This window comes from Zingiber officinale, chromosome 1B (genome assembly GCF_018446385.1).
Source record: "Zingiber officinale cultivar Zhangliang chromosome 1B, Zo_v1.1, whole genome shotgun sequence".
In the NCBI taxonomy this organism is placed as follows: domain Eukaryota; kingdom Viridiplantae; phylum Streptophyta; class Magnoliopsida; order Zingiberales; family Zingiberaceae; genus Zingiber; species Zingiber officinale.
Genome location: NC_055986.1, coordinates 90,299,132 through 90,370,715, shown reverse-complemented (window position 1 = coordinate 90,370,715; position 71,584 = coordinate 90,299,132). Strand labels below are relative to the sequence as shown.

At 43.4% G+C, this 71,584-nt stretch overlaps 3 protein-coding genes across 7 annotated transcripts; all 3 read left to right on the top strand.

Moving 5' to 3' along the window:
* Positions 1-38,709: 38,709 nt before the first annotated feature.
* Positions 38,710-42,055, top strand: LOC121969540 (receptor-like protein kinase 7). Its single transcript, XM_042519688.1, has 2 exons — positions 38,710-41,422; positions 41,512-42,055. Exons 1-2 carry the CDS (start codon positions 38,806-38,808, stop codon positions 41,820-41,822), a joined length of 2,928 nt encoding a protein of 975 aa, XP_042375622.1. The 5' UTR covers positions 38,710-38,805; the 3' UTR covers positions 41,823-42,055.
* Positions 42,056-42,505: 450 nt separating this feature from the next.
* LOC121969555 (uncharacterized CRM domain-containing protein At3g25440, chloroplastic-like) lies at positions 42,506-48,228 on the top strand. Of its 5 annotated transcripts, XM_042519718.1 has the most exons (6): positions 42,506-42,722; positions 42,786-42,884; positions 43,922-44,243; positions 46,761-47,168; positions 47,281-47,847; positions 48,064-48,228. In XM_042519718.1, exons 1-5 carry the CDS (start codon positions 42,628-42,630, stop codon positions 47,809-47,811), a joined length of 1,455 nt encoding a protein of 484 aa, XP_042375652.1. In that variant the 5' UTR covers positions 42,506-42,627; the 3' UTR covers positions 47,812-47,847; positions 48,064-48,228. The 5 variants fall into 5 exon arrangements, with proteins under 5 accessions (XP_042375652.1, XP_042375645.1, XP_042375663.1 ...); XM_042519711.1 differs by lacking the exon at positions 48,064-48,228 and having other exon boundaries at positions 42,507-42,722; positions 47,281-47,979; XM_042519729.1 differs by lacking the exons at positions 42,506-42,722; positions 48,064-48,228 and having other exon boundaries at positions 42,788-42,884; positions 43,922-43,963; positions 44,047-44,243; positions 47,281-47,979.
* A 151-nt stretch (positions 48,229-48,379) lies between these two features.
* On the top strand, positions 48,380-50,922 carry LOC121969548 (L-type lectin-domain containing receptor kinase SIT2-like). Its single transcript, XM_042519698.1, has one exon. The coding sequence runs from the start codon at positions 48,780-48,782 to the stop codon at positions 50,772-50,774; it is 1,995 nt and encodes a 664-aa protein (XP_042375632.1). The 5' UTR covers positions 48,380-48,779; the 3' UTR covers positions 50,775-50,922.
* Positions 50,923-71,584: the final 20,662 nt, after the last annotated feature.

The window sequence follows — 71,584 nt, the reverse complement described above, 5'->3', positions numbered from 1 at the left end:
AAGCCTGGTCCCAAGAAAGAGAAGAAGAAAGTTAAATATTAATTTCAAGTATAAAGCTATAAGTAAATGAAACAAATATCACCTATGTTTAGAACTAGCAAAGTTTAACTCTTATAATTCTAAGCATACAGTATTGGTTTTCATTTGCTTTCCTTATGAGTTTATTGAGCATGATTAGCTTTATTTTCAGCATGCAGATTTATTCTTGTATATCACGAGTATGCAGATTATTTTAGTGCTTTGCTATTAGATGAGCATGCATGTGTAGCTTTTCTTTTTAGCATTTCAGGTTTAGCATCCTTTGTATCTTATGTACTTTCGAGTTTTTGTGAGATAGTTTAGTACTTACTAAGCATTTCACTTATAGATTTATTTTCCTCCTACTGCAGATAAAGGAAAAGCTAAAGTATAAAGAGGAAGGCGACAAGGAGGATGCGTGATGGATGTGTGTGATGTTGAACTATGGAAGCCTCAGGACTTGGCTAAGAAGTTGTTTAGAGTCCTTCTTTAATGTTATTAGAAAAGTTGAGATTGTTAAAGAGTTGTTTCCTTTTTCTTATGTTGCTAATTGAGTCTATTCCGCATTGTTAGTTTGGTTGTTTCCCACTGTTGGAGCTTTATTCATTTGCTATTGCTAGAATAGTTTTTTTTAAGTTGTTGTGTCTTATTACTGCGTGGTTGTGAAATATATATACCAGCTGCATGTGGCTGATGGTTTATTTTGCATGTATTGATGATTATTGTCACCGGTACAAGGAAGACTCTGCCGAAATATTTCGGTAGGAACTTCTCTGGGGCCGTGATAAATTTAAGTGTTGCTAATAATAGCATAAGTAACACTAGTAAGTAGAGTAATAGATAAGTAACGGTCGCCCTTAGAGATTAGTAGTATAGATAAGAATGGTGGTCATTACATCTCTCTTGTCCGTTACTGGGCCAAGCGGGAGAGCCGCTCGGTCGCATACTCGGACGGGCATGCAGCCTTAGTTGTTCGGTAGCTCGGCCGAGCGGACATGTCGCTCGGCGCATCAGCTCTTTAATACGAGAACCCCTGAGCATCAGAAACCCGACCTGCGATCGAGCTGTCTTCGCGCTGGCCTGGGCACTATCGCGGCCGATCGGCGAGGTGACCTCCCCGCTTGGCAAGACCATCGGGCTGACCCTCTTGACTTTGACTTCCACTTGTTATTGACCCCTGTACGATCGGGCCCCCTCCTTCACCACCGGATCACGTGTCTTCCCCTCAAGTCTAGTCGAAGTAGGCTGAAAGTCCGACTGACTGGACTATTAGTTTGGTGGTGTAACGGCTGCTCGGCCACTGATGTGAGTGCTTCTCCGCTCGAGCACTGTGAGGGTTCCATGCAATCACTCGGCGGCCCACCTGCTGAGCCTTAGAAAGTTTTGCTTGCCGCTGATTGTCTTGCCGACCCGAGGGCGATTAATGCTGACGTCTGTAGGATCTTCTCAGAATTCGTACAAATCCTTGCCATTAAGGTCGAGCACGCGACCATGCCGGCACAATGGAGTTCATTAAATGCTGCCTTATAACCTGGCGCCACGTGGAGCCATCGACGTCATCGTGCAGCAGGGGCGTTGACGCCAATGGGACACGCAACGGTTTGAATTCAACGGTCGGATGCCGACTTCGATCTCCGTGACCTAGATCGGGCGGCTAGGGTTGACCGAGCCCGATCTTTATAAAGCACCGGCGCAGACTTCTGTTCCATCGTTGCTGCCTTCGCGTGCTTCATCGACTTCTTCGGCCTCCAGCGTTTCGGCGATCTTCTACCTTTCTCTCCTAGGTATCCTTTTGTAAGCTCTCTGATCCTCTCTTGTTTTCGCATTTGCTTCCCTTTTCTTTCCTTGGCGTCGTCTCTCTCGCTGCTCTTTCCGTCAATCTTTTCCACGAACCTTTTGTGTTTTCCTTTTCTGATCATGGCTAGTTCTTCCGACCCCTCTCCTGGCCTTTGGTACAAAGCCATGGAGAGTCAGTTTGACTCGGGAGATGCCTCTAATCTGATTAATGCTTATGATATCCCTGCCGACCACAAGATTACCCTGGCTGAGCCGTCCGATCAACCCCATGACCCGCCGGTCGGCACTGTCACTTTCTTCCGCGACCAATTCGTAGCTGACCTTATGTTTCCCATCCACCCATTCATCATAGAAGTATGTAACTACTTTCGTATTCCGCTCGGCCAGCTTGTGTCCAACTTCTTTAGGCTGCTGTGTGGCGTAGTTGTGCTCTTCTGAGTGGACAACATTCCCCTCAAGCCTCATATTTTTCATTATTTTTACTATCCCAAGCAGTCCGAGATAGACACCTTCTTGTTCCAATCTCGGATCAGGTTGGTTTTCTTTGATAAGATGCCTACCTCCAACAAGCACTGGAAAGATTATTTTTTCTTTTTGAGTCTTCCCGAGCTGCCACCTTTCCGAGCCCAATGGCAAACTGCTCTACCACCTCCCCCCGACCTGAAAAGGTATAGGACCGAGCCCGCTTTTCTACACGCGGCTAACCTGCTGACCGGGCTGAAGCTGGACATCCACAAGCTGTTGCCCGAAGGGATGCTGTATCTGTTTGGCTTAAGCCCGATCCGAACGCGGCTTCCGAACGACCCTGGTAAGGAATAACTTTCTCTCCTTTTCTTTGGGTCTAACTAATTTCCTTTCTCTTTCTTGTAGCTGCGACCATGATGAAATCGGTGGCGCTCGGCATGCTAAAACGCAAGGCTGCCGAGATAGAGGCGGCCGCAGCGCAGGAGGCAGAGAGACTCGTTATCGCCCCGGTCAACTCTCATGAAGGCGAGAGCGAAGAGGCGCAGATGGCGGGCAACGCGTCTGCCGCTCGAACCGTCACTACCGATGCAGCAGGAGAGACCGCTCCGTCAGGTACTAAACCGGCCACTCGGCCCGAGGAAGCCGGGTCTTTCGATGATAAACTTCCGCTGGTTGGACGCAAACGTCGCCGAACGGGCACACCTACCCGCTCGGCCACCTCAATCGTATACGTGTCCGAGCAGATGGGCGATCTCCTCCATTGGCTCCAGCGACTGTGGAAACGCTATATTCCGACCGGACCCCATCTCAAGGCGATTGGCCTTCCGACCCCATCGCTGCTCAGCCCCTCAGCTCACTTCCTCCTGCTCGACGGACAATCAGGCAATCCCTCATCTGTTCCAACCCGGTCAGCCAATCCTCTGCCCCTTCAGCGTCTGCTCAGTCTACCCCGGGTCGGCGCAGGACTATCAAGACCTTACTCCACCTACCGACCGAGGAATATCTGCAAGTGGTCGAACAGCCGGCGAGCCCCGAACACCAAATAACTATCCGGGGACCCCTCATGAAAGTTTGGGAGGACGCTCGAGCGCGCGTGGCTCTAATGCCCCCGGGGCTGCTCGGCAACAACCACATACAACAGGCCACCGAGGTAACTGTTGTTATAACATGCTCCTTTCCCTTTCAGTTTGACACTGACCCTTTCCCTTCCAATCTAGTTGCAGTATTGGGTGGAAAGCATTGCGGTAAGCAACCGCCTGATGCTCCTAGAAGAGGAGTTCAAAAAGCTCAAGGTCTCTGGTGGGGCTCCCCTTCAAGTCCCCCCTTACGTCATGCTAAAGGCGGAGCTCGACAAGACCAAGAGACTGCTGGAGGCCGAGCAGTACAAATCCTCCTGCCTGCAGACTATGGTGGATCAGCTCCAAACTGAGGTTAAGACCTATGACAGAAAGATCGAGCAGGCCAACACCAGAAAGAATAGGGTCGTCACTGACCTAGAGGCAAAGAATATCGAGGCCCGAGCGCTCAAGCAGAAGGTCAAGGAGTTAACTGATCTGCTCACCGACGAGAAAGCGGGCCACTCGACAGAGGTGATCGCTCTCCAGGGCGACCTGAAGACCCTTCAGGATGCACTTGAGGCCTCCCGAGCCACCCTCAAAGAATATCAGGAGGCCGAGCCTAGCTGATTCGTTGTCATGCAGCAGAACTACATCCGTTCAGAGAAATATGTAGAGAAAGCCTGCGCTCGGCTCGTCCACGCGTTTGAGCTGGCCATCACTGCCATGGATGAGTATCCGAAGACAAAGGGTCGGCTTCCTGAGGATTTCACCATCCCTGTCCATGACCATGCCGAGCTTCTTACCACGATTCCAGATGAGATCTTTGCTTATCTAGAGTGAAGTCGTGGATGTGTACTGGTCGTTCGGCCTATTTCACTGCATGTACTCGCCGTTCGGCCTATTTTGATTAATGAACTTTTTTCGCCTTTCATTGTTTTCTTGTTCTATCGTGGTTATATTCGTGAGAGCCCTGTCTTTTGATCTCCGAGACACTGCTCGACCATCGAGTACAGGACCACCTCTTTTTCCTAAGACTTGTCAGATCGAAGCGATGTCAAGGCGGAGTTTTATAGTAGCCGTTCGACTATGGCCTCTAATGTTACCACTTGACGGTCTTCGGGCTAGGGGTTTTATGGTTGCCAGTCCGACCCTAGAGTTTAACGTCGCCGCTCGACGATCTTCAGGCCGAGGGGTTTAAAGTTGCCAGTTCGACTCTAGAGTTTAACGTCGCCACTCAACGGTCTTCAGACCGGGGGGTTTAAAGTCGCTAGTTCGACTCTAGAGTTTAACGTCGCCGCTCGACGGCTTTCAGGGCGAGGGGTTTAAAGTCGCCAGTTCGACTCTAGATTTTAACATCACCGCTCGACGGTCTTCAGGACGGGGGATTTATAGTCGCCGGTTCGACTCTAGTGTTTAACGTCGCCGCTCGACGGTCTTCAGGCCGGGTGGTTTATAGTCGCCGGTTCGACTCTAGGGTTTAACATCGCCGCTTGACGGTCTTCAGACCGGGGGGTTTATAGTTGCCGGTTCGACTCTAGAGTTTAACGTCGCCGCTCGATCTTTAGGCCGGGGGATTTATAGTCGCCAGTTCGACTCTAGAGTTTAACATCGCCACTCGACGGTTCTCAGGTCGAGGGTTTATAGTCGCCGGTTCGACTCTAGAGTTTAACGTCGCCGCTCGACGATTTGATGGAGCGTAGCCATTCGGTGCGAACTTGTTATACCCTTGTGTTTCATGATTTCATTCTTGCAGTCAAAGGGTATCGAAGAACAGAAATACACATAACTGATTACATTGGCGCACCTTTCACCCAGCTCGGTACAGCTGGAGATGGATAGCGCTCCATGGGCATTCTAGTTATCGTCCGTCTTCATCTTCCAGGTAGTAGACGCCCGATCGGAGCTTCTCGATGACCTTGAAGGGCCCAGCCTAGGGAGCCTCCAGCTTGCTCACATCGCCAACCGGCTTCACCTTCTTCCATACAAAGTCGCCGACCTGGAATGCCCTGGGAATCACTTGCTTGTTGTAATTCTGCTTCATTCTCTGTATGTACGCCATTAGCCGGACGACTACTTTAGCTCACACCTTGTCTATCAAGTCCAACTCCAGCTGCCTCCGTTCGGCATTACTCGCGTTATACTATTACACCCGATCAGATTCTACTCCGACCTCCACGGGAACGACAACTTCCACTCCGTACACCAAGTGGAAGTGTGTGACCCCCGTTCCCTTCTTAGGGGTAGTGCGAATCGCCCACAATACGCCTGGGAGCTCATCTACCCAGCTTCCTCCGACATGGTCGAGCCAAACTCGAAGAATCCTAAGGATCTCCTGATTGGTGACTTCGGCCTGCCCGTTGCTTTGCGGATAGGCCACGGAGGTGAAGTGCTGCTGAATGTCGTACCCCTCGCACCATTCTTGGAGCTGCTGCCCAATGAACTATCGCCCATTGTTGGACACGAGCTGACGTGGAATGCCGAACCGACATATTATGTGCTGCCAGATGAACTTCCTGACCATCTGCTCCGTTATCTTAGCCAATGGCTCGACCTCGACCTATTTGGAGAAATAGTCCACCGCCACAAGTAAAGACTTCCGCTGCCCGGTCATCATAGGGAAAGGTCCCACAATATCCATGCCCCACTGGTCGAATGGACAGGACACTGCGGACGCCTTCATTTCCTCTGTTGGCCGATGGGAGAAGTTATGATATCTTTGACAAAACAGGCAGATAGTGACGGTTCGAGCAACATCTTCCTGGAGAGTCGGCCAAAAGTACCCGCCCAGCATAATCTTTCTCGCCAACGAGCGGCCGCCCGGGTGTCCTTCGCAAGATCCTTGATGCACTTCCTTTAGTATATACTCCGTGTCTTCCGAGTTGACGCACTTTAGTAACGGACGAGAAAAAACTTTTTTGTAGAGCTGATCCCCGATGAGGGTGAACCAACCCGCTTTCTTCCTTATCAACTGGGCCTCTTTCCGACCGGGCGACGTAGTCCCCGATCGTAAAAATTCCACTATAGCTATCCTCTAGTCACTCGAGAACGTGAGGCCCTCCATCTCGTCAATTCGAGCCACTAATGACACCTGCTCAATTGGTTGTTGTATGACGATCGGAGATATCGAACTTACAAGCTTAGCCAACTCATCCGCCAGTTGGTTTTCTATTCGGGGGATCTTTTGTATGACCACCTCACTGAAGTTGGCCTTGAGCTTTTCGAAGGCCTCCGCATAGAGCATGAGTCTTGCATTGTTTATCTCGAAAATTCCTGAGAGTTGTTGAGCAGTGATGACCATGATTTTGGATATATTATCTTGATTCATAATGCATGCATTTGATGGTTTATTCATAGCTTAATCTCACATATACATTATATTTCATAATTGCATGTGATCTTGGACTTAATTGCAATTTAGCCAATTATTATGGTATTTGATGCTAATCTTTGATTATTATTTTGTAGGCATCAAAAGGGTCATGGGCCCGATCAAATCAGACCGCATTTGGGCTCAAATCAAGGGCTTAATGAGGCGATCAAACCTTGGAGCATTATGAACCATCCATTGAAGATTGGAGAGATCTAAGCCATCCGTCAAGCATCTGGTCCATCCGACCTAATGAGGAGCAGATCTCGTCCATTGATGAATATCCAAAAGTTTTGATCCAGATCTGACCTCATCCAGCCGTTGATCAAGCCTCGGATTGTTCGGGACCGTCCGATCAGATGAGGAGGGGTTTAAATCTCACGAGAAGCTACAGTGAGAGCTGAGCTCGGCGATGTCGCGATTTCTTCCACAGTATTCTTCTTCTCCGCGAACGCCGCAATCTCCCTTCCACATCCTAGATCTGTGAGCTAGAGTTTTTCATCGCCGGCGATTCCTGAGCTCCGGGGATCATCATCCGAGGTGATAGAGAGCGGTCGAGGGTGCTTCCCAGTCCGCGCGTTGAATCTGATTTCCATCCGCGATCCAGGATGAGGGTGTTTCCCAAGTGCTGCGATCTTCATTAGCAACCAGAGGACGAGGGCGGTTCCCAGTAGCTCCGGATTACATTTCATCCCCATTCCATCTGTTGAACTCAAAGCTAATCTGATCAGTTGCTCGAGTGATGCAAATTCCAGATTCAGCCTCTATTTTCTTGTGCGTTGAGGACTCCAGTTGGTTATGAGCCCGAAGGATGTTTTTCGGAGGCTAAGAACATCCAACTGGACTAGTCGGAAGCTTGGGTTGTTGCCGGTGGTCACCCGAAGGGCGTTTCCCAGAGGTGCTCTGTTTCTTGGCAGATTGAAGAAGTTTTGCTACGGATTCGGTTTGTGGAATGTTTAGGGTTTAATTTCCTTTGCAATTTACTTTGAATTGTACTTGAATCTGCTCAGATCGGAAGATCTGATCCCTTTTCCTTGTTATTTCTTCTTCATTTCATGTTCTTTGCAAGTCTGTTATGAACACTTCATTACAATTCTGATTTCTTTGAATTACTGCAACCCGAATCATGTTTTACCACTGGATTAGTTTGCTAACCAGTTTGTGTTTTGAATTAGATGCTCTGATTAACATTAGTTCAATTAGTTTAGGTTATTTAGTTAGCTAACATTTTGCTATGCATTGAATCTTTTGTTGTGACTGATGAAGATTGAATATGAATGTGTACTTGAGCTTAATTGATGGTTACCTCTATTCATGAAAAACAGTGATTTAGTAGCCAATATGAATGCTTAAATGTTGAATGTTGAGTGTAGAATGATGAATTCTTATTTTGTTTGAGTTTTTGAGTTTAATTGTGATGATGGATTGTGGTTATCAATTAAAGGTTTAGTGATTGTTTTCCTTGCTTCACTGATGCATTTAAATTCTATTAGTTGTTGTTGAATTTAATTGTTGGTAAGTTGATGTTGAATTAACCTTGATGATTTAAGAGTATGATTGGAACCAATTCTAGAATTAACACACATTCACTAGTTTGCCCTTAGAAAAATATGACTTGGGACTCCTTACTACACGTGATTACTTTAATTACAATGAGTTCTAATCTTTATTAATTTGGAGTGTCTCGTGACATGCAAAAAAGGTGACACCAAATTTGGCGTCATTGCCGGGGAGCAACTAACTACTAGTGTGTGTTTATTTTAGATTAAGCATTGATTGGTTTATTTTGTTAGCATGTTGATTGATTTGATTGCTTATTCTTTTGAATTTTCATGTTGGTTTATTCTTGAATTTTTAAGTGCCTTTACTGTTCATGTTTTCATGAGATTGAAACTTTATGCTCTTGAATCTTCTAATTTTGTTTGCTAGTGTTGTAGTGAAGAACAGGAGATTTCTTTAGCATGGATCCATATTTTCAGAATTTTGGAGGTGGAATGGAGAGTAATTAGTATTTTCAGCCTGAGTATCAATATTACCCAAACATGGATCAACAAAATAGGTATGAGTCATTTTCAAATGGGTTTAATGCTACTTGGGTGGATAATTCATGTTTCAGGTATGAAAGTGCATAAGGACAATTTGTGGAGCCATATCCAGCTTACCAGAGTCCATATGGGTTCCAAGAAGTTTCAACAAATTTTATCCCACAATCTTTTCAACAAAATGAACCTCAAATGGATGAGTCAACATGGAGACTCAAGGAGATTATGCAACAAATGAGTGAGCATCAAGAGTAACAAATCTCAAGGATACAGAACCTACAGTTACAGTTAGATCAAATTGCATCATCCATCAATCAGCGACAAGCACAAAATTCCAGTGGAGAGATGGAAAGTAGCGATTCTGTCAGGCCTGACCCTACTCTCATTACTTCACATGATTTTTCTAGTATTTTTTGTGATAATGATGTAATTATGTAAATTTCTGATCCTAATGATTTTATTGTTGAAGATGTTGATAGTGATTCAGGTTCTGAACATATTTTTGAAGATGATTTAAGTGTAGAGGATTGCTTACTGGAAGCATTACCTCAAGAATCACTAAGAATTGAAGATGTAAGTGTAGGGACTTATGCTATGGAGCCAAGCACCCAAGAATCACTACATAAGGATGTACCATCATTTGAACAAGAGCTTGAGCATTTTCATGATAAAGAGGAGGTAACAATCACCACTCAAGGTACTTTTCAAAATGATAAGGTGAGTATTTTTTGTGATTTTTCAGAAAATTTTATAGAGGTACCGTTCATTGATTTTATTAGGTGTGATTCATTTCTTGATAAATTTTCTACCCACACTAATTTTCTCCTATTTTCTTTTTATTCCTTATGTGAGTGGAAGGGATTGTATTTTAATGATGTGGTAGGAGAATACAAGCTCCCAGAGTGGATACTTGAACTGAACCGCCTCCGTCCTCCAGAAAAGGTTTTCAAAGGAAAAATGAAGAATAAAAAGAATTTCAGTAGAACAACAATTACTCCATTTCCGGCGTGGATTCTTTTGCTAAATCTTCTTCGACTGCCGAAATTAAAGGGGAGTTGGTTCTAATTTAGCTTTCTTTTGCATTTTAATTCATGCTTTGTTAATAAATTTTTTTTATGCATTTCTTTAGTTACATACTTTGCACTTGCATTTTTGTTTTCATACTTTGCATTTTTGTTAGTACATAGCATTTTCATTTTGAATAAAAATCCTCCATGGAATTTTCTAAGTAATATTTTTAAGATGGTAAAAGCTTCTTAAATTTGATCATCAATTTTAGGTCATTTGACATGATTGGATGCTTTTCTTGCATGATATTAGTTAGTGTGTTAGTGGATTCTATTTGATCAATTGGGCTTGATTGCATATAAAAATACCTAGAGAGGACCACTTTAAGCCTAAACACTATTTTATCTTTGTGTGGCATGTACTCATAGCAATTGAAACTCTAGAACTTGCTTTACTTCTTTTTAAAATCATAATAGCATATGTATGCATGGAGATGAAGGATTGTTTTCATTCTTGATCCCTCATAAATTCCAATTCCTTTTCTTCACAATTTTCTTAAACATTTCCCTCTAGCATTTTAACCTTTGATTACCTTTGCTTGGTCCATTTCATTGAGGGTATTGGATGATTATCTTGATGAGTTAAAATTGTAAGATGGATTAAGGTTTAAGTGTAGGGGAGGGAAGTTGCAAATGTTTGGAGATCTTGATGATTGTGGATGATTGCATGTTCTTGTTGCTATTGCTTGATACATAGAATGTACAGTATCAAAACTGTAATTTGAAGCAATTGAAGATATTATCATGTGGAAATTCTAAAGTTGAAAATTCAAGTTGATGGATGCATTGCTTGAGATTAAAGGATGTTGGACAGTTTCAAAGGAAATAATTTTCCTGAAGTGTAAATCTGAGTTCTGGAAGTTCTCTGGAATTGAATTCTGAATTTACAAATTTCCATTCAGCATGAAGATGAAGAGTGTGAAGGTGAAGATTGGTTAAATTCAAAATCAGTTCAGTTTGGTAATGTGGACTGATTTTGAAGAAGGAAAGAATGCTACATAAAGGAGAAGTCCATACTGTAATCAAGATGCACTAACACATTTAGAATTCATTTTGGAGTAGTACAAGTCTAGTTAAATCAGAAACTTGCAAGAATGGAATTTGCAAGTGAAAATTTGTGGGCAATTCAAAACCTACAACCAAGAAAGTTTGATTTCTTATCAGTGAAGACACAGGAAATAATGTAACATAAGGATTCGAATTAAGCTAATAGAAGCTGGAAATGAATGTATCAACTCAAGTTTCTAATGTGCCATTTTGGTGAATATCAAATGTGTGCAGGAATTTGGCAACTGCATTATAGAGCTGAAATCAGTAGTTGAATTGTTACCAATCTATGAATTGTGAAGATTAATTGGATTTGGAAGTTTCATTACTGATGTTGGCAACACTATTGTGATTTCGGATAACTTTTAAGCTGTAGTAAAAAAAAAAACAAAACTTAACGAAGGATTGGAAGTTGCAGAATCTGATATGGATCTTTGTACTTGCTATATGCTGCTGGAACATAATCAAGTGTTTAACTTGCTCAAGGCAGTGCTCTCAAGTTGCTGAAATGAAAGAACAATGAGCTGTTAGAGCTGCTGATAATTTGTTTAAGAACAAAGATTCAAACTTAAATTGAGAGAGTATCATTTAATCCGCATTGGTACTCAAAGAAGTCCAAGTGTAGAACTGAAATTGGTACGAAACAGAAACATTAAGTAAAAGTTGTATCGGCATCGTGCTACATTGTTATATTGATCTTTATGAGAGGAAACCTATTGAATTCAAGGTGTTGTTGATTAAGTGATAAATGAAATGTTGTTTAAGAATACAATGTTACAGCTTGATGAAGAATCAGTAAATACACAGATTTCATAAATAGAAATTTGAGATTCTATCTGATTTTCAAATTTGGGATGGATCTTGGTGTTCAGTAATTCTTTAACTACAGACATTCTGCAATAAAGAGAAGCATGTAAGGGCTTATTCTCTAAATTTCGGCAAAATACCAAATGATTAGAATGAAGATTTATTTTTCCAAGCAAGAATCTGCAAGTAACTTGGAATTGAAGGAAGAATATATTGAGAACTGCAGTGCAGAAATCAGCCAAACTGAATTTTGGAATCGGGGCAAGATTTCCTTGAATTTTTTATCCTGAATTTGGTCTATAAATTCATGAGTTGCAGAGATTGAATTTATGCTAGAGGAAAGGAAAATTCAAAGGGTAGATGCCACTGCCGATTTTAGATGTTGCTGCTGGAAGAGATTTAAAAAGAACAGAATTTAATCTTTGATTTTGGTCCTGTGTCGTTGCTGTGATAGAATTGAAATCTATTAATGCTGAAATTTCAGAAGTGGTTTCTCAAGTTCTGTTCATATTTAATAGAAATCTGTTTCAATGTAAAAGTGGAAACACATTTAAAGAAGTTGAGGGGACAAGTGCTAGTTCAAGAGCAGGAATTGAAACTTAGATTTGTATGGATTCTGTGCTAAATGCAATTTTTCGTGAAGCTGAAATTAATTTGTGCAGCTCTGTACACTGCTGAGAGTTGCCAAGTGCACTTAGAATGTAATGCTTTAACAATCTAATTTGAAGGTTGAGGTCAGAAATGTAACCACAGAAGCTAGGAAAGGTATACGAGATTTGTTGCTAAAGTTGAGACTGGAAGTTGTCTTGCAGTTTTTGGAGCTGCTTTGCAGATTTCGAGAATGACATGTTATTTGCAAGTTATTAGAGGAAAACTAAAACTAAATGCTGAATTTTGGTACATACATCTTCTCAGAAATTGAAAATCAGTTATGTAATGGTACAAACGTATCAATCTATTTGTTGATCAAGATGTAAGATTCTGGATTCTAATTCAAAACCTTTTGAGTTCTTGATGAATTCAAATTCCATTTCTGAAACTAAAGACCAAAATGCTGAATTTAAAATGCAATATTGAAGTTGCAGAAATTGAAGAATTTTTTTTGAGTTTGTTGAGCCTACAGAATGTAGATTAAAGTGTGTTAAGAATTGAATCTGAGTTTCTTTGAAGCTGAATTTTTGGGCTATTTGTCTGAATTTCTGTGAACTTGATTTACTTGTCTAGAATGTCTGAAACTTTTGAAGATTTGTTGTTTGACTCGACCCATTGCTCTATTGGATTTTTTTTTTTTTTTTTTTGCTTGTTCTGTTATCTGATACGTTTCCTTCAAACAGATTATTTCTGCTGAAACAGTACAGACGAAGAAAAAAAAACAGAACTTACAGCAGACATGAGAGAATGTGGTTTCAAGAGTATCATGTAATTGGCATTTTTTTATTGAGTTTTATTGACCGAGACGGTCAAAGTTTTAAGTGTGGGGGAGGGAGTTCTTCTCCATTAGTTGATTTGAGATTATTTGAGTTTTCAAGTGCTGAAATTGAAGTGGAAAACAGTGAAAAAAAGTGGCAAATCAGAAAAAGAGTATCAAGATGTTGAGATAGAGTATCAAGATTCTATGTTAGCCATCAAATTGAAGGAGAGTTTAGCTTGATACTTTGAATTGGTAATAACAAATGGTATACAACTCTTTTCACATCAAATTGGTCAAACTCATCAAGTATATTCTGTTGGATTGAGAAGCGCTAGAGGGGGGGGTGAATAGCGCTCGTGGCTATTCGTTCGATTATCGGAAAACTATCGGAGTAATTAAAACGCAGCGGAATAAAATAAATAAACACAGAGACACAAAGGGATTTACTTCGTTCGGAGCCTAAGGCGACTCCTACTCGAAGACCCGCGATCCTTGATCGCTTCCGGTGGGCAACAACTATAAGCTCGATAAGAATTACAAATTACAATGAAAATATTAAAACAACTTTATACCAACAACTTAAAGAAGAAGAAAACAGAGCTCTGGGTCGTCGGAATGTATCAGCAGCACTTCGGAATGATTTTGTTAGCAGCACGTTGAAGAAAGAAAGCCTGGAACTTGATGTTCTGAAGTGCTGGTCGAAACCCCCTTATAAAGGGTATTCAAGGCGCCTTGAAGGCTATTCAAGGCGCCTCCATGCTGCCGAGTCCTCCACATGGATGAGCGTTGACCATTCTGCGCTTATCACCTTGAAGGCGCCTTCATAGGTCTTCAAGGCGCCTTCCAAGGCGCCTCCATAGCCAACCGAGGCGCCTTTAGCCCTGCTTCGCGGCCAGGTCAGCTTTTGCACCCGAGGCACCTCCAAGCCCCATGGAGGCGCCTCGGACACTGTTCATCCGAGGAAAAACATCATTATTTTGTACCTGCAAGACATGTTAGTCCCAAACAATATCCTGCAACACAAAGTTAGCATAAACAACAGTATGAATATGATAAGGAATATTATGACAGTCTCCGGACTATCTGGGTCTGACTTCGGATTTCCGTCCGGAAACCCTAGGTCGACCCGACGCCTACTGTTCCCTCTACGGGGAATGCGTCCTCACCTACTCCACTCAGGATATTTACCTGCTGCCAGTACGATCCTCTAAATCGACTGGACTTTTGCTCAGCACTCGACGCTTCCGGACTTTCTGCTGGACATCCGCTTCCCGGCTAGTCCAGTCTTTCACCTGGTTCGCGACACCAGGACTTTCCACCTAGGGTTACCACCCCCTAGGACTTTTGCCTGAAGCCATCGACCTGCCAAGACTTTCCGCATAGGGTTACTACCCCCTATGACCTAGGGTTACCATCCCCTAGGGTTTTCCCTTTGCCTAACCGCAGCTAGGACTTTTCTTCACCTAGGGTTACCGCCCCCTAGGACCTAGGGTTACCACCCCCTAGGGTTTTCACCTACCTAACCGCAGTTAGGACTTTCCTGAAACACTCATTTAACATGTTAGATAACAACAAAACTTAACTTTGAACCCTTTGCCATTATCAAAACTTGGGTTCGATCGTCGGATGCTTCCCGCACCAACAATCTCCCCCTTTTTTATTATGGCAACCCAAATTCAAAGTTAAGTAAAATAAATGTATTAGAATATTTTAAGTGAGCAAGCTTAAGTATATAAATTCAAATAAAAGCATAACTTAAGCTAACACTTCAACTTTTGTGAAGCTCCCCCTTAACACAGGGTTTCCTTTTTTAATTTAAATAAAGTTTTACTTTTGAATTAACTACTCTCCCCCTTAATAAAACACTTTTTACTTTTGATTTTGAATTTCCTACTCTCCCCCTTTGCCATATATCAAAAAATAAGCCAGTTGGAAAGCATGTTTTAAGTTTTTAGAAAAAAATAGTTTTAGTCTTTGGAAAAATGCTTGTGAAACACTTAGCTAGTAAAAAATTTGTTAATTATTTTTCTCCTAAGTTAAAAAAGGCTAATTTATGGATGACTTGAAGGATGGCTTTAGCCTCTTTGTAAACTTAGTTGGTTTTAGAGGAAAAGAGAGAAAAATATGTAACTAAGTTTAGAAAAACTTAGCTAGATTTTAAAGAATTTTGGAGGCAAATTATTTTGAAGGCTCTTTTTACTTGGCAAAAAAAATTTTTGAAAGCCATGAGTTAAATTTTGCAAGGAATATGCTTTTAATACTTTTAGCTAAGTATAGAATGAATCTAATAGGTAACTCAGCAAAAATTCATAAAGATAGCTAAGTTTGAAAGTTGCTATATGAGTCACTTAGCTAAGCCTTTTGTAAACATTAAATTTTGAAAATATAGCTTAAGTGAAAAAGGGACTTAGCTTAATTTTGAATAAAATAATACTTATTTTTGGGAAATAGCTTGTTAATTTTTAGGTTGAAGAGAGAGAGAAGCTAAAATTTTAATTTAGATTATTTCTTCAGTTGGTCCTTAAGTCCAAGCATAAGTCAAGTTAAATAGTAATCAAATTATCTAATTGGTGTTGATCTGGTATCAGAGCCCTAAAGTTTAAAGATTTTTCAAATAATTTTGAAATGAAATTTTAAAAGATTTTTAAAATGATTTTGAAAGATTTTTCAAATAATTTTGAAATGAAGTTTAAAAGGATTTTTAAAATGATTTTGAAAGATTTTTCAAATAATTTTGAAATGAAGTTTAAAAATATTTTAAAAATTATTTTGAGAGATTTTTCAAATAATTTTGAAATGAAGTTTTAAAATATTTTTAAAATGATTTTGAGAGATTTTTCAAATAATTTTGAAATGAAGTTTTAAAAGATTTTTAAAATGATTTTGAGAGATTTTTCAAAAAATTTTGAAATGAAGTTTAAAAAGATTTTTATAATGATTTTGAAAGATTTTTCAAATAATTTTTAAATGAAGTTTAAAAAGATTTTTAAAATGATTTTGAAAGATTTTTCAAATAATTTTGAAATGAAGTTTTAAAAGATTTTTAAAATGATTTTGAAAGATTTTTCAAATAATTTTGAAATGAAGTTTTAAAAGATTTTAAAAATGATTTTGAAAGGTTTTTCAAATAATTTTGAAATGAATTTTAAAAAGATTTTTAAAATGATTTTGAAAGATTTTTCAAATAATTTTGACATGAAGTTTAAAAAGATTTTTAAAATGATTTTGAAAGATTTTTCAAATAATTTTGAAATGAAGTTTACAAAGATTTTTAAAATGATTTTGAAAGATTTTTCAAATAATTTTGAAATGAAGTTTTAAAAGATTTTTAAAATGATTTTGAAAGATTTTTCAAATAAATTTGAAATGAAGTTTTAAAAGATTTTAAAAATGATTTTGAAAGATTTTCCAAATAATTTTGAAATGAAGTTTAAAAAGATTTTTAAAATGATTTTGAAAGATTTTTCAAATAATTTTGAAATGAAGTTTTAAAAGATTTTGAAAATGATTTTGAAAGATTTTTCAAATAATTTTGAAATGAAGTTTAAAGAATTTTTAAAAGATTTTTCAAAAGAATTTTTAAAGAATTTTTTAAAAGATTTTTCAAATGCTTTTGAAATGAAATTAAAAATATTTTTAAAATGATTTTGAAAGATTTTTCAAATAATTTTGAAATGAAGTTTTAAAAGATTTTTAAAATGATTTTGAAAGAATTTTCAAATAATTTTGAAATGAAGTTTTAAAAGATTTTTAAAATGATTTTGAAAGATTTTTCAAATAATTTTGAAATGAAGTTTAAAGATTTTTTAAAATATTTTTTAAAATATTTTTCAAAATAATTTTTAAATAATTTTTTAAAATATTTTTCAAAATAATTTTTAAAGAATTTTTTAAAAGATTTTTAAAATGATTTTGAAAGATTTTTTAAATAATTTTGAAATGAAGTTTAAAAAGATTTTTAAAATGATTTTGAAAGATTCTTCAAATAATTTTGAAATGAAGTTTAAAAAGATTTTTCAAAATAATTTTTAGAGAATTTTTTAAAAGATTTTTCAAATGCTTTTTAAAGAATTTTTAAAAGATTTTTGAAATGATTTTTAAAAAATTTTAAAAATAATTTTGAAAAGATTTTTCAAATAATGAAATTAAGTTTTATTTGAAAAAATAATATTAATTATGAATCTAATTTTGAATTAATTATAGTTACGAGTTTAATTTTGAATTTGAGTTTTAAATTCCTTAGTCATCTCCCCCGATCTAAATTTTCAATCAGGTAATCCTGCGATTGTTGTGAGATGAATTGAGGTTCAATTTAAGGGTTTAGTTTAACTTTGTGTTAGATTCAGGTTGAGCTTTGGGTTCAACAAGTAGGTATTCTTTGGATAAACTTTTAGGCTATGGTGAGTTACAAGGAAATCATTAAAGTAACCATGCCTTCGAAGTTTTCCAAATAGTCCTACCCACTGAACTTAGTACAAAACCTTGGTCTAACTAGTTAGGATCCATAAAGGGTAGCTTCGGTCAGTTCCACTTAGCCAAATGCACCAGGTCGAAGTCATATCTTCCTAGACATGCGATGACTAAGTTTCCCCAACGTACTATCATCCAATACTTCACCATTACTGTGGGTCAAGTTAAACCTAGCCCATTTTAATCTAACCCTATTTACCCTGTCGGGTATGTAAAGTTCGGTTACCCTGTCGGGTAGATTAATTTGGGGGCGTCAGCTATTCTGGATCCTCCTTCTATTTTTATTTAACTTAAGTTGAAATTTACTTTTAATTTTGAATTAATTTCGAATTTTTAATTGAATTTTGAATTTTGAATTTAATTTAATTTTAAATTTAATTTGAATATTAATTTGAATTATATTCTTAATATTATTTTTCTATTAGCTCCCCCTGGATCATAGCCTCGATATAGTCTATCAAGGTAATATACTTGATCCTTAGGGACCCAATAGTGACCAGTTCCAACTTGATTAACCAAGTTAGATTTTGGCACCCATGCTTGGACAATTTTTCTATTATTTCTATTAACTAGCGATAAATATGATTTGTATTTTATTTTAGTTTTAAATCCAAGTCCAGTTTTGTTGTAAACGGCTCGCTGTTTTCCAAGAATCAGATCCAGATTCTTGGAGCCCAAGGTGAACCGTTCCAACATGTTCTTGAGTTCTTTAATTTGAGCTTTCAAATTGGAATTTTCTTCCTCAAGTTGTTGGACTTGAGTTGAACTTCCAATTTGAACTGACTCAGTTAAAGAGCTCGAGTCAGTCGCTTCCTTAAGGGCTATTACATCCTTTTGGAGCGACTTAACCCGGACGTTGGATTTAGCCAACTTTTTTACTAAGTAAGGTAATAATTCATGCAAGTTATCTAATTGAAATTCTGCGAGTAGTGAACTTACAGTGGGTTTTGGTCTTTCGGAAACGAATGCGGATTCGTGGCTTCGATCAGACTCAGTCTCAGATTCGCTCTCGGTTTCTGACTCATACTCGGACTCAGTTTCCGCCACGGTTGCTAGTACTGGTAGAGCAAGGAAGCTCGTCGGTTCTTCTTCGTCGGACCCGGATTCATCTGAAGACTCGGACCATATCTTTTCCTCTGTCTTACTTGTACCTGCAACCATCGTAATACCTTCCTCGGCCGAAGTAGTATTATTCTGCTCATCTAATTCAAATAAATCATTTATTAAATTATGCTTACTTACTTGAGCGTCGGAAGTGCCCTCGTGTAGTTCCATCAACTTTTGCCACAACTCTTTTGCACTTGCGAAGGGGCCGATGCGGTTCAGTTCTTCATTGGTTAGGCCACATTGTAGCATGCAGGTTGCTTTGGCATCGGCATCAACTTTTTTCATTGTGCTAGAATCCCAGTTGATGCATGAGATAAGTTCTCCGGTGTCGTCACGTGGAAGTTTGAGTCCGGTCTGGATGATGATCCACATCTCGACTTGCGTCTTGAGGTTGTATTCCATCCAGTTCTTCCAGTATCCAAAGTCCTCGCCAGAAAAGAGCGGCGGTCGGATGGTGCAGAATCCTTCTTGGAATGCCATTTTAAAAGAACCTTGCACACAAAAAATAGCAAAAAAATGTACCAGGACTTGATCCTGGATTAGCAGTGCGGTATGGAAGGATAGAAATAGAAGTTCACGAATTTAAAAAAATAATAAAATATTTTTAAAAAAATATTATTTCAAATTTCTGAAATTGCGATATTTCGCTAATGCTGACTTATGGTGAAAAGATGAGAATGAGTTTTTCGAAAATAATTTTGGAGGGAAAAACGAAAATGTTTGAATGGTGGTTGCACCAGTTCAAAGCGACCCCGCTCTGATACCAATTGTTGGATCGAGAAGCGCTAGAGGGGGGGGTGAATAGCGCTCGTGGCTATTTCGTTCGATTATTGGAAAACTATCGGAGTAATTAAAACGCAGCAGAATAAAATAAATAAACACAGAGACACAAAGGGATTTACTTCGTTCGGAACCTAAAGCGACTCCTACTCGAAGGCCCGCGATCCTTAATCGCTTACGGTGGGTAACAACTATAAGCTCGATAAGAATTACAAATTACAATGAAAATATTAAAACAACTTTATACCGACAACTTAAAGAAGAAGAAAACAGAGCTCCGGGTCGTCGGAATGTTGTAGCAACACTTCGGAATGATTTTGTTAGCAGCACGTTGAAGAAAGAAAGCCTGGAACTTGATGTTCTGAAGTGCTGGTCGAAACCCCCTTATAAAGGGTGTTCAAGGCGCCTTGAAGGCTGTTCAAGGCGCCTCCATGCTGCCGAGTCCTCCGCATGGATGAGCGTTGACCATTATGCGCTTATCACCTTGAAGGCGCCTTCATAGGTCTTCAAGGCGCCTTCCAAGGCGCCTCCATGGCCAACCGAGGCGCCTTCAGCCCTGCTTCGTGGCCAGGTCAGCTTTTGCACCCGAGGCACCTCCAAGCCCCATGGAGGCGCCTCGGACACTGTTCATCCGAGGGAAAACATCATTATTTTGTACCTGTAAGACATGTTAGTCCCAAATAATATCCTGCAACACAAAGTTAGCATAAACAACAGTATGAATATGATAAGGAATATTATGACAGTCTCCGGACTGTCCGGGTCTGACTTCGGATTTCCATCCGGAAACCCTAGGTTGACCCGACGCCTACTGTTCCCTCTACGGGGAATGCGTCCTCACCTACTCCACTCAGGAGATTTACCTGCTGCCAATACGATCCTCTAGATCGACTGGACTTTTGCTCAGCACTCGACGCTTCCGGACTTTCTGCTGGACATCCGCTTCCCGGCTAGTCTAGTCTTTCACCTAGTTCGCGACACCAGGACTTTCCACCTAGGGTTACCACCCCCTAGGACTTTTGCCTGAAGTCATCGACTTGCCAAGACTTTCCGCATAGGGTTACCGCCCCCTATGACCTAGGGTTACCATCCCCTAGGGTTTTCCCTTTGACTAACCGTAGCTAGGACTTTTCTCCACCTAGGGTTACCGCCCCCTAGGACCTAGGGTTACCACCCCCTAGGGTTTTCACCTGCCTAACCGCAGTTAGGACTTTCCTGAAACACTCATTCAACATGTTAGATAACAACTAGACTTAACTTTGAACCCTTTGCCATTATCAAAACTTGGGTTCGATCGTCGGATGCTTCCCGCACCAACATATTCCTCCAATACTCTTATCTTCTCATATACTTCATTAAATACTTTCTTTTTCCAATTTTATTCATTTTCATTGTTTTTTTTTCTTCCATTTCAATTCTTCATGATAAAATCTTTTTGATTCATGTATGCTATGTTTATAGTGGTGGAGAATTAGAAAATAAGCAAGCTTATGTTAGTGAAATGTTGTGAGTTGCATTGAGTGAGCTCCACTAATATGCATTTTTGAGTGTGAGGACTAGAATAGGTAAATTCTTTGTGAGATTGCATCTTGCTTAATTTTTTCAATTGGATTGAAACTACCATACCTACTGATTATTGTTTGGATTGTATTCATGATTGTTTGTGATCTTTAGATGGTTTTAGTTAAATTCTTTTTACCATCTTTTAGGTATTGCTAGGAAATTGTTGTGGAGATGATTTTTTTTTTTATTTTCTTGACTTGAACGGGACGTCCAAGATTAAGTGTGGGGGATCTGATAACCATGATTTTGGCTATATTATCTTGATTCATAATGCATGCTTTTGATGGTTTATTCATAGCTTAATCTCACATATGTTAGGACCAAAAGTAGCTAGGGGGGGGTGAATAGCTCGTCGCGTTCGCTCGGTGGTCGGCGTTGCTTGTTCCTTCAAAGATGTGCAGCGGAAATACAAAGAAACAATCACACAACGCTAACACGGTTGGTTTACTTGGTATCCACCTCACAAGAGGTGACTAATCCAAGGATCCACACCAACACACACACCCTCCACTATGAATAACACTCCTTTATGGTAACTACCAAAGGCGGAGAAGTCCTACAAGACTCAACACAAGAAGAGAGGGAAAGGATACAAGAAATACAAGCTTACAATGAGTATAAACTCTAACCCTAGCTTCTCTTCTTGGCTTTGATCCGCCTCTTGACTTGGAGAACTTCCAAGATCCTTCAAGAACTGGCGATCTGAGCTTTGTGAGTGCTGTGGAGGTCGAAATTTGGGTGAATCGGTGAAGAGAAGACAACGTTAGCTGGCTATAAACCCGACGCAGCGGTGGATCCGATCGATTCGAATGTTCCCAATCGATCGGGAGGCTTTGGATCGATCCACGGATGCTTCGCGCGATAAACGCTGGATCGATCCATGGATCGATCCAGCGCTTATCGCGCGAAGCAGCATCGTCCCGATCGATCGGAGCATTGGATCGATCCACGGATCGATCCGAGGCTCTCGCTTAGGAAGGCGGATCGATCCCGATCGATCCATCTCTGATCGATCCGGATCGATCCAAAATTTTGCCCAAACCAAGTCCCGCCTCTCAAACCAACATCCGGTCAACCTTGACTGTTGGTACATCATGCCTAGCATCCGGTCACTCCTTTGACCTGACTTCCCACCAAGTGTCCGGTCAATTCCTTTGACCCACTTGGACTTTCTATTCATGCCAAGTATCCGGCTCCCTTGACCTACTTGGACTTCCATCGATTCGGTCAATCCTTTGACCTATCCAGATTTCCTCGTGCCAAGTATCCAATCAATCCTTTGACCTACTTGGACTTCCAACACCAGATGTTCGATCATCCTTGATCCATCTGGATTTTCCCCGGCTTCACTCACGGGACTTTCACTAGCTTCACTCACTAGGGTTTTCAACCGCCTAGCTTCACTCACTAGGACTTTTCTTCCTGGCTTCACTCACGGGACTTCCATTCTACCTAACATCCTAGACTTCCCGATCAAGTATCCGGTCAACCTTGACCTACTTGACTCTTCTTCAATCAATTTCTTATTGTCAAACATCTAAACTCAAACCAAGACTCAGCTTGGTCAACCAGGTCAACCTTGACCTGAGGGATGTTGCACCAACAATCTCCCCCTTTTTGATGTTTGACAATACCACAATAACACTTACAATACCACATGTAAGTTAGGCTAATCCTATAGCCTCAATCTTCATGCCACTAGGTAATGAACACATAAATTAAGCTCTTCATTCTCCCCCTAAGAGGGCACACTCCCTCTAGGTAATGAAAGCCTAACTTACACTAATTCACAGGTCCTTTCATTCTCCCCCTATTGGCACACATCAACCCATCTTTGGGCACACATCAACCCATGCCCCAATTTTGGGTATACATCAACAAATCCATTTGTTGACGATTCTCCCCTGAAGAGTTGCTCCTCGTTGTTCACAACATCACTCGTTGTGATCAACACGATAATGAAGGTCTCATACCCTTCACTAATCCTTAACTGCTCCCTCAATGTAGAAAAATACCCAACCTTGAGCATTTTCTAACCACTTGAGTTCCCACTTGAAATAATGAGGATGTCCACTCCCCATTACAAGTTCAAAACCCCATACATGAGCATTTTCTTTAAAGAAGGTTAACCACCTTCCAAGGTTCATGAAAAATAATTTTTCATGTCTTTAAAGAGTCCCTCCCCCTAAAGACATGGTGGTAACTTCTGTCATTGCACCAACAATGACTTGGAATCCCTAATCCTTTAGGAAACCCAAATTTAGAAGTTTTGAGGTTCAAATACTCAAAATTTGAAACAAACCTCAACCTAAACTTCAATGAAGCCTTCCTTAACCACTCCATCCTTGTTTTCACATGAAAACACCCTTTGTATATATACAAATGTATTTTAGGGGTTTGGAATGGTTACCTAGACTCAAAGAGGTTCAAAGATGCTGAAATCAGGCCTTCCCAGCCAAAATCAGCAACTTGGATCGATTGGAGTTGGGTTCCAATCGATTGAACCTTTCTGAATCGATCCACTGATCGATTCAGACTACCTGGATCGATCGGCTGATCGATCAAGCGAGCTTCTGCTCGCGGGAGACTTGCCTTCTGAATCGATCCACGGATCGATTCAGGCACTCCAATCGATCCATGGATCGATCGGAGCTCTGATATTTGTTGAAATTCCATTTCAGTCAACTTCAGAAACCCTTAGAAAATTCTACAAAAATCCAAAAATCATGAAATTTCGTGTAGACATTATTTAGGGCATACTTAATCATGGAAAAATAGTTTTCTATGAAAATACATCATATTTTCAAAGATTGACACAAGTTTGAAAACTTGCTAAAACTTTAGCGTTTTCTTCAAGTTTGTGTCTAACTATTCAATGGTGATTACTATCAAAAGATAGCCCTCACCAAGGTTTTCCAAAAACATTTTAAAAACATTTTCAAAACCAATATCCCATCATGTTCCTTGGGCATAATGCACATGACTTGTACATTAGCTTTCCCAATGATGGGAAAACATATAACTATGTGTTTTGATGAACCTAAAAACTCAAAAGAATGCACTAAATCAACATCTTGAGCTTTGTTCATCATCCTAACATCTCACTTGTATCTAATGTGCACTAAAGCACATACAAGTCACCTTATAGTCTTTGTGAGATGTAGATTTTGGTTTTGCCCTAATCTAGGGATCATGCATATCTATCTAGGCATTTTAAAGATATTAGACATCCACCTAGGATGTCACTTGTTAATAAGTGTTGTTAAATGCCATTTGTCCTTAATTACAAGGAATTAAACTAATGCATGATAATGTTATGGCATACATCAAAATAAAATAACTTTCAAAAGAAAGATTCCTATAACTACATGATGTATGAATGTCATGACATGGTATTTTTGGATTTTGCATAATAAAACATGAATGCAAAAATAGACATGATGTCATGGCATATGATGGGCAAACAATCATGGCAAGATTTAGCATAAATAAAATATACCTAGATTAACTATCTAAGTATCCTTAAAATCTTAGCTAAACTTACAACTTAAACCTAGATTGCCCTAAAGTGCTTCATGAAAATGCCAAAGCCTAAATTGGCATTTTTAATTCCCTTGATTAATGCATGCCAATTGAAAATAAGCATATCCTCAAATGTTGGCATATTTCATTTTCCCACAAGAGTAGCACCTTTAAATTAAGGTCCAGATCGCCTTAAATTTCCTAAGAACATACCAAAATCCCAACTTGGTAGTTCTTATGAATTTCCCAATATGTGCCATTTAAGATTAAAATCAATTCTTCCACCATTAGGCACATTTTACTCTTTCAAGGAGTAAATAATAATTCCATTTCATTTTCAAAGGTTAACAACCTTGAAAATGCTCATTGAGTGTCAATTTCCTCAAAGTTGGGTTAACTACCCTTCTAATCGGAGTTGACACTCTCTAACCCATTTATGGGGTAGAGAAAATGCTCCTAGGAACCCAACACCTATTGGTGCTCTTTGGATGCTCTAGGTACTCACTAGGGATAACTTCCCTAGATACCTTCCTAGTGACCTTGTTGGGCTTCTTAGAAGCCTTGGTCACATTTTCTAGGTCAACTCTAGGGATAGCCTCCCTTGTGACTTTGTTAGTGACTTTCTTAGACTTCTTAGAAGTCTTAGTCACTTTGGTTGCAAAGATACTTCTAGGGATATCTTCCCTTGTATCTTTGACTTGACCTCTAGACTTAGGGTTTGTTCCATAGCTATATGGAACCCTATGATAACTAGGCACAACCTTTTTAGCTTTGGGTTTGTATCCCAAACCTCTATGGCCATTGGATGACCTTTGTGCTCCTAAACTTAGGCTCTGCTCATTTTGCCCTTTTAGGATATTTTCCATCCTTTTTAGAGTCTTCTCCATCTTATCAAGTCTTGACCTCAAGACTTGATTTTCTATCATTAAATCCTTAGGTTTTGGTCCATGAGCATTTTTGTTCTTGGGCATGTATCTATTATCCTTAGTGTTCCCGCCCAAGTGTCTATCTACCTTCCTAGCCTTAGGTTGGGTAGTCTTGGCATGTAGGGCCACATGCTTTTCCTTAAAGCCCTCATGCTTTCTATTCTTATGGTAAATTGCATTAAAATGATAAAAATTAGAACTAGCATGCTTTTTACCATGATGTAAAGGGGTAGGCTCAATAAAAGTTACCTTCCTTTTTACCTTAGAAGCTCCCCCTTGACTTGAGCTCCCTCCTTGAGCCTTGACCATCTTCTTCCCCTTAGGGCATTGACTCCGGTAATGCCCCTTTTGATTGCAAGAGAAGCACACAATGTGCTCCTTGCTCTTCTTTGTTCCGGGAATGGTCTCCTTTGGCTTCTCCTTGCCCTTTGGTGCCACTTGACCCTTCTTCTTGGCCAAGTTTGGACACTTGCTCTTGTAGTGCCCATGTTCCCTACATTCAAAACATATAATATGTTTTTTATTATTTATTGAACTATTTTTACCTTCTTGTGTAGGGATGTCACTTGCTCCTCCATTTGATATTTCTTGAATGTTGGAGGTGGCACCATCTTCTTCTTCTTCACTTGACCCGGATGTAGAAGCTTCTCCTTCTTCTTGATCCGGTGTCACCAAGGATTGCTCCCCCTCAATCCTAGAGGTGGAGGCTTCATCATCTTGAATATGAAACAAGGAGTATACTCCCTCCTTATTCCCTTCGGTGCATTCCCTTGAGGATGAAGCTTCTTGGATTTCCTCTTCTTCGGAGGTTGAGCATCTCTCAATCTCGGAGTCCTCCTCTTGGTCTTGCTCCAAAGAGTCACCCTCTCTGGATTCTTCATGATCTTATGCAGTGGAGGGGATCTCTTCATGAAGCTTGGCCAATTTGCTCCATAATTCCTTTGCATCTTCAAATTCTCCAATTTTGCAAAGGATGGTGCTTGGCAATAAATTGACCAAAAGCTTGGTCACTTTGTCATTGGCCTCGCACCTTTGGACTTGCTCTTGGCTCCACTTGCTCCTCTTGAGAACTTTGCCCTTTGAATTTCTTGGAGCCTTGAAGCCTTCCATTATAGCAAACCATTGCTCTATCTCCATCATAAGAAAGTTTTCGATTCTTGATTTCCAAGAATCGAAGCTCGTGGAAGTGTACGGTGGAGCCACCCTTGTGTCAAATCCAAGTCCATCTTGGAATTGCATCTTGAAGTTGAGCTTCTTGAAATCTTTGACTTTTGATGAATTTGCTTCAACTTCTTCACCCTCTAGCTTTTCTTGTTATGCTTGACCCTTCCGGCGATGATTCCGGTGAAGAGCGGCCTCGCTCTGATACCACTTGTTAGGACCAAAAGTAGCTAGAGGGGGGGTGAATAGCTCGTCGCGTTCGCTCGGTGGTCGGCGTTGCTTGTTCCTTCAAAGATGTGCAGCGGAAATACAAAGAAACAATCACACAACGCTAACACGGTTGGTTTACTTGGTATCCACCTCACAAGAGGTGATTAATCCAAGGATCCACACCAACACACACACCCTCCACTATGAATAACACTCCTTTATGGTAACTACCAAAGGCGGAGAAGCCCTACAAGACTCAACACAAGAAGAGAGGGAAAGGATACAAGAAATACAAGCTTACAAGCTTACAATGAGTATAAACCCTAACCCTAGCTTCTCTTCTTGGCTTTGATCCGCCTCTTGACTTGGAGAACTTCCAAGATCCTTCAAGAACTGGCGATCTGAGCTTTGTGAGTACTGTGGAGGAGCTGGCGAGAAATCTGGAGTGAATCGGTGAAGAGATACCGAAGACAACGTTCGCCTGCGGCTATAAACCCGACGCAACGGTCGGATCCCGATCGATTCGAATGTTCCCAATCGATCGTGGAGGCTTTGGATCGATCCACGGATCGATCCAGAGCGCCTCTGTGCTCTGGGAAAAACGCCTGGATCGATCCATGGATCGATCCAGCGCTTATCGCGCGAAGCAGCCGCGTCCCAATCGATCCACTGATCGATTGGGACATCTGGATTGATCCACGGATCGATCCAGAGGCTCTCTGTTCGCTTAGGAAAGGCCTGGATCGATCCACTGATCGATCCATCTCCTGGATCGATCCAGCGCTTGGTTTTTGCCCAAAACCAAGTCCCAAGTCTCTCAAACCAACATCCGGTCAACCTTGACCTGTTGGTACATCATGCCTAGCATCTGGTCACTCCTTTGACCTGCTAGGACTTCCCACCAAGTGTCTGGTCAATCCCTTTGACCCACTTGGACTTTTCTATTCATGCCAAGTATCTGGTCACTCCCTTGACCTACTTGGACTTCCATCAGATGTCTGGTCAATCCCTTTGACCTATCTATATTTCCTCGTGCCAAGTATCCAGTCAATCCTTTGACCTACTTGGACTTCCCAACACCAGATGTCCGATCATCCTTGATCCATCTGGATTTTCCCTTGCCTGGCTTCACTCACCAGGACTTTCACCTAGCTTCACTCACTAGGGTTTTCAATCTGCCTAGCTTCACTCACTAGGACTTTTCTTCTGCCTGGCTTCACTCACCAGGACTTCCATTCTACCTAACATCCCAGTTAGGACTTCCCAGTCAAGTATCCGGTCAACCTTGACCTACTTGACTCTTCTTCAATCAATTTCTTATTGTCAAACATCTAAACTCAAACCAAGACTCAGCTTGGTCAACCAGGTCAACCTTGACCTGAGGGATGTTGCACCAACAACATATACATTATATTTCATAATTGCATGTGATCTTAGACTTAATTGCAATTTAGCCAATTATCATGGTATTTGATGCTAATCTTTTATTATTATTTTGTAGGCATCAAAAGGGTCATAGACCCGATCAAATTAGACCGTATTTGGGCTCAAATCAAGGGCTTAATGAGGCGATCAAACCTTGGAGCATTATGAACCGTCCATTGAAGATTGGAGAGATCTGAGCCATCCGTCAAGCATCTGGTCCATCCGACCTAATGAGGAGTAGATCTCGTCTATTAATGAATATCCAAAAGTTTTGATCCAGATATGACCTCATCCAGCCATTGATCAAGCCCCGGATTATTCGGGACTGTCCGATCAGATGAGGAGGGGTTTAAATCCCGCGAGAAGCTACAGTGAGAGCTGAGCTCGGCGATGTCGTGATTTCTTCCACAGTATTCTTCTTCTCCGCGAACACCGCAGTCTCCCTTCCACATCCCAGATCTGTGAGCTAGAGTTCTTCATCGCCGGCGATTCCTGACTCCGGCGATCATCATCCGAGGTGATAGAGAGTGGTCGAGGGTGTTTCCCAGTCCGCGCGTTGAATCTGATTTCCATCCGTGATCCAAGCTGAGGGTGTTTCCCAAGTGCTGCGATCTTCATTAGCAACCGGAGGACGAGGGCGGTTCCCAGTAGCACCAGATTACATTTCATCCCCATTCCATCTGTTGAACTCAAGCTAATCTGATCAGTTGCTCGAGTGATGTAAATTCCAGATTCAGCCTCTATTTTCTTGTGCGTTGAGGACTCCAGTTGGTTGTGAGCGCGAAGGATGTTTTCCGGAGGCTAAGAACATCCAACTGGACTAGTCAGAAGCTTGGGTTGTTGCCGGTGGTCACCCGAAGGATGTTTCCCAGAGGTGCTCTGTTTCTTGCCAGATTGAAGAAGTTTTGCTATGGATTCGGTTTGTGGAATGTTTAGGGTTTAATTTCCTTTGCAATTTACTTTGAATTGTACTTGAATCTGCTCAGATCAGAAGATCTGATCCCTTTTCCTTGTTATTTCTTCTTCATTTCATGTTCTTTGCAAGTCTGTTCTGAACACTGAATTACAATTCTGATTTCTTTGAATTACTGCAACCCGAATCATGTTTTACCACTGGATTAGTTTGCTAACCAGTTTGTGTTTTGAATTAGATGCTCTGATTAACATTAGTTTAATTAGTTTAGGTTATTTAGTTAGCTAACATTTTGCTATGCATTGAATCTTTTGTTGTGACTGATGAAGATTGAATATGAATGTGTACTTGAGCTTAATTGATGGTTACCTCTATTCATGAAAAACAGTGATTTAGTAGGCAATCTGAATGCTTAAATGTTGAATGTTGAGTGTAGAATGATGAATTCTTATTTTGTTTGAGTTTTTGAGTTTAATTGTGATGATGGATTGTGGTTATCAATTAAAGGTTTAGTGATTATTTTCCTTGCTTCACTGATGCATTTAAATTCTATTAGTTGTTGTTGAATTTAATTGTTGGTAAGTTGATGTTGAATTAACCTTCATGATTTAAGAGTATGATTGGAACCAATTCTAGAATTAACACATATTCACTAGTTTGCCCTTGGAAAAATACGTCTTGGGACTCCTTACTACACGTGATTACTTTAATTACAATGAGTTCTAATCTTTATTAATTTGGAGTGCCTCGTGAATTGCAAAAAGGGCGACACCAAGCAGCAAGCTGAGAATCCGAGTAGATCATCTCCCAGCTTGCTCCTACGTGCTGAGCAGCCTGTAATCCAGCGATGAGGGCTTTATATTCTGCTTCATTATTGGTTGCCCGATAATCCAGCCGGACGGAAAGCTGCACCCGCTCTTCCTGGGGAGAAATCAATAAAATACCAATACCGCTCCCAAGCCGAGTGCAGGACCCGTCCACATATACTTTCCATAAAGATTTGGGCTCAGGATTATGCACTTCGGTGACAAAATCTGCCAAGGATTGCACCTTAATTGCCATGCGGGGCTGATACTGGATATCGAATTCACTGAGCACAATTGTCCACTTGATCAACCGTCCGGATGCTTCCGGGTTGAGGAGAACTCTCCCCAAAGGGCTGTTTGTCATGACGATTATCATGTGCACGAGGAAATAAGGTCGAAGCCTCCGCACGGTGAGGACTAGCGCGAAGGCAAGCATTTTGAGACCAGTGTAGTGAGAATCAGCATCCTTTAGAATGTAACTCAGAAAATACATGGGTTGTTCTTCGTCGTCCTGTCGCACTAACGCTGAGCCTATAACATGCTCGGTCGAGGATAAGTAGATGCGGAGCGGCTCACCGGTGTTGGGCTTAGCTAATACAGGCAAAGAGTTTAGATAAACCTTTAATTCCTCAAACGCCTGGTCGCATTCTCCGCCCCACTGGAATTTGGTGGCTCGGCACAGAATTTTGAAGAAAGGCAAGCTTCGATTGGCCATCTTGGAGATGAACCGCGACAAGGCCGTTATCAGACCGGTAAGGCGTTGCACTTCCCTCAAGTTTCGGGGAGGCAGCATGTCTTGCAACGCTTTCACTTTGCTGGGATTTGCCTCTATGCCCCGCTCGGTAACAATGTACCCCAGAAAGCGACCGCTCTTTGCTCCGAACAGACACTTCTGGTGATTTAGCTTGACTCCATATGTCCTCAACGTCTGGAAGGTTTCCTCTATATCTGCACAAAGGTTGGCCGCTCGGATTGATTTAATATGTATGTCATCAACATATACCTCCAGGTTTCACCCGATCTGCTTCCGCAACACATTATTCATGAGTCGCTGGTATGTGGCACCAACGTTCTTCAGTTCGAACAACATTACGTTGTAGCAATAGCTGTCATCTGCCCTAATGAAGCTCACTTTCTCCTGGTCTTCCCGGGCGAGCGACACTTGGTGGTAACCCTGATAGGCATCCAACATGCTTATCAGCTCGCATCCAGCGGTCGAGTCTACCATCTGGTCAATTCGGGGCAGAGGATAAAAGTCTTTTGGGCACGCCTTATTCAGATCCAGGAAGTCGATGCAGACCCTCCATTTATTGCCCGGCTTGGAGACCAACACCACATTCGCCAGCTAGCTTGGGAATTGCACCTCCCGTACGTGGCTAGCCTCCAGGAGTTTTTCGACTTCCGCTCGGATTATGATGTTCTGCTCCGCACTGAAGTCCCGCTTCCTCTGCTTGACGGGCCGAGCGTCTGGCCGGACATGGAGCTCGTGCTACGCGATGATCGGCGAGATGCCTGGTAGCTCATGCGTTGGCCACGCGAAGATGTCGTGGTTGCGCTATAGGCACCTGATCAGCTCCTCCTTCGGGCCCGCTTCCAAGTCTGATGCAATGAATGTGGTGGCCTCCGGTCGGCCATCCCGGATCTGCACCTCCTGCTTTTCTTTATAAACTAAGGTGGGAGGCTTTTCGATTATGGTGTTTACCTCGAGGCGTGGCGCCTTCCGAGCGGACTTTGATTCAGCTTGAATCATCTCCACAAAACATCGACGGCCGGCAAGCTGATCTCCGCGGACTTCTCCCACCTTGTCCTCCATGGGAAATTTGATCTTCTGACAGAAAGTTGAGACGACCGCCCGGAACTCGTTGAGAGTCGGTCGTCCCAGTATCACGTTGTAGGCGGAAGGGGCATCGACCACGATGAAGTTAGTGGTCCGCGTCCTTCGAAGCGCCTCCTCTCCTAGCGAGATGGTCAACCTAGTTTGCCCGACCGACAGAACCTCATTGCCAGTAAATTCATACAGCGGGGTTGTCATGGGCAGCAGTTTAGCCCGGTCGATTTATAGTTGATCGAACGCCTTCTTGAAAATAATATTGACCAAGCTACCTGTATCAATGAATATGTGATGAATAGTATAATTTGCTATTACCGCTCGGATGATGAGTGTGTCGTCGTGTGACACTTCAACTCCTTCCAGGTCTATGGGCCCGAAGCTGATCTCGGGGCCCTGTGCTCGCTCCCGACTGTAGCCTACTGCATGGATCCTTAGCTGTCGAGCGTGCGACTTTCTGGCCCGGTTTGAGTCACCGCCTGTTGGTCCACCAAAAATGATGTTGATCTCACCCCGAGCAGTGTTGCTTCTATTTTCTTCCTCCCGAGCAAACAGTTTCATTCACTGGGATTGACCCTCGGCTGATGATGATGTTGCCGTTCGGGGGACTCCCTAGTCACCCGTTGCTCAGTACTCTGGTGTCGATGGCGTCGATCGGGCGAAGGTGATCAGCATCGATAGCTTATCTACGTCGGGTGAGCAATCAGGCCGAGACTCCGACAATCACGGGTGTTGTGAGTTGCTGACTGGTGAAGCGAACAAAACATGGGAGTCCATACCTTTCCTTTTTGCTTGGGTCGATCGACTGCCACATGTTGGACAGCGTGCGGCCTTGTTTCCTGATGAGAGAGCATTCCCTCAGCGCGGGGTTCTCTTGGTGGCTGATGGCTGACCATCGGATGCAGCTCGGCTGAAGACAGAGGCTCGGATAGTGTTTCTTTCTTCCTAGCTGCCTAAGCTTCCTCTACATTGATATATTCGCTGGCCTTCTTCAGCATATGATCGTAGTCGCGAGGTGGTTTTCTGATGAGCAAGCGGAAGAAATCCCCGTCGACTAGGCCCTGAGTGAAGGCATGTATCATTGTCTCAGATGAGACCGTGGGGATATCCATCGCCGCTTGGTTGAAGTGCTGGATGTACGCTTAGAGAGTTTCTATCGACCCTTGTTTCATAGAAAACAGGCTGACATTGGTCTTCTAATAGTGTCGACTGCTAGCGAAGTGGTGGAGGAATGTCGTTCGGAAGTCTTTAAAGGTCCGAATTGATCAGTCCGGCAGTCTCCAGAACCAACGTTGAGCCGAATCGGACAGCATAGTAAGGAAGATTCGGCACTTGACTCCGTCAGTATATTGGTGGAGGGTAGCGACATTGTCGAATTTACCGAGGTGGTTGTCAGGATCGGTTACGCCGCTATACTCCCCGATCGCCAGTGGGGCGTAATGCTTCGGGAGCGGGTCCTGTAAGATCGCCTCGGAGAATTGGCGATTGATCCGCTTGGGAGATGACCCGGTCTGAGGCGCCTTACCCTTTTTGACATCCTAGGCGGGTGCTTCATCAGTTGATCCTTGGTTGGCTTGAGCTAGCTCAGACGGAGTTTAGAACAGGACCCGATGGAACAGAATGGGGGCGGGCGGTGCATCTCCTGGTATGCCGGTCTGCCCTTTATTCTGTACCCAAGTGGAGTACTGTTTCGGTCGATATTCTTGTGCCGCTCGGCCGCCTGATGCCGAGGTCGCTTGCTGCGCCATCCACTCGGCTAACGTTTTTTTCTGTTGTTGCTCCACGATTTTTGCTATTCTCGCCTCGATAAGGGTTTCAAGCTCCTCTTGAGAGAGCATCACGGTGTGGGGTCGTCCAGCTCCTTCCATCTTCGTCTCTCAGATTCAGGTGTGTTCCCACAGACGGAGCCAATTTGATCCTGTCCAAGAGTCGAGTCGACGGACGCTGGGGACGTGGCGCTCTATACTGTCTTCGGATGACTTCCAAGATGGCGTGTACCTCCGACGAACCTGCAGCAAAGCCGAGTCGGGAAGAGGTTCCCGGCGATGACCCTCCAACGCTCAAGTCAGGCAATGACAAGATGAAGTAGAAACAAAGTAACGAGACTGTAGCAACAGTGAAGAATATTGCATACCTCCTTTGAAGTGTAGGGGCCCTTATATAGGATCCGCCCGTCGAGGCTTGCACGCTTCCCAAAGCATACCTCAAAATGGATGTGTCGAAAAAGTGTGTCTGACGCCATACCGCAACCGTCCGAGCATATCTTCTAACATGACAGTGGAAACTTCTATCGTACGCTCTTCTGTCCGGTCTGTCGGTGGTGCATGTTTCGAGAAGGATATCGCCAGCTGTCCATTTTGTCCTCTTCTCTCTTGTCCGTTACTAGGCCGAGCGGGAGAGCCGCTCGGTCGCATATTCGGACGGGTATGCAACCTTAGTTGTTCAGTAGCTCGGCCGAGCGGACATACTGCTCGGCGCATCGGCTCTTTAATATGAGAACACCTGAGCATCGAAACCCAACCTACGATCGAGCTGTCTTCACGTCGGCCTAGGCACTATCGCGGTCGATCGGCGAGGTGACCTCCCCGCTTGGCAAGACCATCGGGCTGACCCTCTTGACTTTGACTTCCACGTATTATTGTCCCCTATACGGTCGGGCCCCCTCCTTTACCACCGGATCACTTTCCATCACTACTAGCCATATAACGAGGATTAATGGTGAACATTAATGTCACGCCCCGGAGGAGTCCCTGTGTGAGGAAATTTCGGCAGCATCTCCCCTGTACGGCGGACAATCTGAAACTTTTCTACATCCTCATATACCTCAGCCACAGGCGGCTGGAATAATAAAAATAATAAAATACAACACACAGACATTCCATGCAGTATAATAAGCAATAAACAAAACAATAATACCAAGACTCGAAAATAACCCTACTCCACTACACCCATAAAACACAAATCCGACAAACTCACCTCTTCTGCCGTCCAGGCAGGTATGTAGCAAGACACATCCAAAAACTATAACCATCGACACAAAAATCCATACAATATCCAAATCCTCAAATAGAATAAGTCTAACACAGTCTAAATAAGAAACCAAAAAAATAAATACAGCTTGTGGTCTGCAGGGGACTAACGACTGGAACTCTCTCCTGACAGCATCAACCTGAAAAATAACAATGAAGGAGGGTGTGAGTCCAACACTCAGCAGGTACAACTGATATACATAGTAAGAAAATAACATCTAGCACTAATCATGCGTATAGTCTCCTGATATAAGAAGGATAAAATGCAACTGAAGTAAACAGGAGAGAAACTGTACTAACCAGGACCTGAGTATAAGGACAAATAGTCCGAGAGGTATAGAAATCCTGTATGCATGTCAAACATAGGCATCCAAACAAAATGCAGCATATAAATGCAGCAAACACAAACACAAGCAATAAATGCATCATGCATATGATGCCAATGATGCGTCATGGTCACCCCTGACACCAGTCAACCATCTCACACACAATAGTGAGGTCGAGTGGGTAGGGCTGTGACAACCATGCACTCTGTCGTCACTGCTCCTGATGAGTGACCGAGTAGACGGGATGTTGTCGGAGTACACCTATCCTCCTACCCCAAATCATAAATGGGGGAGCGCAATGCTCTCAACTCCCGGTACACGATGACGGGGAGGAATCTCTGCCGGCTACCACGTTGTGTCACACTACCCATGAGCGGACCAACGGAGCCAAACAAAGTCCCTGCTGCAACACACTCTGCTTGAATCGACCACTAACCCATGAGTGGTGGTGTGTGCAGATCCATGTAACTGGCGATGTGCTCAACAATAATGGAGCGGACTATCGCACAGCATGCAATCATGCAAATGGTGCATGTCAACAACCACAAAATATCCTGAACTAACCCATATACATACATAAGGTGCACCATAAGTCAATGAATCAAACAACAGTACACAGATCAGATAAGGTATACAACCTAGGTCCTGAACATGGTGAAGCATGGTATGTCACTACCCCCTATGAGCATGTATAAGCAGGTAAGGAATACATGAGATACAAAACAAGAATTCAACCAAGCATGTAATAAGTATTGGGTAGTGACTAACCGAAACAAATGAGAAACATAATTATTGCAATTTGTTAAAAATCACTACTATGTATATCAAACGACATAAAGTCAGAAGTACTCGCCTCCAATCGAAAAGTCCAATCCGATAATCGAGATACTCGTCTCGCGTCAAGGTCCTGTGATATCAAACAAACATTTTTATTTAGCTACAAATTAAACGAATAGCTAAATAAAAATCCTTAAGAACAATTTAGAGAAAAATCCTAAACCATAATCTCGACCTTCCTAAATTAAATCCAACAATTAACTAGGGTTAATTTCCTTTAACCCTAATCATAACATTAGATTAAAAATCTAAAGCTAATCCAATCTACCAATTCCCAACATAAACCTAATCAATCTACACGAAGCTCAAAACCCTAAACCTTACCTCAATCCACAGCCTTGACTGTTGATCCACACACGGGTTGTTGCTGCCAGAATAGGACTGCCGGCTACTGCAATTCAAGGTAAACAACTGCTGGACAAAATAATAACAGTACCACAGTGATCAGTCCCACAAATTCAGCACAAACATTCTAATAAAAAATCTAAATACCCAAATTTGCCTTACCTAACTCGGCCCCCCCTTCCTCTCTGGTAGTGTCTTGCTATTGTCAACAGTGATCGGTTGGAGACAACAATAATGGCGTCAACCACACGCCCAGCGTCTAGATCTAGTGATGGGAGCACGATCCGGCGGCACCAGTACGATCAAACTATGAAGAAGATCGTGAGGAAGAGGAAATCAGGATTCTCGCTCAGAAGTGGCCGGCGGATCAGGGCTAGGGCACCGCTGGAAGAGGGCTCGGGTACCAGAAAAGGGGAGGCAGCACAATGAGGCTAGGTGGCTGCGATGGGGTAGAACTAGGGCAGATTAGGAGAGGGCTCGGTACTCCCTCTTCCGGCCAAAGCTTTCTGACGAAAGGGGATGCGATCTGAGTCCTCCACGGCGAGAGGCGACAACAGAGGAGAGGAAGCTTCAGTGAAGTGTCGGCTGTAGGGCGTTGGCGCACTCCGTGCGATAGAGGGAAAGGGCTCTGCTCACAATGGCAGTGTTGTCCGGCGCTAGTAGAGGAGAAGAAGAACCGGCGCTAGGGCTGAGTAGGAACGACAGTGGCGTCGGTGTGCGGCTCGGGAGGAAGAAGGAGAAGATGAAGAAGAAGTGTCGGCACGGCTTTGTGCACTCGGGAAAGAAGGAAACCGCCGTGTGCGGTTAGGGCACGGCGTTGGGCGAGGAAGAAACCTCGGGTGCGAGAGAAAAAAATAAAAGAGAAAACAAAACAAAAGAAAAGAATAATAATAATAATAATAATAATAATAATAATAATAATAATAAATATAAACATTTCCTCGCTTAAAACGGGGTAGCCTAAACAGGCTTTTCCCGGCCCCGTTTTCATCCCCATTAACTCGTCCGTACGAAATCCGAAAAATTCTCGAAAATTTTTCAAAAATTCCGGAAAATTCCCTTATTAATATTCGCCTATTTTCAGTATTTTACAATTAATCCCCTGCTACAAGGATTAATGGTCACTATTAATCATGTAACCACAATTAATAATCACTACCAGTTAGTTATATAGTTCTGGGGATAGAATGGTTTAGTCTTCTAGTAATAAATTAGGAATTTAAAATTGGAGACTCAACTTTTTTACGAGCTAGTCATATAACTATTAATGACTCACAATCTATTATCACATATTTTCTATCATGATTAAGTGCAATTAATAGTTAGTCATGGATATGTTTAATGATGGTTATTATTATTATTATCACTTGGGCCCAAATATGAGTTACATTATATAGACAATTTTTATCTTGATCAATACGGCATTAGATGGACGTAGGTCACACTGGCACATAAGTCACCTACTTTTAGTGCAAATTGGATCATGAATTTGTCCCCTTTAATTCGGGCGCACATGTGAAAATATTATTTTAATCGTATAATTCAATATAAGTTAACTTATTTGTCTTATAATTTTTTAAATATATTTTTATTCGCATTTTCAACATACAAGTAAAAAATAAAACGCTTGTCTAGGCTAAATTATAATAATTCATTGAAAGAATCTCAATAAAAGTGATTCATATATATTTTTGGTCTCAAAATTAAAACTGAATAATCATTTATCAACGCAAACAAACAGTTGTGCAACACACAAACCCCACGCGCCATGCTGTCATGCTATATACATCAAACAAAACAAAGACACAATCCCTGCAATCTTGTCCAAACAAACAAGATCATGGGCCCTAACACATTGTGCACAATGTTTTTGAACACTCCACCATTACTTGCTCCGGCTTCATTGCACAATAACAGGAATAATCCTTTTTTTTTAAAAAATTTTTTGTCATTATTTTTTATATGGGTTTGTGTTGCTCAATCAATCTTACCAATCCCACGTTAACATCCATTTCCATCATCGTGTCTCTAGATGGATTTGAATTTGGTGGTGAAGAAAAACAAAAAAGGTAAATTGGTAGTTGAGCAACGAAAGTGTGAGGAAAAAACCAGTCAACTCATTTGACTTGAGGCAGATGGGCATTGAATTTGTGGGGGAAAATTGAGAAAAAAACGTGGAAAAATTCTAGTTGACTAATAATGTAATTCTGTTCGGTTTCCATCTTTTCTGCCGGATGGCATCAGTGTCTGACGTGGCATCTACCGACCGACGACTAGCTGGACACGACGATTCCGGGAGTCAAACGCGGCGGCCACGAAGCTTCACACGGCGACAAGTGGGCGACAAAATCCCCGAAAAGTAGTCGACGCGAACGCCAAATTAATCACCCTCCTCCTTCCCGGAAGTCATCACTGCTACTATGTCACTCTCTTGATTCCTTTCGCTCCGAAACGTAGCGTCGGCGGTGATCTCACACCATGCGCCTCCTCTTTCTCTTCCTCCTTCACTTCGCCGTCTTTTCCGCCGGAGGAGCTTCCACTCCGGCGGAGGAGCTTGAAATTCTACTCCGGTTTAAATCCTCGTTTAACAGCGCCAATGAGACCGTCTTCCCGTCATGGAACGCCAACAACCCAGTCTGCGGCGGCTTTGCTGGAATCCAGTGCGACTCCGCTGGCTCTGTCTCCCAAATCAACCTCACCGCCTCCGGACTCTCCGGCGGAATCCGGTTTGACCTCCTCTGCCGCCTCGGCTCCCTGTCCGCGCTCTCCCTCGGGTCTAATTACCTTTCTGGTGGTGTCTCCGACGACCTTCGCAACTGCACCGGCCTCCAGATCCTTGACCTGGCGTTCAATGGCCTGTCCGGTGCAGTTCCAGACCTTTCGCCGCTTGACGAGCTCCGAGTTTTGAACTTTACCAGCAATGGCTTCTCCGGCGCCTTCCCTTGGAGCTCCCTCGCTGGAATGAGCGAGTTGGAGGCCCTCAACGTCGGCGACAACTCGTTCGATCCTAGTATGTTCCCCGACGTGGTGCTGAATTTGACCAAGCTCAATTGTCTTTATCTATCGCACTGCAACATCCATGGGAAAATCCCGCCGGCGATTGGCAACCTGACGAGGCTCATCAACCTCGAGATAGCTGACAGCTTCCTCACCGGCTTGATCCCGCCGGAGATTACCAAGCTCTCGAATTTACGGCAGCTCGAGCTTTATAACAATTCGCTCGAGGGCCGTATCCCGACCGGGTTCGGAAACCTCTCAAAGTTGGCCTTTTTCGATGCGTCCATGAACAGATTGGAGGGCGACCTCTCGGAACTCCGGGGCTTGACAAGCCTCGTCTCGTTGCAACTCTTCGAAAACGATCTCTCCGGCGAGGTGCCGCCGGAGTTTCGTGACTTCCGTTTTCTCACCAACTTATCTCTGTACTCGAACAGGTTAAGTGGGACGCTGCCTTTGATGCTCGGGAGTTGGTCAGAGTTCAATTACATCGACGTGTCGACGAACTTCTTCACTGGCCCGATCCCGCCGGAGATGTGCCGGAAGGGAAGCATGCAGAGGCTTCTGATTCTGGAGAACAAGTTCACTGGGGAGATCCCGGCGAGCTACGCCAATTGCTCATCTCTGATTCGGTTCAGGGTCAGTAACAATTCTCTCTCCGGCGAGGTTCCCGCCGGGCTTTGGAGCTTGCCGAACTTGAACGTCATCGATCTCGCTATCAACCAATTCGAAGGCACAATTGACGCCGGGATCGGGGCAGCCAAATCACTGAACCAGCTGTTTATTTCCGACAACCGGTTCTCCGGCAGTATTCCTCCGGAGATTGGTGACGCTACGGCGATAGTCAACGTGGAGTTGTATAATAACCACTTCTCCGGCAATATTCCGGTAAGAATCGAACGGCTGCAGAACCTCGTGAGTCTTTATCTGCAGAACAACGTATTCTCCGGCGAGATTCCAGAAGAGCTCGGCTCGTGCGTTGCGTTAAGCGCATTGAACCTCGCCGGGAACAAGCTCTCCGGCCAGATCCCGTCCAGCCTAGGTGAGTTGATGAGGCTCAACTCACTGGATTTGTCCAACAACCAGATCTCCGGCGAAATCCCGGCTAACCTTGCAACTCTAAAGCTCTCCTCCCTCAACCTTTCTAACAATAGCCTCACCGGCGACATTCCGGCGGAGCTTGCCATCTCGGCCTATAGCGGCAGCTTCTTGGGGAATCCGGGCCTCTGCGTCGACAGCAGCAGCGCCGAGAATCTCCGTTCGGTCAGACGTTGCTCCGCCTTCGCGAGAGGTTCCGCCAGCAAGTTGCGCACCCCCCTCACCTGCATACTCTCGGTCACCGCCGTCTTCCTCGCCGGCCTCGGTCTCTACATCATGTTAAGGAACCAGCAGAAGAATTCCTCATGTGACCCCGAATTCGCGAAGAACTTGTCGTGGGACATGAAACCGTTCCATGTTGTGACCTTCGACCAGAAGGAGATTGTGGAGGGGATCAAGCCAGAGAACCTCGTCGGAAAGGGCAGCTCCGGCGAGGTATACCGGGTGAAGCTGACGAACGGAGAGGTGGTCGCGGTGAAGCAGATATTGTGCGACAGGAACAGGGGAGACGGCAAGGAGCGGAGCACCGCGGCGATGCTAGGGAGGAGACGGAGGCGGCCGGAGGCGGCTAGGGAGTTCGAGGCGGAGGTGCGGACGCTGAGCGAAGTGCGCCACGTCAACGTGGTAAAGCTCTACTGCAGCATCACGAGCGAGGAGTGGAGCCTGCTGGTATACGAGCACCTGCCCAACGGGAGCCTCTGGGACAAGCTCCACGGACCGGCAACGGAGCTGCCGGGGAAGGCGGCGGAGCTGGGGTGGGATGAGAGGTGTCAGGTTGCGCTGGGAGCGGCGCGAGGGCTGGAGTATCTCCACCACGGTTGGGACCGCCCTATACTTCACCGAGACGTCAAATCCAGCAATATCCTCCTCGACGAGTGTCTCAAGCCCCGCATCGCCGACTTCGGCCTCGCCAAGATCCTGTGCTCCGCTGCGGTTGCCGGAGCAGCAGGGGAAGCTTGCTCTGCTCCTATCATCGCCGGTACTCACGGCTACATCGCCCCAGGTGAAAATGATCTACTTCACTCTATTTCTCAATCAATCTAATTGATCTAGCTCTGTTCTTTCTTCTGAAGATTCTGGTTTGAGTTGCAGAGTACGCGTACACATGGAAGGTGAATGAGAAGAGCGACGTGTACAGCTTCGGCGTGGTGCTGATGGAGCTGGTGACAGGCCGGCAGCCGATCGAGGCGGAGTACGGCGAGGCAAAGGACATCGTGCACTGGGTGTCAACGAGGCACGCGGCGCCGGAGAGCGCGGTGGACAGCAGAATAAGGCCGGAGTGGGCGAGGGAAGCGGCCGTCAAGATGCTGAGGGTTGCAGTGCTGTGCACGGCGAGGCTTCCGGCCATGCGTCCATCGATGAGGACGGTAGTTCAGATTCTGGAGGAGACCGTTGGCGCCTGAGTGCCAGTTGTCGCCGCCGGCGGCTAAGGCGGAGAATGGTGGCTCAGGCCTCAGTGGCTATAAGAATCCGGATAATTTAAATGGGTCAATTAGATGTATTTATTTTGATGCCCCAGTAGGCCCAATGGGCTCAATAAATAATTCAGGCCTAAACAAGTGGAACCGAATTAAATTTAGCTGTGCAAGTTTATTGAGTTTATTTATTAAAAACTTTATCGAGATTACTTCAGAAATTTAAATTTTAAAAAATATTTATTATTTTGGGTATTTGATTTGGTCTTAATTTTAAAAGTTCAAATTTAATGGAGCCAATATTATCAGTAAATTGTAGAGTTTAAAATTACTAATTGAGTCGATTGTATGATTTTTTTTTATTTGATAGAATTTGTCGATATTTTATTAATTTAATTTATTCAATTTTTATTAAAAAGTTAATTGGTTCGTGCTCAATCCTAATTGAAATAGCTTATATTATTATTATTATTATTATTAATTAAATTTATAAAAATTTATAAATTAAATAAAAAATTAAGAAATAAATTTATAATTAAATTTTACAAAGTTTGATCAATAGAATTTTCTTAGAAACCCATTGAATTTAATGAATCTTAAGAAGAGTTAATCGTGGCCGTTGATCACTCTACTGCTGATATCAGATCAAAGGCACTAAGATCTAAAGTGCTGTGTTAGTGTCGTCGTCCGCAAGTCCCAGGCCGCCGCTGCGGCGCAGCCAGTGAATCGCAACTCGCCCGTAGCCACTGTCACCTGCGACACCCCCTGCGCCGCTTACGGTGGCAGTCAACGCATGGTTAGCCGCACGCTAACATGTCACCTTTCTCGCCTCCTGCTCCGCTGCCCTCCTCCTCAGATCCCTAACGACTCCACTCCACTTCTTTTCAGGTAAATTGATTCATTCTTCCTCCACTTTGATCACTTCGTTCGCTGATTTCGTATTTCCTGAAGGTGTCGAAGGCTCCTCGAAAAATTTGATCCACGAGGAACGATACAAGGAGGCGCGTGTTCCTTGCCGCCGCTGCTTACACCCAGTGTAAGTTTGGAAAGGTACGGAAGCCCCCCTTTTTTTTTTCTTTGATTTTTAGTAAAATGGTTAGTGACTACATTTCATCTTTTTATTGAATTTGATCTTTGGCCCTTTTGAAGTCCCCAAGTAGTTGCACAAAATCTTCTTCCTTTTTTTTTTTTGGTGTTTCAGGTGATTTTTTATTCTACATTTGCTCATTTTCCTGCATAATCTTCTAAATTTCTTCATCTTAACAGAACTTTGTTTTTTTTTTTGTACGTGTTTGCTCAGTTGCTCTAACTGTCCAATATACCAACGTCAATGGCATTTGTTCCAATAATATGCAACTTTCCTAGTTTTACTCGAGATGATGCAGGATCCTCACATCTATATATTTCCTTAAGAAATGAAGGTTAAGTTAATGTGAGGAGTTGCAAAACTCTCAGTTATGAAGATAAAGAACTTAGTAGTCACACGTAGAGTTTACTAAGGGAAAAATGGTCACCAACAACTAATAAGAAAATTATGAAATTACTCATCAATCTGCAGATGTCTATTAGAACTCTTTATATAAGACTGACTTTATAAACATTATTAGATGATGGTTTGAGTGTACACTGTGAGCTGACTCATTAAAGATGAGCCTCCTTCCTTCATCCTTCTATTGCTGATTGACCGCTACCATCTTGTATTAACAGATGATGCATTGGTCGATACTTATATTGTACTGATTCAACAAACTAGACAGACTTGTATTGAAATCTTTGCCTAGATATTGTTATCCTTCTCGATTATCTAACTTGCATAGATAATATAATTCATGGTCAAATTTTATTCAGCATGGAATTATTTTCAAAATTCTTTCCTATTAATCATTTATTTTGTTTATGCAAACCCACAAGGTAGATATTAGTCACTCTTCAACATATGGGCTGCAATCTTTCAGAGTTGTTTCTAACTCAATCCCTCTAATAGTGACTTCTGTTTATTTGGCTTCTTCGTCTGTATCTATGAAATTTGTATTTCTGATAAATGCATCAAGAAACTCATTGTTTTTCATGTTTTTGTTTCTTTGTAGTTGTTCTAATAAATATTCTAAGGTCCATTGTCAAAGTACAAGGTATGGAGTGTCCAGTTATTTGATTGGCATTAATGTCAATGGGTTGCGTAATGTTCATAGCTATCAGCCACTCAAGAATACAGGGCAGGATGTAGTGGAATCTCTAAATGCTACGGAAACTGAGGTACCTGTTAACGACCAATGCGGTGCAAAACTAAAGAGGAAAAAACTAAAAGGTAGAAGGGCTGTTGTAAAGTGGCTCAAATATTTTAGGTTTAAAAAGAAAAAAGAGTATGAAAGAATGACTGCTGAAGAGAAAATTTTATTCAAGTTGAAAAAGGTACTCCCACTTTTTTTTTTTTAATCTTTGCATCATTATGTACAAAAGCATCTTTATACATCATAAGTTACAATGATTCATCTTGTTTTAGTCCTGTATATATATAATTATTCATGATTTAACACAACATTACAAATATAACTGACTGGATAGTCTAGAGGTGAAAGTAATGCAAATTCTTCATAATTCTGAATATATTGATCTGGTTTTGAGTGATTTTATGGTGCATACTACATAGAGTTTTTATTGCTTGTCAATTATCATACTAATTTGGAACAGAATTTTTTCACAATCTAAGATAAGTACAAAAACGCGGAATGTTTTGGAGAGTTTGTGATTTTGTGTGTTGATTGGCAAGAGGAGAAACTTCTTCAACTCCTCTTAAGTCTTGACTAGTAGGCCACCTACACATATGTATATGCAATATGTTTAGAAAGAAGTCAGAACTACTACTACTACTACAATAACACCAATAATAACCAAGCCTTATCTCACTAGGTAAGGTCGGAAGTCAGAACTACTAATGCATAATTATACTGTCTGAATTAAATGTTTTTGCACTTTTACAGAGTCTACACTTTTTCCTTAACCTACTTGCCTACTTGTGGTTAAGTATGGTTGTTATTTCATGTTTGGCTATAGTGGAGATCTCCTGTTGGAGCTTAGTCCTTATCAGAAACTAGTTCATTAGTTTTGTCACATAATGAGCCTATGAACACAGTTATGTTTAGTTGCTGTGCAGTTTATATAGAAAGTTAATGTGAGAGATGAAATTTGCTAAGATGAGTTTGCGAGGTTACAACAAAAAATAGGATTAAGTACTATTATTGGAGAGTAGTTAGTTGTTGCGCCAAAAAATAAAAAATGTTAGAGCATATGAGGTTGACATGTTCAAAGATGAATAAATTCTATAAACTTAATTAATCATAATTTAGAATTGAAGATATGAGAGTTAGAGGAGAAACAAGTAAAACTCAACTTAGTTAAGGCTCTCTTTTATTTGAGAGGAAGGGAAGCAGAAATAAAATTAGTTGTTTCCTAGGAGAGAAACATGGCTAGGGAAAGAAAGCAGAAACAAAACTTTCTGTTCCTTCCTTTGAAATTGGTTTGTTTAAATTTGATGAAAATTAAAATTAAAAAAGTAACACCAAAATTGAACTATCAAACCATATATATCTTTTGACAAAATTGATAAAGCAAAGGGAAACTCTCACAAAAAGATTATCAAAGAGAAAATTTCAATGGTCAAAGAATATTACATAGACATGACACCACTTTTATAAGTAATCCCAACTCAATGTCAACTAATATAGGAACGAAATACCATTGATTGAGAAACACAATGATCCTACAGAAATTACTAAATCAAAGAACCCTGACCATGCAAGAAGATACTCAGTAAACTCTAACAAATTCAATTCCTACTGTATTAAAAGTTATGAAAGTTCAATACCTAAATTAGAACAATTACCAAAATCGGTTGCAAATTCAAAATTCCAGCTAAAATTAATTCCCGATTTGATTCAGTCTTTCTCCATTGAGGAGAACATGACTCCACATGAGTTGTGAGCATCTTTAATTAGATCAAGCATTCCAACATGACTCCACATGAGTTGTGAGCATCTTTAATTAGATCGTGCATTCCAACGTGCAAGGAACAATGATTGCATCATTTAATTCATGTCCTTCGTGTACCATAAAGTTTTTGTTTTGTGGACATCCCTTCTAGTGGATAAGAAATAAAGAGTGTTCTTTTAGGATTTTACTTTGTTTCCTTTCTTTTTGGTCGCCCCTTCCAACAAATGAGAAAATGCTTTAGCTTATCATGGGGAGAAGATGATATCCATGTAGTAATTATAGTCACTAGGAATGAAAGAGGTAATATGGTGGATGAATATGTAGAAACACAACTTGTGGCAAAGTATACATATCAAAGTTAGTTTTCAATTTGCATCAACCTCCTCCGTGTATTGCTGTCCTTGTTGCCTCAATCGCTACTCCTAACTATGATTCCTTGCTGTCTCTTTGGTTGACCTTCCGAAGAAGAATCTATAATGGAACATATGCTTGTCCTTATTCTTTCCTTCATGGAACACTACGGGAGAAATGCCATTTTCTGTTCCTCTCATTTTGTATCTCTGTATATCATATTCTCTTTCCCTGTTAGTATACACAGTCTAAAAGTAATTTGAGAGTTCTGGATAAGCAATGTAGTCTCATTTAATGGATTAAGGACTATGTATCTGAGCCCAAATATCTGGACAGATTTTTGGGTGTTGTAGTCAAGATTATGGTTCCAACGCTTTAACTCAAACAATAGTTTTGTTAGCATAGTTTATCTTATGAAACAAGAGAGAAAGATATGAAGTCAGAGAAGATCCTTTGAGTCTTCTTTCCAAACAACATTACTTTGTTTGGTTAGTTTTTCATTGGATGAGTTTGATACAACAATATGGTTAAAAAAAAACTCACACCATTTATTCTTGTCAGTTGTGACTATATTGTCATTTCTCACAGGCTAAAAGGAAGGAGGAAAGACTTGTTGAGGCAATGAAGAAAATCGAACCTACAGCCTCTTCAGAAACTACCCATGATCCTGAGATACTTACCCCGGAAGAGCACTTTTACTTCCTCAAGATGGGTCTTAAATGCAAAAATTATGTACCTGTTGGTAGACGTGGTGTTTTCCAGGGAGTGATTCTGAACATGCATTTGCACTGGAAAAAGCATCAGACACTGCAGGTGGTGGTGAAGACATTTTCGCCAGAGGAAGTTCGTGAGATTGCTGAAGAATTAGCTAGATTAAGTGGTGGAATTGTGCTTGATATACATGAGGAAAACACCATTATCATGTACAGGGGAAAGAACTATGTGCAACCCCCAACAGAGATTATGTCACCGAAGGTCACTCTTTCGAGAAAGAAGGTCATCTTTTTCTTAAGTCTATTTTGCTATCCTATTAAGCCATTTATCTCATATGATAACTATAGCACCATTTGCAATTTTTTCTTTCTCACTGTATTCTAATTTCTAACAGGCTCTTGACAAGTCAAAATACCGAGATGGCTTACATGCAGTCAGGAGGTTCATTCCTAAGCTTCATCAAGACCTAGAGGACCTACACGAGCGGATGAAAAGAGAGGGAGAAAGTATAAACATAGCCATTGAGGGAGCAACTTCAGATGTTGTAGAAAACAAAATAGCTCCATGTAGTAATATGAAAAGCTTAAAGGAGCTTGAGGTGGAAGAGGCTAGGCACGAGCCCATTGATGATGATGCACTGGTTGAATCGAGTTCATGGTCAGAATCAGAGGACCTTTCAGATATATTTGAGACAGATTCTGAAGCGGAGACTGAACAATCAGAGCGTCCGCTGTATCTAGACGCACTGGAAAAATTTCCATCTAACATGGGTAAAGAGCCAGAGGACTTTGAGGAGCATCTACGCCAAATTGCTGCTGCCTCAAAGAGAGCTAACTTATCTACCAAAGAAGTAAAATTAGGTGACTTGGATGAGGTCGATAAGATTTTCCTTAGAGCCAGTGCCTTATTGAAGAAAAGAAGATGACAATTTTGAACCACATGGCTTCCATGGCCGACATTGGTAAAGTAACACTAGATTCTTATCTATGAGGTCGACTTCTAACCGAACTTTTGTGATGTAATTCATGGACTCTTGTTCCATTTGGGCACTCAGCCCAGGCAAAAGTTGAAAGTTGAAGAGCTCGTTTGCATACTGAGAATATTCATCCACTCCTTTTCTTCCGGCATACACACTGAGAATTCGCAGCTTCACTAACTTCTCTTTTGATTTCTGCAGGAATCTGATTAGGAGTCCAGAAGAAGATTGATCAATTATTTGTTTTGGTAATATTCATTCGATTCTTGACCTTGATACAACTGTGGTAAAGGTTAATGTCTAAATGTCTAGATCAATATGCCGTTCAGCTGATTAATCAATACATGTGAAACTCATTTGGTTTGATTCTCGTGCAGACATTTGTCACTATGTTAATCATTTAAAAGTAGTAAAATAGGGTTTTGATACTACTGCTAGAAAAGTCTAAGGCAAGAAGGCGATCCAGAACAACACCAATAATGCAAGAATTGTAGTGGTCGGCTACTAAGCGGACTATCGCCATGTCTTTCATACTTATCTGGTGGATGAACTAGGAGAGAGAGCCGTTCACCTTCTAAAATAATTGGCCGGGTAAGGAATTGGATATTTTGATTAAAAAAAATGTAATTATATTTCCATGGAGTCTTTTTCCATCCTAGAGGAATCTTAACCTTTAAGACTTGTCAAAGATTTTGAATTCAAAGTCGACCACTTTGCTCCTTCCAAGCAAAACCTGAAAACATTGAATAGTAGACTTCCAATAGACTAGCATTGTGCAATGCTCCTCAAAACTCGCTCTTCCTGCTTCTCCTCCTCTTCTTCCTCCTGCAAATCATTGCTGCTTCCTTTGATGGTTTCCTCTTCAATGGCTTCCGAGGTGTAAACCTTACTCTCGAAGACTAGTATTGTGCCAAGCAATGCTCCTCAAGACTTGTCTCTTCCTTCTCCTCTTCCTCCTCCAACAAACCATTGCTACTTCCTTTGATGGTTTCCTCTTCAATGGCTTCCGAGGTGTAAACTTTACACTCGAAGGCTTCACAACGATAACTACGACTGGTCTCCTGATGCTCAACAACATGACCAAGGAGATCACCGGCCACGCCTTCCACCCATCCAAGTTCAACTTCAGGAATCCCTCTGATGGCTCCGTCTTCTCCTTCTCCACCACCTTTGCCTTTGGCATCATCTCCGTCGACCCCAATCTCAGCGGCCACGGTATCGCCTTCGTCATCTCCCCCACCGAGGACTTCTCCAGAGCCATCGGAAGCCAATACCTGGGCCTCTCCAACCTCAGCAGCAATGGCAACTCCTCCAACCATCTCTTCGCCGTCGAGCTCGACACCATCCTCAACCCGGAGTTCCGGGACATCAACGAAAACCATGTCGGAGTCGACATCAACGGCCTGAGGTCCAGCAACTCCAGCCCTGCCGGGTACTATCCCGACAACGGCCAACCTTTCCACAACTTAACCCTCTGGAGCGGTCAAGTAATGCAAGTTTGGGTTGACTACGACGGCAGGGAGAGGCGAGTTGATGTCACCTTGGCTCCGGCGTCGATAGCCAAGCCAAAGAAGCCTCTGTTATCTACCAAAATTGATCTCGCCGGAGTTCTGATGGATTCCATGTTCGTCGGCTTCGCCTCTTCCTCCGGGTCTTACTTGACGTCTCATTACATTCTGGGCTGGAGCTTCAGCGTCAACGGCACGGCTCAAGCTCTAGACTTCTCCTTGCTGCCGTCGCTCCCTCGCACGAAATCGAAGAACCGATCGAAGCTCTTGTATATCTTGCTGCCTTTAGCTTCTGCTATCTTTGTTCTTGTGGCAATTACCGTTGCTCTGTTGTTCGTGAGGAGGAAGATGAAGTACGCAGAGGAACTAGAGCAGTGGGAGATGGATTACAGCTCCCATCGGTTCTCCTACAAGGATTTGCACAGAGCGACGAGAGGTTTCCGGGACAAGGAGTTGCTTGGGATCGGCGGCTTCGGGAGGGTCTACAAGGGCGTGCTTCCGAGCTCTAGAACGGAGATCGCCGTGAAAAGAGTGTCCCATGAGTCGAGACAGGGGATGAGGGAGTTCGTCGCAGAGGTGGTGAGTCTCGGCCGGCTCCGCCACCGGAATTTGGTGCCGTTGCTAGGGTACTGCCGCCGGAAACGTGAGCTCCTCCTCGTCTACGACTACATGCGCAACGGTAGCCTCGACAAGTTCCTCCATGATTCTGGCAAGCCGGTGCTGAGCTGGGCGGCGCGGTTAAAGATCATCAAAGGCGTGGCGGCGGGGCTTCTCTACCTCCACCAAGATTGGGAGCAGGTCGTCATCCACAGAGACATCAAAGCCAGCAACGTGCTGCTCGACGAGGAATTCAATGCGAGGTTGGGAGATTTCGGCCTTGCAAGATTGTACGATCATGGCGATGATCTGACATCCACCAACGTGGTCGGGACCATGGGGTACCTTGCGCCGGAGCTCGCTCGGACCGGGAAGTCCTCGACCGCGACCGACGTGTTTGCGTTCGGGACGTTCTTGCTGGAGGTCGTTTGTGGCCGGCGGCCGCTGAGCTCCTCGATGGGGGAGCAGGTGGTGCTGGTGGATTGGGTTGTGGAGAACTGGAGAACGGGGTCGATTACGGCGACGAGGGACGCGAGGATGGGGGAGGAGGATTACGAGACCGAGGAGGTGGAGCTGTTGCTGAAGGTCGGACTGCTGTGCTCGCACCCGTTGCCGGCGGCGAGGCCGAGCATGAGGCAGACGATGCGGTATCTGGAAGGGGAGGAGCCACTGCCGGAGCTGTCGCCGACGTACATGAGCTTCAGTGTTCTTGAGCTGCTTCATAACGACGGATTTGACGATTACCTGATGTCGCCGACGGCGACGGCGACAGCGACTGCGTCCAGTGTGTATGTTTCAGGTGAATAAGAGGAGAGAATTTCCGATGACTGGAATTTGAAGATTAGGATATCAAGTTAAATATTTGGATTGATTGTTGCCACAGTCAGTGATTTACTATGTCCACTTTGGTTCAGCATGTACAAATTGGCAAATGAACTACTGATCTCTTTATAAATAGTCGTGCAACAAAGCTATTATTTCACAACTACAACGAATGGGCGATCAGTAGCACTTGTGCTCCACTAACATCAAGAATTATGTGCTTGAAAACATATTCTCCTTAAGCGACTTGATCCTGCGAGAGCTGAAAATTGTGTTGACTGGAGTTGCGAAAGCTTCGCTGTAGCTTCAATGTAAAGGAGAAAGTTTATAGAGGAATCACCGAAACATGGAGGAAGGGTTCTCGCACAGCTCTGTCCACGTTTACGGACCCTTTTTATAATGTTGATGTCGAATATTTCTTTTTTTGAGTAGGTAAATGTATTATGCTACTCAAATTAGAATCATACAAAATATAAAATACAAAATACAAAATACATTGATCTCGTCCGGAAGTTGAATCAGATGAAGACGGTCGCGGTGCCGTCGGTGTTGACGGAAAGTCGTTGGGCCTCCTAGATGACCTGGCAACCCGCCGAAAGGCTTCCACGAGCGGCTGACGACGGGAATGACGAAGTTACTGATCCTACGCACACTCAGACGAGCCCTCCTCACATTAGAGGCCAGAAACTAAGGAAAAAAATCCCCGGATCAGGCCCTCCAACGCTTAAGTCAGATGTTTTTTTTCCAGAAGAAACAGAGAAAGTAGAAAAAGTAAAAAACTGGTAAGACATGACGAGTGAACGTACCTGCGTAAGGGACAAAACATCCATTTTTATACTGCAACAGATGCGTCTGGAATCTGACAAGTGTCAAGGAATGTTGAATGTCAGGCTTTGTCTGGCGTTGGAGAACATGTGGCTTCTTTCTATAGGTCTAGGAAAGAATCAGAGTGCTGTGAGCCTCCAACCATTGGCATATTCTATGACAGGTAGTGATTATTCTCTGACGGGTGGTTACGATTCCTTGACATGCTTGTCGTGTAGCGTCCGACCTCCTTATTCCATTGCTACTGTATTGGCTCTTCATATTTACTGATCTCGACCTGTATGCATCGGTCTGCTTCCGCTTATCTTGAGTCCCGACCTGTATCCTTGGTAGGCACAATCCCGATCTGTACGGTTGTCCATGTATCTTGCGCAGCAAGGCTAGAGGTCCCGACCTGTATCCTTGGAAGGCACAATCTCGACCTGTACGCTTGTCCGTGTATCTTGCCTCGTAAGGCTAGAAGTCCCGACCTGTATCCTTGATAGGCACAATCCCGACCTGTACGCTTGTCCATGTATATTGCGCCGCAAGGCTAGAGGTCCCGACCTGTATCCATGGTAGGCACAATCCCGACATGTACGCTTGTCCATGTAGCTTGCGCCACAAGGCTAGAGCTCCCGACCTGTATCGTTGGTAGGCACAATCCCGACCTGTACGCTTGTCCGTGTATCTTGCGCCGCAAGGCTAGAGGTCCCGACCTGTATCCTTGGTAGGCACAATCCCGACCTGTACGCTTGTCCATGTATCTTGCACCGCAAGACTAGAGGTCCCGACCTGTATCCTTGGTAGGCACAATCCCGACATGTACGCTTGTCCATGTATCTTGCGTCGCAAGGCTAGAGGTCCCGACATGTACGCTTGTCCATGTATCTTGCGTCGCAAGGCTAGAGGTCCCGACCTGTATCCTTGATAGGCACAATCCCGACCTGTATATTTGTCCATGTATCTTGCGCCGCAAGGCTAGAAGTCCCGACCTGTATCCTTGGTAGGCACAATCCCGACCTGTACGCTTGTCCGTGTATCTTACGCCGCAAGGCTAGAGGTCCTGACCTGTATCCTTGGTAGACACAATCCCGACCTGTACGCTTTAACACCTGGTCTGTTCTGCATCAGAAACATTTCCTTTCGTGCCCTTACCTAGCCTGTGGGCCCAACCTTTATTCATACCCAGCCTGTGGGTCCGGCCCCTAATTATCACCGAGGTTGGATCTTGTCCCACCTGTAATCTTGACCTTTGACTGCCCCGTCAGCTGAAGCTCTGACCACTGCCACGCAAGCTTGACTTCTGACCTCCACGGGGGTCGGACTTATGACCATCCCATGGGCTTGACTTTTGGCCACGTCAGCCGTCTGCCCCCCTTCTCATGGACCGTATCACAAGCCTCCCCCTCAAGTCTAGTCGAAGGAGGCTCTAGTCCGACTGACTAGACCCATGTCCCTTTGTTATCTGACCTGGTTTTCGCATCTCCTGCTGACCTACTTCCCTCTATCTCCTTTAGAATTTCTCGCCTTCCCAGTAGATAAGCGGAATTGTTGATACGTGTATATTGATTCTTCGATTTCCGTGCATACCTTTTTCCTATAAGTGTCACACTGTTCTCCAAGCGTCAACTCAAGTTTCGAGGAATCCCTTCACCTTCTCCCCCCTTATAAAAAGGTTCGTGCCCCCTTCCACTACCACACATACTTCTATCTTTTCTTTTTCCCGGCTATCCTCCTCTAGCTCATGGAGCCCACCGAGCTATCTTCTTTACGTTGCCAGCTGGCTCTTAAAGAAAAAGCTTTGCGTGACATGACACTAACCAAGGATCTTCAGACCTCCCTCCGTAGGGAAATGGAAGAGCTCTGGCAGGCCGCCAAATATAGAACTCGGGCCGAGATAGCTCTCAAGATGAAGGCGCAAGCGGACTTCCAGATTCAGATCCATCATATTCTATATCTAAAGATGAAACACGAGGACGAAGTGACCTTGCTGAAAGAGGAGAGTCGGATAAAGGATGAGACCGTCGGCCAACTGCAGAATACCCTTGAACATGTCCAAAAAGAGTTGGCTCGAGCAAGGGCTCGTTTAGAGGGAAAGGATCAGGCGTCTAGGTCTGGCAGCAATTGAAGCCCCTGATAAATGTTCATTTTTTTTTATGAAAGAAAACATGTTTCCTGGATTTCGTTTATTATGGTGCAGATCTGTGTCGCCTTACTTTTGCATTACCTGTGTTTTTCTAATATCTCTAGTAAAAATAATAAGGATAACTTACTTACCCGACCTTCTTCTTACTTCTCACCATAAGGGCTGGGAAGTCAAGACGCCTGAGAATATGCTAGTCGCGCGCGGGAGTATGCTTTGTTGTATTTTGCCATGGTGCATGTAAGGAATACCGACCGGAAAAGGCGTTGGGCGTGAGAGCTTAGCTCACTTATAACTCGCACTGGGGCGAGAGTCTGGGATACCAGGAAGGTCGTTGGGCGTGAGAGCCGTGCTCACTTATAACTCACACTGAGGCGAGAGTCTGGGACAGCCGACCGGGACTTCTGAGGAGAGTCACGCTCGGGGAAAGATGCTGTCGACCTGGGGGTGATCTCCCGACTAGGGATTGTTTGAAAAGAGCATTCTGACTTCGTCTACAGTCAAGAAATATACAGTATCAGATGTAAGTGAAGATAAAAATATTAAAACCTTACTCAGCCCTCGGGAAAATGACACATTGTAGCATTGCAACATTCGAATTTGTCTCCCGCCCTTTCCTGGAAGGTCGTTGGGCGTGAGAGTCGTGCTCACTTATAACTCACACTAGGGCAAGAGTCTGGGACAACCGACCGGGAAGGTCGTTGGGCGAGAGAGTCATGCTCACTTATAACTCGCACTGGGGCGAGAGTCTGAGACAGCCGACCGAGAAAGTCGTTGGGCGTGAGAGTCGTGCTCACTTATAACTCGCACTGGGGCGAGAGTCTGGGACCGCCGACTGAGAAGGTCGTTGGGCGTGAGAGTCGTACTCACTTATAACTCGCACTGGGGTGAGAGTCTGGGACAACTGACCGGGAATGTCGTTGGGCGTGAAAGTCGTACTCACTTATAACTCGCACTGGGGTGAGAGTCTGGGACAGTCGACCGGGAAGGTCGTTGGGCGTGAGAGTCGTGCTCACTTATAACTGGCACTCGGGCGAGAGTCTAGGACAAAGCTATTCAAAGTAAATGGGAAAAGCTAGTGGATTACCAGGCAGGTGAGGTCGGTCGTCTTAGAGCGTATAGGATATCCTACGTCACATCTCCTTTCTTCTTGAGGAAGATGGGAGGTTTGATGAACCTTATGTTATGTTATGGCGTGGCCGGCGGGGCTCGTCAACTGTTTGAGCAAGGCCTACTCCACTCTGCACCTTCGGAGAATTTCCTGGACACTACTCGCCTGATGCACGAACTTCCTGCAGGGTCTTATCCTTCCTTCAAGGACAACAACGACCTCTTTCTCCTCCCAGCACCCTCAGCTGATGCCGAACCTTGATGTAGAAATGGAGATATAAAATTTTTGTCGATATTGTTTACTTGTATTTTCAAACTTATTACTATCTAGGATTGCTTAACCCTTTCATGATATGATTGCTTGTTTTTGACCTTCCCTCGGCTTGTTAATCTCTCAACAATGTCTATGCGCCTTTCTAGACCGGTAGGAACTATGGCTATATGAATGTGTACTTCGACCTTCTTGTTCAGGCTTTAACCGGTCACGGTCGGGGCTCAATTCCTTACCCTGACCTGATTTCATTCTCCTTTCCCCGCTTACCACCCTGGCTCAGCCAACCACCTTGGTCTGCTTTCTCCACCGTCCTTCCTTAGTCTGGCATAAGACAAAACCAGAGCGAGAAAGCGAGGGTTAGGAGTTCATGGGACACTTATAACTGTCACGCCTTTTCCCGAAGTCTGTCTCCTAGTACTTCGCGCTGATGTTTTTCCAGATATACCCTTGGGCGCTGTTTTCTAAGATGATCCATCGGCCTTTTTTGCTCCTGCCAATTTTTGTGGACCGATGGATGATAACTGACTAAATTGCCCCTCCGCCCAACAGCTATAAATACTCTCCCCTTGCTTCTGCCTCCAAACTTTTCCCAGCTTTCGCTTTCTTCCATCCTGAATCCGTAATCGCACTTAAGCCTTTCTTCTTCCGTCGATAGCTCCTTGCTTGATTTTTTCCCCATCATCTTCTTTCCACATGACATCTTCCTCTTATCTGTCTTCTCTTGCGGCAATGTATTTTCCTGGTTCGTCCACCTTCAATGAATTAGACCTGGATGATCTGCGATATAACTACGGAGTCGCTGCCAACACTCATGTAATTATCCCAATTGGAGTGCACCAATTTTCTGCTCCTCCCACTGGCTACTGCACCTTTTTCAAAGAGCAATTCACTGTCGGTCTTCGTCTTCCTCCTCACCCCTTCTTCTCCGATGTGTGCCGCTACTTCAAAATTCTCATGGGCCAACTAACGCCTAATTCTGTAAGGCTCATCTGCGGATTTGTAATACTCTGTGAAGTATGTGAGCTATCTTGGTCTGCCCCCCTGTTCCACTGTTTCTTCGTCTTTCGCTGGCAAGAAGAAGGCTTATTCTATTTCTAGCCACGCATTCGAACTGCTTTTTTCTCACCCCTTCCGCCTTATGAAGCGAACTGGAAGAGCAAATTCTTCTTCATTCGATTTCCTCATGAGGTGGAATGGCCTTTGCAATGGCAACCGCTGCTTCTCCCAACCCCGCAATTAGAAGAGTTCCACCTTGAGACCTTCTATATAGAGGTTTCCTCTTGATTGGCAGAATGACAACTAAACTTGACGCTATTATTATCTGAGGAATTGTTGTCCTATTTCAGACTGAGCCACCTTACTTCTGAAACACCCCACTCCCTGGGTAAGCTTCTCTTTTGATTCTTCTGTGACTTTACGCATTTTGCTCTACTTACCGTAATTGACACCCCTACTTTGGCTTATGCAGCTAATACTTTAACCCGTGCCTCAGAGGTCCAACCTCTTCCTTTAATTGACATGGAGATAATGCGACGAGGTTGAGTCATCCTAGAGAGGAGGTCACTCCCCTACTCGACTTCCACCCAGGTCGAGATAAATGCCTCTATAAATCCCCGACCCAGTCGTCCTCCGAGGGCCTCGTCTACTTCTCGGCCTGCCTCCTCTGTTCATCCCAGGGCCTCATCTATTTCCCGGCCAGCCTCCTCTGCTCATCCCAGGGCCTCGCCTACGTCCCGGCCTGCCACCTCTATTCATCCCCGACCGGCTATTCCTTCCCGACCGACTTCTGGCCCGGGTCGCAACCATGGTCGAAGATCAACCAATGTAACTTATGCCAGCCCTACTTTCAGAGAAGCATCTCAGGCGTCTCGTCGTGCACGCTCTGAAACTGACCGCTTGAGTCGAGATACACCCTCTTCTTCTCGGCGCCGGACCCGATCGCCCTCCGAAGATTCTGATTCTGACGATCAGCCTCTGGCTCACAGATCTCGCCGCAGAACCACCAATCCTGGCCAAGCTTCGAGCCCTTCCCCTACTCCTCATCCCTCGCCTTCTGTTGTCTCCCCCACTCCTATCCCGGGCCCGTCAGATGCTCCTCATGATCCACTCGATGTTCTTGCCGGGATTCCACTATCTCAACCTTCAACTTCTCAATAGCCCAGGAGCACAAGAGCCAGCCCATCACATCGCCTTTCACCAGCCACCTCACCACCGGGGCCTTCCCGTACGTCCCCTTCAGCTTCCTCTGGCTCAGCTGCTGGGCCTTCACAACCACCACAACCTACTTATTATTATTGTCGTACCACCACCCCCTCTGAGGCTGGATTAAGGTCAAGGCAAGATGTTCCCACCAGCATCTTGACAATGAAAGATCATTTGGCTACTTTATGGGCGGAATGTATGAATCAGATGGAACTCTTGCCTCCACCCACCCAGATGGATAGATTTTCAGAGCTATATACCATGGTAAGCTTTAGTTATTTCAATACTTACTACCTCTCCTACTCTTATTAACTTCCTTTTCGTTTCAGGCTTGTGTTAAGTCCCTGATAATAAATCAATCCTTTCATGTCATTCATCACCAGAATAAGATGCTGCAGGACAAGGTAACAGATTTGGAGCTCCAGTTGAATGATCCCACGAAGGCTAGTTATGCCCTGAGAGATGAGATAAAGGACCTGACCAGAAAGAACACCTGCCTGGAATTATCCCTGGCGCAGGCCAACCATGAGCTTAAAGGCCTTCAAGAAGAAAAGAGCCAGATTGATATTGTGCACCAGCAACACTTAGATCAACAAGCTCTGGTGTATCAACGGGCCACGGACCAGTTAACACAGGAGCTACGTTCCAAAGAGGTCCTAGTACAAGAGCAGAACAAAAGATTAGAGTCCCAGGCGGTGCAACTAGCGTCTCAAGCAGTAGAACTTCTGGTCGTCCGGGCTGAACTATCTCAGGGTCGTACTACTGCAGAGGGAGTGTCCACAGCCTTGACGGTCTACAGAGAAGGGGAAAACAACCGCTACAAGCAGAGCCGCGAATTGTACTTACGCTCTCCAGAGTTTTGCGCTCAAGCGGGACAACATTTTTCCACGGCTGTTATCTATGATGCGGCTGGGGCTCTAAGACAACAATATGAACAAGGTTACCTGAAATCCGCTCCTCCCTCCGAGTTTCTGGATCATAACCGGATCCTCAAAGAGATTCCGGACGATACTTTTGCTCCTTTCAAATGATTAGTACTAACTTCCTATGCATAATGTGACTTAATGATTTCATGCGAAACACTTTACTTCTTACATAACCATTTGCACTTTAAGTTTTAATTTGCTGAAATGTCTTATAGTCTGCTGAAAGAGATGCTAGGATATACAATTCCCGATCAGACATATCCTCTTACTAACGTTCACCACCTGGTCTGGCTGACACTCTACAACCCAGCTTCATCCACTTTATAAAATTCTCTAAACTCGGTAAGGTCGCAGGTAGTTACCACTCCAAGGCCGAACTAACTTCCTGCCCTGGCCATCTTGTAAATAGTAAGCTCCGGACACTAATTTCTTGATGACCTTGTAGGGTCCTTCCCACTGTGGTGCTAACTTGGCCACGTCTCCTACGGGTTTCACTTGCTTCCAAACCAGGTCTCCTTCCCCAAAGAACCAAGGAATCACTCTTCTATTGTAATTCTGCCTCATCCTTTGTCGATAAGCCTCCAATCTGGCTGCTATCCATTCACGTATTTCGCTGATGAGATCCAGTTCTGCTAACCGTCGCTCGGTATTTCCCTCATCATACAGTATCCTTCTAACAGACAGCACCCCAACCTCTATAGGTACCACTGCTTCATTACCGTATACCAGATGAAAGGGTGTCAAGCCTGTGCTTTCTCTAGGCGTTGTACGATAGGCCCATAGGATGCTCGGTAATTCTTCCACCCAATCGCCCCCTACGTGATATAACTTGACCTTGAGCCCTCTAACAATCTCCCGGTTAACTACTTCAATTTGTCCATTGCTTTGGGGATAAGCCACTGATGTGAAAGTCTGGGTTATGTCGAACCCTTTACACCAGGCCTGAATTTTCTGGCCCTGAAATTGTCTGTCGTTGTCTGATACCAGCTTATGGGGCATGCCGAACCTGCATAGAATGTTCTTCCATAAAAACTGAATGACAGCTCCCTCTGTAATCCTAGCCAGAGCCTCTGCTTCCACCCACTTGGAGAAATAATCCACCGCTACCAGTAAGAAACGCTTCTGACCTGGGGTCATTGGAAATGGTCCTACAATATCCATGCCCCAATGATCAAAGGGACACGAGACTATAGATGTTCTCAACAGCGCAGTTGGTCGGTGTGTCAGATTCTGATGTTTTTGGCACGGACAGGCAGGTGTTTACCAACATCTGAGCATCCCTCTGTAAAGTGGGCCAAAAATATCCGGCCAGGAGTACCCTGCGAGCTAATGTCCGACCTCCCACATGAATACCACAGCATGCCAGATGTATTTCTCGTAAGGCCTGATCCACCTCCTCCATACCCAGACATTTGAGTAATGGTCTAGAGAAGGACCTCTTGTATAGTTGGTCCCCTATCATGACATATGCATGAGCTTGTTTCCTAACCAGCCGTGATTCCTCTGGGTCAGCCGGTAAGGTACCCTGCAGAAGATAGCTAATCAGGGGTGCCCGCCAATCAATGGGTGCTTCCCTATTATTTTGCAAATCTATCTGGGCTATAAGGAAGGTTTACGCTATTGATCTATCCAACACCCATGTAGTTAGGGAACTGACCATCTCTGCCAACTCATCCGCTTTCTCATTCTCTGCCCTGGGGATCTTAGTCACTGTAACTTCCACAAATCCTTCCTTCATCTTCTCATATGCTTCCCGGTATACTTGTAACTTATCACAATTTATCACAAAGTTGTCGACCACTTGTTGAGTTACTAACTGGGAATCTGAGTAAATAATTACCCGGGCAGCCCTTACGTGTCGGGCTGCCTGCAGCCTTGCCAACAAAGCCTCATATTCTGTCTCGTTGTTAGTGACTCTGAAATTAAGCCGAACAGCCAACTGCAATATATCTCCTTGAGGAGATATCAAGAGAATCTCGACCCCACTTCCTTTGTGAGTTGTTGACCCATCTACGTAGATTTTCCAAGTTTCCTCAGAGTTAGTCTAATGAATTTCTGTTAAAAAATCTGCCAGGGCCTGCGCTTTGATGGTTGTGCGTAGCTGGTATTGTATGTCGTATTCTCCTAGCTCCGTTGCCCACTTGATAAGCCGACCTACTATTTCTACATTAATTAGAGCTCTTCCCATGGTACTATTAGTCAAGACCGTGATAGGGTGCGCCAGGAAATACGGTCTTAACCGCTGAGCCATAAGAACCAATCCATAAACCAACTTTTCCAGGGTCGTATATCGAGACTCGACCCCTTTCAATAGATGGCTAAAGAAATACACTGGCCGTTGTACATTATCCTGTTCTTTAACAAGCACAGCCCCCACGACCTCAGGGGTACCAGACAAGTAAACCCACAGTGGTTCTCTGACAACCGGTTTGAATAATGACGGCAGAGCGTCCAAATACTTCTTCAGTTCCTCAAAAGCTCGGGTACATTCTTCGTCCACTGAAACTTGGAGGCCTTCCTAAGCACTTTGAAGAAAGGAGCAGCTCGATCGGCAGATCTGGAAATGAACCTTGACAGGGCTGTTATTTGGCATACCAGCTTTTGTGTTTCCTTTAAATTCTGAGGAACTTGCATATCCCGTAGTGCCCGAACCTTTTCTGGATTGGCTTCTATTCCTCGCTCAGTTACCAGATATCCCAAGAACTTTCCTCCTTTAGCTCCGAACAAGCATTTCAATGGGTTTAGCTTCAGCCCGTATTGTCGGAGAGTCCCGCAGGTTTCTTCTACATCCACGATCAAATTCACCGCCAAAGGGGACTTAATGAGTATATCGTCCACATAAACCTCCACGTTGCGCCCGATCTGCTCCCGGAAGATCTTATCCATCATCCTCTGATATATGGCTCCTGCATTTCTGAGACCAAAGGGCATGATAGTGTAGCAGAAAGTATCGTCAGCTATAATGAAGCTAACCTTTTCTTGATCTTCCGCCGCTAAGGGGATGATACCCCTGATACGCATCCAACATGCAGATCCTCTCACAATCGGCAGTTGAGTCTACCATCTGGTCAATCCGAGGCAGGGGATAGCAATCCTTGGGACTAGCTCGATTTAGATCTCTGAAGTCTATGCATACTCTCCACTTATTGTTGGACTTCTTCACTAAGACTACATTGGAGAGCCAGGATGGGAACTGCACCTCTCGGACGTGGCCTGCTTTCCTGAGCTGGTCGACCTCAGCTCTGATTATTTTGTTATGATCGACTGAGAAGTTCCTTTTCTTCTGTTTGACCGATCGGGAGTCCGGTAGTAGATGTAACTTGTGCTCTGCTACTTCAGGTTTGATTCCAGGTAACTCCTCTGTAGACCAGGTAAAGACATCCCGATTGCGGATAAAGCACTGGATTAATTCTTTCTTGAGAGGAGGAGGCAGGTCGCTTGCTATACGAGTAAGACTTTCGGGGCATTCGGCATATAGTTGTACCTCCTCCCAAGGGATGGGTTCTTCAACCATGGGTAGAGGCTCTTCTTGGACGGCATGAACTTCATCATCTTGCATCCTTTGATTCTTCCGAGCTTCTACCCGGATAATATCAATGTAGCATCTCCGGGAGACCTTCTGCTCTCCCTTAACTTCCCCAACTTGCTCGCCAACAGGGAATTTGATCTTTTGATGGAAAGTAGAGACCGCAGCCCTAAACTCATGCAGGGCTGGCCTTCCCAGGATGACATTATAAGAGGAGGGAGAATCTACCACTATAAAAGTGCTCCTCCTAGTGTGTACCAATGGCTCAGTGCCCAGAGATATGGCCAGCTTGATCTGACCCATTGGCTTTACTTCGTTGCCTATAAAGTCGTATAGAGAAGTGGCCATGGGCTGGAGTTCAGTGGCATCGATCTGCATTTCCTCGAATGCGGTTCTGAACAAAATATTAACCGAGCTCCGGGTGTCAACGAAAACCCGGGCCACTCGGCTGTTGGCAATAATGGTCTTGATGATAAGAGCGTCGTCGTGGGGTAGCTCCAGACCTTCCAGGTCTTGCGACCCGAAGTTGATGACAGAGCCAGCAGCCTGCTCTGGGCTGCATCCGACGGTGTGGACCTCCAAGCGACGCACATGGGACTTGCGCGCTCTCCCCGAATCTCCATCAATTGGGCCTCCGGAGATCATGCCTATCTCTCGACGGCTATGTTACTGCGATTTTCGGCTTCCCGTGCTTCTCCTGGTTCCCCAACCCGACCGGGCTGCTGAGCATTGGATCTCGTTAGGTCGGGGTGGGGTCGACCTCCTGACCCAGCTACGGCGCGCTGCTCCTCCATCATTTTGAGTACTTGAGGAGATAACTCAGGAGGTGGTAACCCTAGCTCAGCAGCTTGCCTAGAATCCCGAGCGAACTGAAAGCAATGGTTAGTATCGTGAGTAGGGACCGATGATAGGTGCAGTACCGGGAGTTCCATGGTTCAGGTCGGGGAGTGTGAACTGTTGCGACTCGTGGTGCCGGTCTAACTTCCTGATCGGGCTGAAAGAGAGGCCTAACTTCCCGAGCCCGGGGAAGGGGTTGGGTTGGCTATTGAGGTGTCCGCCTCTCCGATTTGTTAGCAATGGCCGGTGTCCGGTCTGACTTCCTTCGAGCAGATTAGGCCTCCTCCACGTTAATATAATTGGCCGCTCTTTCCAGCATGCTATCAAAATTCTTAACTGGATCTCGAATGAGATCACGAAAGAATTCCCCCTCTGCTAGTCCGTGAGAGAAGGCGCTCATCAGTATCTCAGAAGTGACTGATGGAATGTCCTGAGCCACTTGATTAAATCGCTTGATATAGCTCCGTAGGGGTTCGGCTGACCCCTGCTTAAGGGCGAAGAGGCAATGATCTGTTTTCTGGTACTTCCTGCTACTAGCGAAGTGACGCAAGAAGACGGTCTTAAAATCCTGAAAGCAGGTGATGGATCCATGCAGCAATCCATCAAAGCACTTTTGTGCCGAGCCAGAGAGAGTTCAGAAACACTCGGCACTTAACAGTGTCACTGTATTGATGTAGCAAGGCATCGTTCCTAAATTTGCGAAGATGATCTTCAGGGTCCTTGCTGCCGTCATATTCTCCAATGGCTGGGGGTCAATACCCTTTAGGCAACTTCTCCTCCAATATTCTGAAAGAGAAAGGCACTTTCTCGTCGGGTTCCACGTGGGGTTCCTCCCTAAGGATTATAGCTTTTCCCTTCCTTGAATCTCGCGGGAGGGAGCTTTCGGCCGCTGAGACCTGTGGTTGTTCCTTCTTGAAATTGGGACCGTTGGGCCCTGGTTGATAGTGCCCCTGGTCAGGTTCACGATAAAGAGCCTGGGGAAATTCTTCAGGCTACTTCCTCTTAGAGCCCCGATCTGATACTGGAATGAGCTCCTTAGAGACCTCTAGTGCTCGACACGGTCGTGAGACAGTTGCTTGTTTTTCGGAGGCCGCTTGCCTCTTGGCTTCTTTGAAGAGTTCATATTCTCCCGCGGTCATAGTGACATTGATTCGACCCGACTCCTCCATCTTCCCGTTCCGGAACAGGTAGTTGTGTTCCCACAGACGGCGCCAAATTGATCCCATCCGGAAGATGAGTCAGATAAAGGCGGTCGTGGTGCCGCCGGTGTTGACGGAAAGTCGTTGGGCCTCCTAGATGACCTGGCAACCCGCCGAAAGGCTTCCACGAGCGGCTGACAACGGGGATGACGAAGTTACTGATCCTGCGCACACTTAGACGAGTCCCCCTCACGTTAGAGGCCAGAAACCAGGTAAAAAGTCCCCAGGTCAGGTCTTCCGACGCTTAAGTCAGGTACTTTTTTCCCAGAAGAAACAGAGAAAGTAGAAAAAGTAAAAGACTGGTAAGAAAGGATGAGTGAGTGTACCTGCGTAAGGGACAAAACATCCCTTTTTATACTACAACATATGCTTCTGGAATCTGACAGGTGTCAGGGAATGTTGGATGTCAGGCTTTGTCTGGCGGTAGATGACATGTGGCTTCTTCCTATAGGTCTAGGAAAGAATCAGAGTGTTGTGAGCCCCCAACCATTGCATATTCTATGACAGGTAGTGATTATTCCCTGACAGGTGGTTACGATTCCTTGACATGCTTGTCGTGTAGCGTCCGACCTCCTTATTCCATTACTCCTGTATTGGCTCTTCATATTTGCTGATCCCGACCTATATGCATCGGTTTGCTTCCGCTTATCTTGAGTCCCGACCTGTATCCTTGGTAGACACAATCCCGACCTATACGCTTGTCCATGTATCTTACGCAGCAAGGCTAGAGGTCCCGACCTGTATCCTTGGAAGGCACAATCCCGGCCTGTACGCTTGTCCGTGTATCTTACGCCGCAAGGCTAGAAGTCCCGACCTGTATCCTTGGTAGGCACAATCCCGACCTGTACGCTTGTCCATGTATCTTGCACCAAGATGCTAGAGGTCCCGACCTGTATCCTTAGTAGGCACAATCCCGACCTGTACGCTTGTCCGTGTATCTTGCGTCGTAAGGCTAGAGGTCCCGACTTGTATCCTTGGTAAGCACAATCTCGACCGATACGCTTGTTCGTGTATCTTGCGTCACAAGGCTAGAGGTCCCGACCTGTATCCTTGGTAGGCACAATCCTGACATGTACGCTTGTCTGTGTATCTTGCGCAGTAAGGCTAGAGGTCCCGACTTGTATCATTGGTAGGCATAATCTCGACCTATACGCTTGTCCGTGTATCTTGCGCCGCAAGGCTAGAGGTCCCGACCTGTATCCTTGGTAGACACAATCCTAACCTGTACGCTTGTCCATGTATCTTGCACTGCAAGGCTAGAGGTCCCGACCTGTATCCTTGGTAGGCACAATCCTGACCAGTACGCTTGTCCGTGCATCTTGCACCGGAAGGCTAGAGGTCCCGACCTGTATCCTTGTTAGGCACAATCCCGACCTGTACGCTTTAACACCTGGTCTATTCTGCATCAGAAACTTTTCCTTCCGTACCCTTACCTAGCCTATGGGCCCGACCTTTATTCGTACCCAGCCTGTGGGCCCGACCCCTAATTATCACCGAGGTTGGATCTTGTCCCACCTGTAATCTTGACCTTTGAAGTTGAAGCTCTGACCACTGTCACGCAAGCTTGATTTCTGACCTCCACGGGGGCCGAACTTATGACCATCCCATGGGCTTGACTTTTGGCCACGTCAGCTGTACGGAAGCTGAGTCGGATGAAGGCGATCGCGGTGTTGCCGGTGTTGATGGAAAGTTGTTGGGCCTCCTAGATGACCTGGCAACCCGCCGAAAGGCTTCCACGAGCGGCTGACGTCGGGGATGGCGAAGTTACTGATCCTGCGCACACTCAAATGAGCCCCCCTCACGTTAGAGGCTAGAAACCAGGAAAAATATTCCCGGGTCAGGCCCTATGATGCTTAAGTTAGGTACTTTTTTCCCAGAAGAAACAGAGAAAGTAGAAAAAATAAAAGACTGGTAAGAAAGGACGAGTGAGCGTACCTACGTAAGGGACAAAGCATCCCTTTTTATACTACAACAGATGCTTCTGGAATCTGACAGGTGTCAAGGAATGTCAGATATCAGGCTTTGTCTGGCGGTGGATGATATGTGACTTCTTCCTATAGGTCTAGGAAAGAATCAGAGTGCTGTGAACCCCCAACCATTGGCATATTCTATGACAGGTAGTGATTATTCCTTAACAGGTGGTTACGATTCTTTGACATGCTTGTCGTATAGCGTCCGACCTCTTTATTCCATTGCTCCTATATTGGCTCTTCATATTTGTTGATCCTGACCTGTATGTATCGGTATGTTTCCGCTTATCTTGAGTCCCGACCTGTATCCTTGGTAGGCACAATCCCGACCTGTACGCTTGTCCATGTATCTTGCGCAACAAGGCTAGAGGTCTCGACTTGTATCATTGGTAGGCATAATCCCGACCTGTACGCTTGTCCGTGTATCTTGCGTGCGCTAGAAGTCCCAACCTATATCCTTGGTAGGTACAATCTCGACCTGTACGCTTGTCCATATATCTTGCGTCGCAAGGCTAGAGGTCCCGACCTGTATCCTTGATAGGAAAAATCCTGACCTATACGCTTGTCCATGTATCCCGACCTGTACGCTTGTCCGTGTATCTTGCGCCGCAAGGCTAGAAGTCCCGACCTGTATCCTTGGTAGGCACAATCCCGACATGTACACTTGTCCATGTATCTTGCGCAGCAAGGCTAGAGGTCCCGACCTGTATCCTTGGTAGGCACAATCCCGACTTGTACACTTGTCCATGTATCTTGCGCTGCAAGGCTAGAGGTCCCGACCTGTATCCTTGGTAGGCACAATCCCGACCTGTACGCTTGTCCATGTATCGTGCGCCGCAAGACTAGAGGTCCCGACCTATATCCTTGGTAGGCATAATCTCGACATGTACGCTTGTCCGTGTATCTTGCGCCGCAAGGCTAGAGGTCCCTACCTGTATCCTTGGTAGGCACAATCTCGACCTGTACGCTTGTCCGTGTATCTTGCACCGCAAGATTAGAAGTCCCGACCTATATCCTTGGTAGGCACAATCCTGACCTGTACGCTTGTCCATGTATCTTGCGCCGCAAGGCTAGAGGTGTTAGAGTGTATACTAAAAGCCTAGCTTTTGGTATAAATATTTATCTAGAAATAAGAATCACATTGGTCAAATATCTACATTTATGATAAATGTAGTTGCTCAATTAATTTATATTGTAGATAACATGGTGTGTGGTGTCACACACAGAAGATCATGTTATTGGTTCCTTATAAATTATAAACAGTAGCTCACGACCAAGATGGAAAGGAACAAACCATTGGAAGGTCGTAGTGTAATTAGGTATTAGTTTATCTTAACTATATAATTACACTAGTACACTTAGAGTGTATTGAGTAGGACCATTTGAGGTCGTTCCTTTTATACTGACTTTATGAAGGAACAAAGACCTCAGTTATTATGGAAGTGTGTGCTCTTAATCCTAATATAATAACAAGCACATATATTTGATATTTATTTCTTTAATTTATCAATGGGTGAGATTTAGTTCGATGAATCAATAAACCCGATAAGTTGGGAAATGATATCACTTATAGTGTGTGTTGTTGATTATAGAAGGAAACTGTGTCCTAGTAATCTAGGTTGAGAATGCCCCCAAGAAGAGCTCATAAGGATTGTCATGTTAAACCCTGCAGGTGGACTTAGTCCGACATGATGATGAAGTTGAGTGGTACTACTCTTGGAGCTAGATATTAATTAAGTGAGTTGCCAGTAACTTACTTAATTAGTGGACATTTGTTATCTTAAACACAGGGAGACTAACACACTCATAATAAGAAGGAGCCCAAAATGTAATTTGGGAATGGTGCGGTAGTTCAATAATAGTTCTTTAGTGGAATGAATTATTATTGATGAAATTAAGTTGTGTGTTCGGGCCGAACACAGGATGCTTAATTTCATCAGGAGACCAAAACCAATTCCTCCTCTCGGTCCCTATCGTAGCCTCTAGTATATAGAGATTTATACCCACCGCATACCCACCTTCTTACCCATCCAATGGGGCCGGCCAAGCTAGCTTGGAACACAAGCTAGGGCCGGCCAAGATCAAGTGGATGAGTCATGTAGGTGGCCGGCCAAAACTTGGGTCCCAAGCTTAGGTGGTCGGCCACTAGAATATTAAAAAGGATTTTTATTAAAATTATTTCTTATGTGGATATCATGATTTTAAAAGAGAGTTTAAAAATTAAAAATTTCCTTTTATAGCTTTCTACAAAAGATTAAGAGAAGAGATTAATCTCTTTCCTTATTTGTAGTTTAAAAGGATGGTTTTAATTTTTGGTAAAAACTTTCCTTATTTGTAAATCATCTACATGTTTAAAAGAGAGTTTAAAATTTGAAATCTTTCCTTATTTGTTGATTAAAGGAGGATTTTAAATTTTAAGAAAACTTTCCTTTTTAACCATGTTCATGATTTAAAAGAAAGTTTAAAAATTAATAATTCTCTTTTATTAGTTTCTACAAAAGATTAAGAAAAGACTTGATATCTTTCCTTATTTGTAGATTAAAAGAGATTTTAATTTTTAGAGATAACTTTCTTTTTATCCACATGTTTAAAAGAAATATTTTAATTTATTAAATTTCCTTTTTATAAACCAATTATGAAGGGATTAAATTATTGGAGAAATTTTTATAAATTTCCGGAAACAAATTAGGAAGTTTTAATTCTTATTTTAATTAAAACTTTCCTTGATTTGGGGCTTGAGGTGGCCGGCCATTGTATTTGAAAAAGAAAATTATTTTTAATTAAATAATTTTTCTTTTCAATGGAACAAGAATTAAGGAAATTTTAATTAAATTTTCCTTATTTGCCAAGACCAAGGATTATAAAAGAGGGGGTAGAGGAGGGTTCAATGGAACGACTCTATTCTATTTCTCTTCCTCTTTTCCTTGGTGGTGTGGCCGGCCCTTCCTTCTTCTCTTCTTATTCTCTTTGTGGCCGAACCTCTTCATGCTTATGGAGTTTTAATTGGTGGCCGGATCTAGCTTGAGGAAGAAGGAGAGAAAGCCTACATCCCTTGGAGCTTGGTTGGTGGAAAAGATCTTCATCTTTTGGAAGCTTTGTGCTTGGCCGAAATTTGAAGAAAGGAGAAGGTGCTTTGGTGGTTTCTCATCTCGGAAGATCGTTGCCCACACAACGTCCGAGGTTAGAAGAGGAATACGGTAGAAGATCAAGAGGTTTTTTTCTAAAAGGTATAACTAGTATTTTTTCTTTCCGCATCATACTAGTTATTTTTGGAAATAATACTAAATACAAGAGGCATATGATTCTAGAGTTTCGAATTTGTTTTCGATATAGTGTTCTTTTGTTTTTCTTTTCCTTGTGATTTGATTGTTCTTTTCGGTTAACCTAAAGTTATTTTAGGAAATTAAATATTAGCTTTCCATAAAAGGTTTTGTCTAGTCGGTGGTGGTTGCTCCCATATCCAAGAAGGCCATGTGCCTCGCCATGTCGATTTGGGAACCAATTATGGAAATTAATATTTAATGGAATTAATAACTTAAGGTGACTTGGGTCGAGCGTGTTAAGTTCCACAGGAGATCCAAGTCAAAACCTAAAGAACAAATAGATTAAGTTTTGGATCAAGCGTGTTAAGTTCCGGCGATCCAAAATTTAATTTAAAAGAACACATGGTAGCTAGGAAAGGTTCGGACCTTTGTACAAAATTTTATGCAGTGGAACCTCTAGGTTTTCCGAGTAGCAACCAATAAGTATCGAGCTAGGGTTTTGCCTGTGTATTTGGTATTAGTTTAATTATGCACATGTCATACATAATTTAGGCAGGTTAATAGTAGGATGTGCTAACTTTGTGGATGCAGGATCCAACTATTATGGCTTATAGTTATTATGTGTGTGATTGGACCCTTGGACATGTCAAGGGCATTTTATTGTGTGTGCATGATTGTATTATAAAATACAGCAGGAGCTGTATTTAGTTTTATTAGGATTTTATTTTTGATCTAGTTACATGTACATTCCTTTTTTGGAATATAGGATCGATGGATGTAAATTTTATTTTATGTTCGATCTAGTTTACATGTACATTCCTTCGAGGAATATAGGATCAAAATGTAAAATTCTATTTATGTCGTGGATCGAATCTTGCAAAGCGTGGAACCTTCTAAGGACCAGAGGCGCAGCGGAACTAGGAGCAAGATGGATGCGACAGCTAGACCCGGTGGCAGTGGCCAAATATGGCAGCAGCTTGGGATGACAACACACGGAGGACAACAAGAGATAAAAGCCATAATAGTTGAAAATTAGATTTTCTATTTATTGCTTTTATATTGTGATGTATGTGCATGTTAGTTTACATATTTAGTAGGCTAGCATAGTTAAAATTCCTCATTTATAAATAACTAAGTGGGAGAGGGATTTTTAAGTAAATCCCATGGTCTCCATTACTGGTTTCTAAGTGATGCAAACAAGCTTGCGCGTTGGCTCTGAGTGCCTTCCTCCATAACGGATGAGCTTGTTTGTGGATCACTAGAACAGACTTCCATTTTTGGATGACTATAGGAAGTTAATTAAGAGCGTGTGATCTTCCCCAACGGAAGGGGCATAATCTTATTAATGGACTTAGTGTCAAGTAATGGTATACACTTAGACACATCTAATAGTATCCTCCCCATCGGAGTCACTGCTATTATTTGTGTGACCAAATGATACCAACTATTAATTTTATTTGTCAAAAAGTTAGGTTGACAAGATAATAAAATTAATGTGTTAAAACCCTCCTTTTACAAATGTTGAATTTGTATACGTCCACACTAACGTGGCATGCAAAATTCACGGTGTTTGAGGTGTTGGTGAATTTAAATAATATTGTTTGAGGAATCAATATTTTTTAAATTCAAAAGTTTTTGACCAAATATTTGATCAAAGACAGATCAACTATTAATTTTATTCGTCATAAAGTAAAGTTGACGAGATAATAAAATTAATGAATAAAATCTCCTCTTCGATTTTGTATACGTCCACACTATCATGGCATACAAAATTCATGGGGATTTTTAAGGAGTTGATCTTGACCAAGTATTTTTGTGATTCTTAGGATTTAAAATGTTTGTCAATCCCCTAGTAGTCATACTATAAGAAAGACTTAGTAATCCCAATTGTAATGATTGGAAATAGGACTTGGACATTAAGGTAAACTGTCTTCTTAGAACTAAGAACAATATAGGTGTATTTAATTCATTAGTTGAAACATGTTTAGTGGTGTTATCTACCAGAACCTGGAGTGTAGATACAGATGCCATTAATCATGTCCGCAATTCATTGCAGGGTTCCAGGAAACCCGGCAACTAAATGAAAATTAAAACACTGTCTATATGGGCACTACTGTAAAAATGGTAGCTGTTGCAGTGAGAAATGTTTATCTTTTGATAAGAATAAAACATGGATTTTTGAGTAATTGTCTTTACGCACCAAGTTTAGAAAGAACTAGTTTTCAGTTTCTAAACTATTCAAAAAACTTGATATTCTGCCTCTTTTAATAACAAAGTTATTATTAAGAAAAAGAGGGAAGTTATCTGTTCTGGTACGTTGGTTGGCAATTTATAAATCCAATAACTCTCACGATGCAACAAATGTAAATTAGTAACACATCTTCTAACTTTAAGAGAAAGTAACCTTCGAAAATGAACCAATTATATCTTTGGCTTCTAAGGCTAGGTTATATTAACTTGAGTAGGTTTCATTGGTAGCTGATGAACTTTTGGGTTCATTAGTAGTGGAAATCTTTCCAACCTACGAGTCTTACTTGG

What these genes read in the sequence shown, in the direction of transcription:
- LOC121969540 (XM_042519688.1), top strand. Translation starts at nt 38,806, where the DNA reads ATGCGCCTCCTCTTTCTCTTCCTCCTTCACTTCGCCGTCTTTTCCGCC. An exon ending in TCACGGCTACATCGCCCCAG is followed by an intron (nt 41,423 to 41,511) that starts GTGAAAATGATC and finishes TTTGAGTTGCAG; the next exon opens with AGTACGCGTACACATGGAAG.
- LOC121969555 (XM_042519718.1), top strand. Translation starts at nt 42,628, where the DNA reads ATGGTTAGCCGCACGCTAACATGTCACCTTTCTCGCCTCCTGCTCCGC. An exon ending in TTTTATTCAAGTTGAAAAAG is followed by an intron (nt 44,244 to 46,760) that starts GTACTCCCACTT and finishes CATTTCTCACAG; the next exon opens with GCTAAAAGGAAGGAGGAAAG. An exon ending in TCACTCTTTCGAGAAAGAAG is followed by an intron (nt 47,169 to 47,280) that starts GTCATCTTTTTC and finishes AATTTCTAACAG; the next exon opens with GCTCTTGACAAGTCAAAATA.
- LOC121969548 (XM_042519698.1), top strand. Translation starts at nt 48,780, where the DNA reads ATGCTCCTCAAGACTTGTCTCTTCCTTCTCCTCTTCCTCCTCCAACAA.